Source organism: Mustela nigripes, chromosome 3 (assembly GCF_022355385.1).
Source record: "Mustela nigripes isolate SB6536 chromosome 3, MUSNIG.SB6536, whole genome shotgun sequence".
Lineage (NCBI taxonomy): Eukaryota > Metazoa > Chordata > Mammalia > Carnivora > Mustelidae > Mustela > Mustela nigripes.
Genome location: NC_081559.1, coordinates 197,684,532 through 197,755,137, shown reverse-complemented (window position 1 = coordinate 197,755,137; position 70,606 = coordinate 197,684,532). Strand labels below are relative to the sequence as shown.

Here is a 70,606-nt window from a genome sequence, read left to right as displayed (position 1 = left end):
CAGTGAGGTATTTTATGTGGTCACTTGCTTTTCCTTTCTCCTCTTCATCTATTTCAAGTTCAAGGAGAGTAACTGGAACCATTACACTTTGGTCTTTTTTTTTTAATATTTTATTTATTTGACAGAGATCACAAGTAGGCAGAGAGGCAGGCAGAGAGAGAGGAGGAAGCAGGTTCCCTGCTGAGCAGAGAGCCCGATAATGGGGCTCAATCCCAGGACCCTGGGGTCATGACCTGAGCTGAAGGCAGAGGCTTTAACCCACTGAGCCACCCAGGCGCCCCACCATTACACTTTAAATCTGGGAAGAACCAGGTTGGGATTTCCTTGTTGGTTTGGACCTCTTCAAAAAGTTTTTGTGTTATTGTGAGGGATGTCCCTTTAACTTCAAAAGTGTTACCCCTTTTCAGCATCAGGTAATCCAAACAGGAAGAAACTAGGAGCATGAACAAAATTTGTTAAGGAGGTGAGGCATGTGTGTAGATTCAGACTTTGAGATCCTGCTAGGAAGTCAAATAACACATGGAAAATGGGTTTTCCTACAAGGTAATTTGGAAAGTCAAACTGCTGTGAATTGGGAGGAAAATAAGCATAAAGTAGACACACCAGAGCATGGGATATGACTTACAGGTTTTGTTCTCAAAACCAAGTTTGGTATATTCCATATCAGTTTTTTGAGGAGAGAAGGGGAGTGGTCACAGCTATTCCCTTTCACTGGGCAGCCTGGCGCTGAACAGACCCTGGTGAGGAGTGGCAGGTCCTTCTGCTGCCAGAGGGCAGGACTCGAGGTAAGGCAGAGCCACTGAGCAGCTTTTAGTAGATAGATAATTGTGTAGGTTGTCTGCGAGGTACCTTTTGTCCCCTGGAATGATGTTGGTCACCAGTGTCTCAGTGTCCTTTAGTTCTTGATGTTCGAGATGAAGTATATCCTGGGAGTACTGTCTTCCTAAACCCAGTTTTCAGAGTTGCCATCCTTGCCTGTGGTTCTTCTGCCCCGATTCACCCCGATGGGTGGCTCACTTCAGGATCCTCAGAACCACATTCTCCAGAAACGTCTTTAGCACTTTCTCCTACATTTTGTTTTTTTTTTTTTTTTTAAAGATTTTATTTATTTATTTGTCAGAGATAGAGCGTGAGCGAAAGCGAGCACAGGCAGACAGAGTGGAAGGCAGAGTCAGAGGGAGAAGCAGGCTCCCCGTGGAGCAAGGAGCCCAATGTGGGACTCGATCCCAGGACGCTGGGATCTTGACCTGAGCCGAAGGCAGCTGCTTAACCAACTGAGCCACCCAGGCGTCCCTCTCCTACATTTTGATGGAAGAACTAGCATCAAAATGAGCTGAAATAGGTTGTACATACGAGAAATTCGGCAACAGCAGTCTGTGAGAGACAGTTCTAGAAGCTAAAAATCTGGCAGCTGAAAGTAGCTTAAGTCTGATGAACAAGCTGAATGCCACATGTACAAACATCTCAAAGGGATTGGCTGATTAATATTTGGGATAAGCTATAATGGAGTGATGCTTTGTATATAAGAATCAGGGTAAGAAAGAAGAAAAGGTAAGAGCAATGAATTACTTAATAATTGGCCATTTTATTCCTTTATAGTGTCCTTTTCTCTAATAAAGTTATTCCAGCTTTCCTGTTTATCAAAGGTACTTTCTTAGAATTTGACTGATCTTTTCTCCTTATGTTGACATGCCCTCTATTTCAGGCCTTACTTTCCAGGTTGTCCATATAGTAGTAGTGGTCTGGGCTTAGAATGTTGAGAAGCTGATTAGGAAATCTGCATCTTAGTGATAACCCTCCTAAGCACATTTCACCACAGATAGCTTTGACTTAAATAATATAAAAACTGGAGTGAATTTAATAATAAGGGTTATTGGCCAAACAGAAATCTTGACTTTTTTTTCTTCTTTTTGTACCTTAGCACATACCAGGTATTGTGATTGAGGCTTTGCATGGGTTTTCTCATTTAAGCTTCACGGAATTTCAGTGAAGTAGGTACTTTTACTTACCCTGTTTCACAGTGGGGCTGGGACACAGAGAAGCTGCTCGGTGACAGTGCTGGCTCTGTGCGGCTCTACCACCCAGGTTCTCTACCTCCTGAGTCCTACTGCATGCAAGACTGAAGGCAGTGCTAGGAGGGAGCTTGCAACCCAAGGCTGGCCCAGCTGACAGATTCCAAATGGGAAATAGTACACTTTACTTAAACATGGTTTGGCATGTGGGGTTTTTTGGGTGTTTTATCAGGGAAGGAAAATGAGAAAACAGTCCAAAGGTAGGAGCCTCTGCCTTATGACTTCACCAATCATCACTCAACAGCATGTCCCACATGAAAGGGAATGTCCATCTTTTCCTGAGGTGACCAAAACTTTAGTTTTAGTTTTGTCAGAAGCTCCTCCTTTCCTGGTTCTTCAGGCCTCTCAGGGACGTTACAACTTCTAGAAAAGGGACCTTTTTAAAAAAAAAAAAAAAAAAAAGCGGGGGGGTTAATTTTATTTATTTGACAGAGATCACAAGTAGCAGAGAGGCAGGCAGAGAAAGAGGAGTAAGCAGGCTCCCCGCTGAGCAGATAGCCTGATGTGGGGCTTGATCCCAGGACCCTGGGAACACGACCTGAGCTGAAGGCAGAGGCTTTAACCCACTGAGCGCCCCAGGCGCCCCTAGAAAAGGGACCTTTAAGACACAAGAAAATAAAATTAAACTGTGTTTGCTCCAAGGATCTCTGGTATCCTTTTAAGAGACAGAAGGACTAGGAAACTGTGGCAGTGTCCTCCTCAGGACTGCATGTGATCTTAGAATGCCAAATCAGGAAAAATATTTGGGTTTCTTTTTTTAAGATATATTTATTTATTTGAGAGAGTGAGAGCATGAAAGGGGAGAAGGTCAGAGGGATAAGCAGACTCCCTGTGGACCTGGGTGCCCAATGTGGGACTCGATCCCAGGACTCTGGGATCATGACCTGAGCCAAACGAAAGCAGTCACTTAACCAACTGAGTCACCCAGGTGTCCTGGGTTTTTTTCTTTTTAATTTCATCTTTACATACAGTGGAGGTGTTTACTTAACTAAGAATCCCAACATTTATCCTAATCCTCTATTTCAGCTTGTATGGCTAAAACATCATTCTAATTCCTGTGATGAGTTTTTCACTGTTTTGGTTTTCAATTAAGTGCTTCATCCAAATTGTATTCCATTTTATTTACATAGTTCTTAATTTTCTCGATTCCAGTCATAAGTTTCTCTGTTACCCAATTTCTTCTTTAGCTTGGGGATGACATTAATACTGGTTGGGAGCCACACTGTCCCCTGATGGTGCAGACCCTCTCTTTGCTACACTTGTGGGTTAGCACAGAGCGGTCGTCCACTTGGGACCCCCAGCTTTTATACCAAGTAAATTAGCTACAATTGAGAAGGACATTTCGGTTTCTTCAGTAGGTGGAAAAAAGCTTTATGCAAGAGAGATTCATTCTGTAGTGACTGGCAGTGCTGACTGATGCCCTGTTCATCTACCCCAGGCTACTTTCCCTCACCCCAAGAGGGTCACCCAAGCTTGAGAAATTGGCAAGGGTGCACCAACATCCCTGGGAGATACTGCAGGGCTACTTCCTATAGACTAGGAATGGCAGTGGGAGGGCTGTCATGTAAATGGGTTCCACAACTCACTGGGGTTGGATGGATACCAGACAGTAGCTCATGACCCTTACAAAGACATGGAAGTGTGTCACCTTAGCAGGCCCAGGGCCAGAGCAGTAATCACAGCACTTAACTGAATAATGGTGTCTCTGAGACTGAAATAGCCTACTAAAGTCTGTATGTAAAAAAAAAACAAACACACACACACACCACAAATTTGGTGAAAAGACCCGAGCCTCATGAAAGGAGAAAAGGCTAGATTCCCTTGAGGAAAGAAAGACCCTGAAGCTCTCCCCCAATTTTATACTAGATCTTATTTCCTTCCCCAAAGGGAATATGGCCAATTATGGGGTAACCACGTTGAAAGACAGGAAATACCCACACTTACAGAGAAGAGAAAATGAAATTAGCTTAGACCAGCACAGGGAAAAAATCTATTAAACTATTCACTGGGCTGGAATCACGGATAAAACCAGCTTCAAAGGTTAGAGGAGAAAATACCTTCCGAAAGATGTATTCTGTTTTCTTACTGAGAAACTTCGCTCCCCAACATCACAGACTAACAGAAATGTGTTATAAATTATCAAAAATGAAATAGGCGCTCTTTCCTGGCAGATATAAGTCACCTTGATACAGAGATGCAACATCGATTTAAAACTAGAACCAGATAAGGTGTTTTGAACACTGTGTTCCACACCTAAATTTTGTGGTTTTCAAGGAAATAGGAACCCAGGTCGACTTCACAGTCCATACCTAAGGCTGACCCACCACTCACAGCCCAGCTTTGCTGCCCACCCATCCAAGCACTGCTCCACATGGATTTCACCCCAAATCCACCCTTCCCTGAAGTCCTATAACAACTCCATTTTCTGTTGTTTATTGGGACACCCCACAGATCTCATGTTTGCCACTCTCTTGGTAATGGATCTGTGACCCTGACTTGGTTGGAGTATAGGCTTGTCCCGGTAGTCTGAGGCTGATTAGCCTAGGGTAGGGGTTACTGGGTTCTGACTCTGAATTGACATTGGTTCAAGATATTGCTGTTGTTTACCAGAGTAGGAGCTTATGGAGTCAAGTGGCAAATGTATTTTTAACTCAGTACCATCACAATTAGATCACTGGGACCCAGAATCCACCCCATCAAGAATTCTTCTGTCAAGAATTCTTGACATAATCCCCATATGAGTTCTCGGGGTGCTATGATAGGAATCCTTGGACTAAAGAGGCCCAGAGATGACCCCACCTCCCTACCTGTAGGTACATTACTCTGGGCAGACTAACTTCTCTAAGTGAGTTTGCATATATTCAAACTGGGAAAAGAAATACCAATCCATGTGGGGCTATTTGGGGATTAGTTAGAACCAAGTATGCAGAATGACCAGTGTGCTACTCAGGACGCAGTGGGCACACTGCAGACCCATTCTGGTTAGGGTAACAAGAACAGAAAGAGCACATTGCCTTTGGAGAGGGATGGATTGAGTTACAATCTGGGTTTCTTCTCACTGGTCTGGTTTTCAATGTAAAAGAGGGCATAATAGAACTCCTACTGCTGAGAGATTTATGTGGAATGTAAGGGCCTACTTAGCCAGAGTGACTCCATCGCAGCTAAACAGCCATTTTGTTGTTTGTGCAGTAAAGCTAAACCAACCCTCCCCCTAGAAAAACTTACTTAGAAGCAAGTCCAGGAAACCAGTAAAATATAGTCAGCCAGTTCCTGATAACAGAACCCAGAATACAAGGACAAGTCAGGCCAGATGAAAACATCCAATCAGTAAAAAGCACACATATTATCTCGCTAACCACCAAAGAATGTAAACCTTGCCTTTTGGGGGCCAAACTTAGGCACCAATTCTTACCAGAGTGATAGGCTAGTTCAAACAGCTACTATAGGGTAAACTGTAATTCAATTAGTCACCTGCGTGTGGCCTAACATGACTATGCAACTTTCTGTGTATGTTACAATCTCATTGGCCACCTGTATGTGGCCAGGCTTAACCATATGGCCTTTGCTCTATAAAAGTTAGTCTGTGAGGCTGGGAGTGGTCGCTCTCTTTAGAGGTGACCCTGACTGGTCAGTCAATTCTTAAGCCTGTAAAATTGGGAGTCATTGCTCTCTTCAGAGGCGGCCCTGGCAGGTCAGCCTGAATTCTGATGCTTGGCATGGAATAAAGCTTTGCATAACTTTCACTTTGTCTCAGTCTCATTCCTTTGATAATGGGCCTCAACATTTTGGGGGCTTGTCCGGGATCAAACGATGAGAGCTGAGCCATCATCAGAATTTCTGGGGAAAGCCTCAGGAGGTAAGATCTTGAGATCACATTCTAAGAGATCCTGTTCTGTCTGTATGTTTGCGGAGCTCCAGGGATTTGGCCCACCAGGGAGAAACTGGGCACAGTATTGCTCCCCAGGGCTGGAGTAGATGTGGGGATGCCCCACCCCTCCACTGGCAAATCGCCAGGGGGTTCAAGTCCCCCTAGGTGGTCAGGAGACTGAGAAAATCCCCACCAGCGGCAGATTGTGTTTTTGAGTTGGGATAATATCTTGCACACCCTTAGACTTGATATCTGGTCAAGGAAGGGCTTCTGGGTCTGTGGTTGTCTTTGTCATGTCTTTTGTTGTCTGTTGTTTGTTGTGTTTGAAGAAATGGGACAAGCAGGGAGTAAAGGACCTGTGACACCCCTAAGTCTTGTTCTCCAGCATTTCAAGGATTTTCAAGGTAAAACCACCCAGTCAGGTGACAAGGTTTACTCAGGAAAACTCTCTAAAACTGGGAGCCCTTTCTCTGCCTTCTGGCAGCACTTTGTTCTTCTGTCTCCCCCTTTTGTTTCTGCACCAACTTGGGTGCAGCCTGCATAACTGGCCTCTAGACCATGCTCGGTGCTTCCTGCACCACGGCTCCTTCTCTCTTCACTGTAAAGGAACAAGAAGAGCACCCCCTGAACCTAACACCCCACCACACTCCAGATCTTCCCATCCATATCTCAGGTAAACATTCAAAATGGAGGGGGTCCAGATAGAACATAACTCAGTATTTGATCTAAGCTATGTTTGTTAGTTTAATCAAGATAGACATGTCTTTTAAGTTATAGCATTAAACATGAAACTTCAATCAAAGTTTACTGAAGGTCAAATAAACTCATGTTATTTGTTAAAATCTGTTAGCAAAGAGATGACTGAACTGATAGTTAATTGTCTGTCTCAAAGTTTAATGGGTAATTGTTAAAGTAGCTTTCAAAGTCTTTGGTAACCTGAAAGTTTAAAGTTTTGGTTGGATGACAAATGAAATTAAATTTTTTGAACATCGAGGTCATAACCAAATTGGATAAAATGCTAAAGCACTGAGTACTTGATGTAGGCTTGTGCCTTTGATTTCCTACTGCAAAGAAACTAAAAATATTTAACTCTGTTGGTAAACATGTTTTGTGCTTAACTGATTCATAAATTTGCCATCTAAAAAATTGTTGTAACAGTTCACAATTGGTTTATATTTAGCCATCACTAAAGACTGAGGTGTTTCTAAGAGTACAAAATTCTGCTAACTGTAACTAAGGCTGATGGAAGTAAGAAAAACAACCCTGTATGTAGGAAAGTAGGAGATATATAAAAAAGATTTAAAGAATGAAAATGTATTTTATTGAAGGTAAAAGATAAAAGGTAATTTTTTCCTAAATAAGGTTGTTGTTTGGAAGAAAATGGCTTGGGACAAAACCTGAATGCAAAAGAAAGTTGTAAAAGGTTTGTGAAGGGAAATCTTCAGAAAAGAAATTTTAGGTATGGTCAGGACAGATTAAGATTAACTGTACTCACAAAAAAAAGAGGGCCTAAGAGAGTGAGTAGTTTTGTCTTAAAGTAAAAATGTCTGGTTGCACCAAAACATAAAAGGAGATAGTAAAAGCTAAACTTGAGGGTATGTAGTAAGTCGTAAAAGGCTTGGGGGAAGTGACTTTTATTTGCCTTGGTTTATAGGTTTAAAAGAAAACAATAAAATATGTTTAAAATTTGACCATATTAGATCAGTTTTGGTGGATTTATTCACAAGAGGGGAAAAAGACCAATAAATCTTTTCCTGTAAAATGTTTCTGTTCAAATGAGGCATAGAATTTAAGGAAAAAAGACTGAAGCCCTATGTCATGGCAAATCTATATTGGTGATCTGCTTAAGTAAATGTTAACTATTAGGTAAACTAAAAAGACACTGGTATAAAAAGCCTCCTTTCTCTCAGTTGAAAAAAGGGCAGAGTTTTCTTAAATTAATTGATCTTCTGTTTTTAAAAAATGTAAATGGTTTTCTCTTTGCCTGCCCAGAAAAAACAGTTTCTATGTTTTGTTTTATGTGATCTTAAACATCCATAATTATATTTAGGCATGAACTTTAAAACTTTCTAAGATTTTGGCAATTGTCGACAAGATTTAAATTGTAAATGAGATCTCTTTGACTCATAAGGCTTTTCCTCGGTATGCTAAGTTACTCAGAAAGTACTGCTAAATCAATTATAAACCTTGGGTTACAATTGGGTAAATGCTGTTGTCAGGATCCGTTATCAAAGGAATGAAACTGAGACAAAGTCAAAGTTATGGGAAGCTTTATTCTATGCCAAGCATTAGAAGTCAGACTGACCGGCCAGGGCTACCTCCAAAGAGAGCAACCCCCTCCCAAACTCACAGGCTTGTTTTATAGGGCATAACCGCAGACCCAAGGTACGTGGCTTCTATTGGGAAGGCGTTTACTCCTGGAATCGATACCCGGAACCATACCAGGAACCATGAGGGCGTTTATTCCTGGAATGAAGTCCGTGGATGTAAACACCACTATGGCTACCTAGGCAATATGGAGTCACTCTGGCTAAGCAGCCCCTAATAGTTAAACAGGCTTTAACATTAAATTGGCCCTAACGGCTGTAACTACTCTAGAGGTTCTATACACTTCCTAAAGTTTTAATGTTTTGATAGGATCATCACTTGATATTTAATTAATTCTCTTTTAAAATGAATTTTATCTTAAAGAAAATGAATTTTATCGGGCGCCTGGGTGGCTCAGTGGGTTAAGCCGCTGCCTTCGGCTCAGGTCATGATCTCAGGGTCCTGGGATCAAGTCCCGCCTCGGGCTCTCTGCTCAGCGGGGAGCCTGCTTCCCTCTCTCTCTCTCTGCCTGCCTCTCCATCTACTTGTGATTTCTCTCTGTAAAATAAATAAATAAAATCTTTTAAAAAAAAGAAAATGAATTTTATCTTAAAGAAAATTCATATAGAAAACTTTCAGGACAAATACAGGTACTTGATATGTTAAAAATCCTAAAACTGAAATGGGTAAGAATTTCCAGAAATAAAAACTGCATTCAAACTAAACCAGAATTAGGAACTAAGGTTGACTTTATAAAACCTAGAGCCATAAAGCCCGTTGAAACTGTTGGCCTGATACCTTGTTTACAGAGCTCCTAACAGCCTCACCAGGTAAGTAAAGAATGTCACTTCCTGGCAGGTGCTGGTACCTCAGGATATATTGGGGACCTCAGGAAGAGAAATTCGCCCAAATCAACAGGTATTGCAGGCACATCTGATGGCAAGTATGTGCCTTGGCTTCTGGCCTGGAGAGGCTACTAAAAAGTCCAACCTAGAGAATCTTTATAAAAAGTTCCAGCAAAGCAGATTCTAAAAGATCTGTATAATCACTCACTGTTCTTGCTGAGCTTATGTAAATAATTAGTTCAAGTTTGTTCAAACTGGACTTGTTTTTCAAATAAATTAGTCCTGATTTGACTATCTCTGAAAATGATGGTTATTTTTTTTAATTATGTTTCAGTAACACACCTTTGTGGATATTAAGTTCTATATTTTGTTGTCTTTAAATGTTTGTTTACCTAAGCTAGACAACTTGAGGTAAACTTCAGAAAAGTTACACAATAGCTCATTTAAATGATCTTGCCTAATATTCTGTAGAAATAATAACAGAACCCATTAGGCACAAGTATATGTTAATTTTTGTGGATACCTTCTCAGGCTGGGTAAAGGCTTTTTCCATCAAACATGAAATGGTAGCCAAAAAACTACTAAAAGAAATAATTCCTAGGTTTGGATTGCCTCTCATGATCAGGTCAGACAACGACCCTGCATTTGTGAGTTCAGTCTCACAGACATTGGCCAAGGCCATGGGCACTAATTAAAATAAATAAAAAATTAAAAACACAATAAAATAAATAAAAAATTTAAAAACTACACTGTGACTACCAGCCCCAGAACCCCAACATTTAATAACCTGTATAATGTGACATAATGTTTTCCCAAATAGCACTCTCTCCTTTTTTTTTTTTTTTTAAACGGAAGTTTGGGTTTTTTTTTAAGATTATTTATTTATTTGACAGACAGATCACAAGTAGGCAGAGAGGCAGGCAGAGAGAGAGAAGGAAGCAGGCTCCCTGCTGAGAAGAGAGCCCGATGTGGGGCTTGATCCCAGGACCCTGGGATCATGACCTGAGCCGAAGGCAGAGGCTTTAACCCACTGAACCACCCAGGCGCCCCAGCACTCTCTCCTTTCTTAAAGAGATCTAGTACAGTTGATTCATGGATTCATTTAATCAACAAATGTATTCTGGGAATGGTTCTAGATGCTAGGAACAGAGAAATAAAAACGAAATTCCTGGCCTCATGGAGCATATATCCTAGCACAGAGAGATGATAAGCAGAGAAGTCATTTGGGCTGGTGAATGCTCTGAGGAAAAATGAAATACAGTAGCTTGTTATGGAACAGAAGTAAGGTGTCCTTTCCATCCTGTGGCCAAAGAAAAATACCTAGAAGCTCTTATCTCAGAAGAATTTGACAAATAGCTGCAGGGCCTGGGTCCCCAAGCCCTGTAGGCTGGGATGCCTATATGGAAGCAACTGTTTTCCCCTCAAAGCGATGGGGCCTGCTTGAGGGTAGGGACTGAACTATCTGCTTCTGTATCCTAAGAAGTCCAAGTAGAACAGTGGTCACTGCATGTTGCAAACACTAACCATGGAAACATCTCAAGTCACTCATTTCTCACCCCTTACACCCAGCCCATGCCCTTGCAAAGAGGTTAGGAATCAGGTTTCAGGCCACAGCACCAGGCTCCAAGGACTGACAACTTACCTGGGTCCCAGCAGCTGAAAGAGGATAAAACAACAGGAGGTCATGCAAGCTGCTCAGAGACCACCTGCCCTGACTTCCTCACCAACACAGCAGGCTGGCTGGTCCTCATTATGGGCATCCATGATGGGCCAAACCAGAGAGAACCTGGCTGTAGTAGCCCCAAGACCCAGGAAACAACAGAGAGCCTCATGGAGTTCCCATTCTCACCCTTTCAGATGCTCATTTATCCCATTTGCTCCTCCTGAGTCCACTTCCTCTTCTCACCTGCCTGGGCTTCAAGGTTGTCATTCTGACTGTGGAATGAGATCAGGAAGTTCTCTGTATTAGTCACAATCCCATTTTTCCAGAAACCTAGAACAAAAGGGGCCTTAAGAGACCCCTAGCTAGGGGCTCCTGGGTGGCTCAGTGGGTTAAAGCCTCTGTCTTCGGCTCAGGTCATGATCTCAGGGTCCTGGGATTGAGTCCCATGTCGGGCTATCTGCCCAGTGGGGAGCCTGCTTCCTCCTCTCTCTCTGCCTGCCTCTCTGCCTGCTTGTGATCTCTCTCTCTCTCAAATGAAAAATAAATAAAAATATTTTTAAAAAGAGAGAGAGAGAGAGATTGAGACCCCTAGCTGTGGTAAGAATCCTTTTCCTGGGGATGGTGACTCCCTGCCACACTGAAACATCCGTGGTGCAGTCCAGTTCTCCAGCAGAAAGGTCTGCCTAGAGCACTGTACCCAAAGCCCTCCTGCATTCCCAGGGTAGTTTCTCTGATCTTTTTTTCTTGCATGTTTATTGGGGTAAATTAACAAAAATAGTATATATTTAAGGTATACAATGTGATGATTGAATACACTTATACATTGCTAAATGGTTACCACAATAAAGCTAATTAACAAGTCCATCACCTCACACAGTTTTTCCATGCCTTTCTTTGTGTGATAAGAAAACTTAACATCAATTGTCAGCAAATTTCAAGTACAGCGTGCAGTGCTATTAAGTATAATCAGCATGCAGTGCATTAGATGCCCAAACTTACTCATTTTGTAACTACAACGTTATGCCCTTTGACCAAGATCTCTCTGTTTCCCCCAACACAGTTTCTCTGGTCCTGATCATCTGTTCCAAATTTCTTCAACAGAACACACGGGGCACCTGGGGGGCTCAGTCTTTGAAGCATGTGCCTTCACTCAAGTCATGACCCCAGGGTCCTTGCTCAGCAGGGAACCCGCTTCTCCCTCTGCCTGCCACCTCCCCTGCCTGTGTGCTCCCTCCCTCTCCCTCCCTCTCTGACAAATAAATAAATAAAATATTTTTTTTTTAATTGAAAGAACACATCCACAAAAAGTCCCTACAAACCACCAAGATGAAGGGAACACCACTTAAGTGGACAAACTCATGGCTAAAAACAACCCCCTTCCACTCCTCAAAAATATATTCTGAGAACACAGCCCTCCCTCAGGACCCACATGGGAATGTACAGCTCCAATTCCCTTATTTCTTGAGGCGAATACCATGTGTGGCTGTTGGAGCAGGAATGTCATCTCCCCTCTCCTCCATCCCCAAGTAAAGAGCAAGATAGGGAGGACCCAGTCTCAGTGGGCCTAGGGAACTGGTCAAAAGTGAGGAGGAAGGGAGAGAAATGGGCCAGGACAGTCATAAGCACAAGTGAGTGTGGGCACAGGGTCAGTTCTCATGCTGGGTGCAGAGTCCCAGGCAAGCAGAGGCAGAGGCAGAGGCTGAGGCTGAGACTCCCCACCATGCATGACCCTAGGGACCAGGACTGGGCACCGGCTATAAAAAGGGGAATTGAAAGCTTTGAGAGTATTTAAGCTGTATCAAGTCAGGATGATGTTGTTTTAACAGCCAAGGTAAGAGGCAGGGAAGTGGCTGTTATGAGCCTGCTGGTGGGGAAAAGAATGAGGAGGTTGTAGGGATGATGCACATAAAGGTTTATGGGATTTAAGTGGTGGGAGTGAACAAGAAGAATGTGTCGATTCTGGTAAAGGTGATTGGAACTGAACCTATGGGAGATAAACGGGTAAGCAAAGTGAAGGGGTAGGCAGATAAAGTCACTTAAGATTGAAAGGGTTAGAATTAACCAAGATAAAGGTGATACAGGAGTGAATTCGTGACAAGCATTCAAGAGAAGGCACAAGTGCCAGAAATGCTTAAGGGGTAAAGTTAGAAGGACTAGGTGACTGGACAGATTTAGACAGTGAGGAAGAAATAAGATCAAGGACGACCCCTCATTTCTTATTTAAGTGTCTGAGTACATCAGCCAAGATAAAGTTGGTGTTTTCCTGTACGGGGATAGATGTGGAAGGAGGTGAGGAAGTGGTGGTGCTCTGGGCCATGTTGGGGTCATCTGGGGCCTGGGCGAAGGCATCATTGAGGGCAGACAGAGGAAATGGAGTCCATCAATGAGAGATGGAACTCATTAGTGGAATCAGACTAAAATCAGGATCCTGGTAACATTGAAGTAAAAGAGAAACTTAAAGGCTGGGGTGATAACTGCATCAAATTCAATGGAAGTCCTTTAAAAGGACTAAAAGTGTCCCAGGATTTAAAACCCAGGATATCCACTGGAACTGCATGCCAAGCCCTGTGGGGAGGAGGAACCGAGGCAGGAGCCGGGCTGCACTGGGCATGACCACATACGTGTGGCAAGCACAGACAAGCTTCTGCAAACACCCCAAGCTGAAAGGACTAGGGTCAATTCAGGAGCAAGACTATGTAAGGGTCGAGAGGAAGGGTGCAAAAGGAAGTGAGCTAAGCAGAGTCCACAGGAAGGCATGAGATCACAGAGCTCAGGCTCTGAGGTCTAATAGGTAGAGTGCATGTGTCTGCAGTGAAGTCTCGGAGGCACAGTGGGGACACTGGAGCGATGGAGTCTGACCCTCAAAAGGAGGAACTGCTTGAGGAGAGTGTGATGTTGCAACGAGGAACACTGAGGGCCCCACATTGAGAATGGGGCACACTTGAGAGGGACTGTGGTGATGTAGCAGGCACTATGAGGGAGCCAAACTCCTGGTGCTAAAGGGCGAGGGGCTCCTCAGAATGGAGCCATGAGGAGTGTGCAGTGACCCCACCCAATAGACCTTCCCACCTTCTGACTCTCAAAGTGACACATGCACAGTTACCTGTGAGAGACCAGAGGCAAGAAGAGCATCTTGGAGAGAAGGGGGCAGACAGGCCAGAGAGGGCTGGCAAGTATCCCCTTTCCCCACATCCCTGATTTCTGATAGTCCTTCTATCCCTCACCTCATGGCTCCGGGCACCTCCCTTTCCTTGTGCTTCTTGCTCCCAGGTCAACCACATGCTGCACAGGCCCTGGTAATCCATGGGGAAGCTAGAGATATGAGCCCTGGAGGAACAGGGCACAAATGACTCTTCCAAGGGGGAGGGCTGTCCACTGCCACTTTAGGGTCTATCCAGTGAGCCTTACAGCTGGGAAATAAGAGAACAGATTGTAGTGTTGAAGGGAGGAACAAAAGTACCCTGTGGGAGCCTGAACATAATGTCTTCTTGGGCATAGGGTACTTCAAAATACAACCTTGAGTGCCCCCAGGAATTAGTTTCCAAGGTCAAAGGGTCAATAGCCACAGCAGTAAGGCTTAGTCTGTGACTGATGGGTCATTCCACATGCATATCCCAGTGGTCATGTAGGACTAAGTGCCTTCTCAAAGGAGAAGTCTGAAAAATTAAGGGCCTTAACAACTCATCCAAAGCCAGGATCCCCAAATGTTGCCTCGGAAACATCCAAGAATTCTTCCACTATGTGTCACTGTCCCTAGAGGGTAAGACTCCTTCCCGGCTCCATCACTGTGTTATCCCCACAGAGGGTAGTGCAGAGCAAGCAGAGTGCTAGGTCTCTCTTCCCCCAGTGAGCTCCTTAGGGAACTCTGATTTCTGAGAAGGACTGGCTCTAGGAACTGGCATCCTCCATTTTAAGGGACCTGGGCCTGGTGGAGAGGGAGACAAAGGTCAAATCTGTAGAAGCCCAGAGTTGGCCAGCAGAGTCTCACCTTTAAAAGCCCCTACTCACTTCTGTCTGCCTCTGAGTTCCTGCTGAAAGACCAAAAAGAAAACAAAAACAAAAAACAAGGAGAGAGTTTGGAGCCTGTTTCTTGCTGACCTCGTTCTAATCAAGCAGCAAGCATGAGGTTATCTACATTAACCTAGTTAAGATCTCTATGTTTCCATATTACTCATTTTATTTATTTTTTTTAAAGATTTTATTTATTTATCAGAGAGAGAGAGGGGAGAGAGCGAGCACAGGCAGACAGAATGGCAGGCAGAGGCAGAGGGAGAAGCAGGCTCCCCGCCGAGCAAGGAGCCCGATGTGGGACTCGATCCCAGGACGCTGGGATCATGACCTGAGCCGAAGGCAGCTGCCTAACCAACTGAGCCACCCAGGCGTCCCCATATTACTCATTTTAAAGGTGATGAAAACACTTTCTACTGATCCTTTTCTGTCCAACCCAGATGACGGAGCATTTTGTGCATTTGTCCTCACTTGACATTTCCATGTCCCCTGCTGAAAAGAGGCCCAGATGTTCAGAACTGGGGCAACATCTGAGCTTCATTCTATGGATTCTGCTTTCTGGGGATATATGGAATCACTTGTGGCCAGTCTTTCCGGCTCAGTGCCGGCCTCCAGGTAGCCCTGACTCAGGAAGAAGCTTGGCCCACAGACACCTGAGATGGCAGGGTGAACCAGTATGAATCCTGTCCACTAGGGGTCCTGAACTCTCTTAAGGAGTCCACCCACAATTCAGATTTTACCCTGGACCTCTCCACCACACTAAGAACATGGGCTGTGAGTTTTGGATAGAAGCCCTAGTCTTCACCTGACCTGTGCCCTGTGGTGAACCCATTCTCACAGGTTGATAATGTTCCCATTTCATCAAAGAATCCCTGATGGGAATGATCCTCTGTACCAGCAATTGTTTTAGAAAAGTGAGAATGGAGGGTGCCTGGGTGGCTCATTAAGCTAAACATCTGACTCTTGATCTCAGCTCAGGTCTTGTTCTCAGGGTCATGAGTTCAAGCTCTGTGATGGTCTCCATGCTGGGAGTAGAGTGTACTAGAAAGAAAGAGGGAAAGGAAAGAAGGAAGGAAGGAAGGGACGGACAGACAGATGGACAAAGACAAGAGTCCATGTCTTTTGTGGGTTGGGCCTTGGTTTTCCTTTCCCTGAGTGATGTTTGTGTTTTTTTAGGGCAGTTTTAGGAAAGTTGAGATGAAGGTACAGAGAGTTCCCATATATCCTCAAACTCCCACGCATCACAGCCTCCTCCAGTACCAATAACCACCAGACTGGAACATTTGTTACAACTGATGGACCCACATGAACACATCATACTCACGCAAAGGCCATTTCGATTCACTCTTGCTGTCCTACAGTCTTTGGATGTGTACAACTATATAATGACATGTAACCATCATTATGGGACCATATAGAGTATTTAATTGCCCTAAAAATCTGTGCTCTATCTATTTACCCCCTCCCTTCTATCCCTGGAAACCACTGACTTTTTACTGTTTACATAGTTTTGCCTTTTTCAGGATGACCTATAGTTGGAATCATACTATATGTAGACTTTACAGATTGACGATGCTGGCCTAATGGAATGAGTTAAGATGCGATCCCTCCTCTTCAATGTATTGGAAGGTCTAAGAAGAATTGGTGTTAATGTTCCCTTAAATGTTTGGCAGAATTCACTAATAAAGCCATCAGGTCCAGGGCTTTTTGCTGTTGTTGTTGTTAGTGTTTCCATTCCTATTTTATGTCTGTTCACATTTTCTATTTCTTCATGATTCAGTCTTAGTAGCTTGTGTGTTTCTAAGAATTTTTCCATTTCCTCCAGGTTATCCAGTTTGGTGACACACAACTGTTCACAGCACTCTCTTATAATCCTTTTTATTTCTGTCAAATTGGAAATAATATCCCCATTTCTGTTTCTAATTTTAATAGTTTGAGTCTTTTCTTCTTTTCTTAGTCAATATAGCTAAAAGTTTATCAATTTTGATGTTCATTTCCAAACATATTCATCATTTTATTGGCTCTCCCAACTTGAGAAGACTTATCCTTTATATGGAAAGCATATCTGGTGAACTCAGGTGTGCTGACTCTATGCCATATGAAATTTTCTAGTCTGTGAACAGTAGTTAAATGTGGCAAATCTATAAGACCCAGATTTGAAGCAAAATTGACTAGTGTCTTAGTCAGCTTGGCTGTCATAACAAAATACCATAGATTATGTGATTTACAACAGACACTTATCTCTCACAGTTCTAGAGGCTGGCACGTCCAAGATCAGGGTGCCATCATGATCAGATTCTTGATAAAGGGCCTCTTCCTGACTTGAAGATGGCTGCCTTTTCACCATGTCCTCACATGACAGAGAGAGAGAGGAGATAGAGAGAGAGAGAGAGAGAGAGAGAGGGCGCGCAGAGCATACTCCTCTTCTTCTTATAAGAATACTAGTCCTATCATGGGAGTTCCATTCTCTTGACCTCATGTAACCAAATCATCTTCCAAAGTTCCACTTCCACATACTATCACATATGGGCCAGAGCTTCAACATATGAACTTGGGGGACACAAACATTCAATCCATAGCCTTCCCTCCATGGCCCGCAAAAATTCCTGTCCTTCTTCCATGCAGAATACAGTCATTCCATCCCTACAGTCCCAAAAGTCTTAACTCATTCCAGTATCAACTCTGAAGACTAATTCCAAAGTCTCGTCTAAATATCATCTGTGTCAGAAACAGATGAGACCTGAGATATGACTTGTTCTGAGGCAAAATTCTTCTACAGCTGAAACCTATATAACCACATAAGTTATGTACTTCTGAAAGACAATGGTGGGAAAGGCATAGAATAGACATTCCCATTCCAAAAAGGAGAATTGGAAGGAATAAGGAAGTGATAAGTTCCAAGCAAACTGAAGACCTAGCAGGAAAAATATCATTAGATCTAAAGCTCAAGAATAACACTTAGGGGTTTAGGCTCTGCCTTCCAGATCCACCAGGGCAGTAGTCTCACCTCTGTGGCTCTGCCAAGCAGAGTGGCATCCTGAAGCCTCCAGAAAGCTCTGCAGAGCACTTCCCAAGGCTCCAGGCATCCACTGTTAGGGCTGAAACTGAGGCAATGAGCACCCCTTTAAAACTGAGAAGGCAGCCATGATGATCTCCATACCACCTTTAGGCTCATTCTTCCCTTGTCTTGCAGAATAGTGCACATTTGTAGCCAAATAGCTCTGTGGTTCAGTCCTGTAGGATCTTAGAAGTCCGACAGCCTTCCTTCATTTTGTCCAGTCTCTGTCATTGCAAATTGGCAATGTTTTTGCTCATCTCATAATCTCTCTTTTTTAAAGATTTTATTTATTTATTTGACAGACAGAGACCACAGAAGGCAGAGAGAGAGATCACAAGTAGGCAGAGAGGCAGAGAGAGAAAGGAGGAAGCAGGCTCCCCGCTGAGCAGAGAGCCGGATGTGGGGCTCGATCCCAGGACCGTGGGATCATGACCTTAGCCAAAGGCAGAGGCTTTAACCCACTGAGCCACCCAGGTGCCCCTCATAATCTCTTTATCAAGTCACATTCCTGGTGTTCTCCTTTGAATACACTTTCTAACTGTGTGCAGTACGGACAGGCTGGGAATTTTCCAATTTTTTATGTTCTGGTTCCTTTTTGCTTAACAATGCCTCCTTCAATTCATCTTTCTCTTTTTGCATTTTATTATAAGACGTCGGGAGGAATCAAGCCACTCTTTCAACAGTTTGCTTAGAAATCTCCTCAGCTAAATAAACATCCGATTTAATCGTTCACAAATCCACCTTCCACAAAGACTAGATCATGAACACAATTTAGCCAAGTTCTTTGCCACTTTATAACCAGAATCACCCTTCCTCCAGTTTCCAATAACGTGGTCCTTGTTTCCATGTGAGGCCTCATCAAAATGGCCTCTACCATTCATATTTCTACTCACATTCTAGTCATGATTATTTATATATTCTCCAAGAAGATAGAATCTTTCTCTATATCTCTCCCATTTTCTTTTTGAGTTCTCACCAGAATCACCCTCAACATCCACATTTCTAGCAAAACTCTTGCCACTGTCAAGTTCTAAACCCAGTTCCACATTTTTCGGTTTTTGTTACTCATCACCCCACTATTCAGTACCAAAATCATTATTGGTCAGCTTGAATTGCCATAACTTGACACCACTGACTAATTGGCTTAAAAAACGGAATTTCCCACAGTCTGGATGCTGGAAAGTTCAAGGTCAAGGTGCTGGCTAATTTGGTTTCCCTGGTAAGGGCTTTCTTCCTGGCTTACAGTCTGACAACCTCTCATTGTCTTCACATGGGTAGCAGGGAGGGAAGAGGAGAGGGGGGACTGGGGGAGAGAGGGGGCAGGGGAGAGGGAGGGAGAGAGAGAGTGAACGCACTGTGGTCTCTCTTCCTCTTCGTAAGCACTAATCCCATCATACGGATCCCATCCTCATGATCTCATCTAACCCAAATCACCACCCAAAGGTCCTACCTCCCAACACTATCACGTTGAAGTTTAGGGCTTCAACATGTGAATCTAGAGGGCAGTGACACAAACATTCAATCCATAACAAGTTTTAGCTATGGTCTCCTTGATTTCTCCCTCATTTTTGCTTTTACCTGGTTTTATGGCTTTTTGTTTTTGTTGTTGCAATCAACCATTAAGAGAAATTTTCAGGCTTTGGGGACACCTGAGTGGCTTGGTCTGTTAAGCATCTTCTTTTGGCTCAAGTCGTGGTCCCAGGATCCTGGGATTGGCCCACATAGGGCTCCCTGCTCAGTGGGGAGTCTGCTTCTCCCTCTCCCCCACCCCTGCTTATGTTTTCTCAAATAAATAAATTAAATATTTTTAAAATTTCAGGCTTCATGGGTGCCTGGGTGGCTCAATAGGTTAAGCGTCTGCCTTCCACTCAGGTCATGATCCCAGGGTCCTGGGATCGAGCCTGCATTGGACTCTCTGCTCAGTGGGAAACCTGCTTCTCCCCATCTCTCTGCCTGACTGTCTGCCTACTTATGATCTCTCTCCCTCTCTCTGTCAAATAAATAAATAAAATATTTTAAAATAAATTTAAAAAATAAGATTTCAGGCTTCAGCATGTAGTTTGTCATGTGAAAAACAATTTATAAAAGTTCTTATGGTCCATTCTTAGTTTACGTTTTCCCCCTTTCTTTTCTTTCTAAATTTATTAGATAATTTATTCTCAATAAATTGATTAGATGTCTATTATGTGCTAATAGGCAGACCTCTAATCAATTTATTATAGTAAAAATGCCACTACCTCATGAATTGGTCTAGAATAAAATATTTTTATTATAAGGTTGATGAAAAACATAATTTTTCAGTCAATCTGAAAGTCACACACACACAAAAGCACAAAGATAACTGTGCTGACACTATACAAGAAAGTCAGCTGCTGAACTGAGAAACTCCCTGTGGCCATGAGATACCGACTTCCTGACCCAACCTACACCTCCAGCTCCCAACAAGAACTTGAGGCCCATTTGAGAAGAACACTGGACAGAACATGGGACCAGTGATCTACCATATTCTATACAAATGTTATTTCCCTTGGGCACATTATGGTGGGTTTTTAACTGTGTTTTCATAAGACATTGTGTTGGGCATCTATAAAGATGTTTCCCTCCAATGTTTTCTGATGTTGCTTCATGGTTTGTGTTATTTTCTTTCACCGTAGACGCACACAGCCTGCTGTCTGTCCCTTACCGTCCCTTCTCTCTGTCCCTTATAGGGATGGAAATGTAGCTGAGCATTTTCCCATCCAAGCAAATAATGATGTTTCTGAGCTGTGCTGCAGTGACGTATGACATGTGGGCCATAGGCAGAAGGAAAGTGCACATCTTCTTGGTGTATCCTCAAAAACACCTTTTCTGCTGGCTGAAATGGAACATAGTAGTGCACCATCTTTAGCCATGAAAGTGTGCTGAGGAGGGTGGAATCCTCAGGTTGAAATGGCCTGTGTCCCTCCAGCCTCAGGAGGACGGCCACCACACTCAATGTGGACTGTCACAGGAGACAGAAACAGCCCTGGGCCTTGCTGAAGCCAATGTTGGTTTTGAGCCCCTTTACATCAACTGAGCTTTATTCTAACTAATTCAGAACTCGATACCTGGGAGCAGGCTGGGGCCACAACAGAACTAATCCATGTGGAGTTGGCTTAATGGTCAATCAGTCAGGACAGAGATTTTACAGGTAGAAACCTGGTGACGCTTGCTATGCATGAAAAAGCATTTGGTGTGGCTCTTGCTTGTGATGTGTTAGGAGTAGACTGCATGTGACTAAAACTATAGCCCTAGAGGAAGCGGTTGAAAATAGTTCAGAACATTGGCAAGTGTTGGTTATTTCTTGCCACTTTAAGCAAAGCCCACCTAGAGAGACTTGAGCTAGAGGAAGGCAGATGGAGGACATGACAGCTGGACAAGGGGTTTCCCTCTACCTGTGGCCTGTGATCTATGACTCTGATAAGAAGGCCCCACAAGGCTGAAAATGCCAGCCTCTTCTGAACCCCACAAGAAGCTTTAAGAAAGAAAGGGTCTGAAGAGACAGCCAAGTCTGTGACCCACATCCCTCTCAAATACTCAGAGTTCTTAGCCATATGACAGGGGTCAATCCAGCATTAAACCAAGTGTTAGCCCTTCTAAGCACAAAGCCCTTGTGACCACCCAGATCCAACAGACATGAAGGCAACCCACCCCATAGAGAGCAGCCCTGTGTTTCACTTGTGGAAGGTTATTCTATAAATACTTGAAGGATATATGGCAGTGCTGGTGGCCTCAAGGTAGTCACCCTGTGCTGGAGAGAGAGAGAGAGAGAGAAGGATGGTGACCACACAGAGGCCAACAAATAAAAGAGTCCTCAGACGTAAACCCATGACTAGATGGGGCTGTGTTTCTGTCACGTCAGCATGTGGAGCTGAGTGGAAGTGTGTATGTGAAAAGCTGAGCCAGGGACTTAGCTATCAATCAGGAAGCCCCTGCAAAGTCAGGCGGCAGAAGCTAGGGCAGCCTCCCACATTCCTTTGCAGATGGGCATCCAGATTATGAACAAGGACACTCCACTCCTCAGAGAGCCAAGTCAGACCTGATGAGACCTAGAGAGCTCCTCCCAGCGCTGAGTCTGGGTACCAGGGTGCTGCTCCAGAGCTCCCTTCCCTGCCAGGGAGAGGGTCTCCAGCATTCATGCAGAAGTGCCCATGTGAGGATTCTGCAGACCCTACACAGAGAGGACAGCAAAGCTTGCTTACAGGTGTGTGAAAACTTTGCATTCAAATGCCACACAGTTTATTTAAATAACCACAGGTCAGACGTACCGTTGGGCACTGCCAAGCAGAGTTGAATGTTACTATGAATGAATACTGTTTCCCATTCTCCTCCTTCTCCACATTGTGGGTTGAGTATGTGTGGGCACGTGAGCTGCCCCGCAGTGACAGGACCTGATGCAGAGGCGGTACCATGTCCAGAGTGACTGGGCTGAGCAGCATTTGGGACTGGACAGGACTTTGGGGTCTTCCTCTTGACCACAGGCTGCATCGTGGTACGGCAGGTAACCATATGTAAAGACTGTGGCAGACACAGCTCATTACCCTCTTATCCATTCTCCTTCTCTCCTTCAAGTCACCAGGTAGAGCATCCTCATTTGGGGGAGGGGACTCAGGTCCCTGATCACTGCCTGGGGTACCAGCCATACAAATTTGTGATTTCACATGAGAGAAAAATATTTAACCTCAAATGCTAACACTAGTGATATCCAGGCTTCTAACTTCTCCAGCCCCCCAGCGTGAAGTGTTAGCATCTCACTGACTCTAGTTCGCCGTTCTCTGATCAGCAGAGCATCTCTCAACAAGCTGTCCTGTGTATTTTTCTTGCGAGTCTCATTTCTGTTCCTTTCAGGTCTTTGGTTCGTTTAGAGGCTACCATTGTGTGCATTGTTAAGGAAAGATCTGTTCTGTTTTTCTCTTCGCGGGAACTCACGCTCTCAATGCTTCTACTAAAGAACCTACTCTTTTGCCCTTGATTGTTATGCCACATTTATCATCTGTTGGATTTCTACCTCCGCAAGTCTGACACCAATCTCTTCTGCTGTCAGTCAGTTCTTCTCTCCATAGTAATAGGACATCTTCCCCTTCCCTTTTTAGGTTGATTTGGTGGGGGGGGGGGGATTACATCTTTGAAAAGTTAAGCTGTGGGGTGCCCGGGTGGCTCAGTCATTCAGAGTCTGCCTTCGGCTCAGGTCATGATTCCGGAGTCCTGGGATCGAGCCCCACATCAGGCTCCCTGCTAAGTGGGGAGTCTGCTTCTCCCTCTTCCACTCCCCCTGCTTGTGTTCCCTCTCTCAGTGTGTTTCTGTCAAAATAAATAAATAAAATATTTTTTTAAAAAAAGAAACATCAAGTTGCCTAATCCAAAAGCAAGAAATATCTGTCCATTTACTAAGATCATCTTCTGTGTCCTTTACTAGAGTTTCAGAGTCTTCTCCAGAGAAGTCTTGAGTGCTCTTAATTAATTACCCAGTGTTTTTTAGTTTCTGTTGCTGTCATGGAGTACATTTCATTTTTTCTTACATTATCTTATTGATTATTGCTGGTACAAAGAAATGCATTTTTCCTTTTCTTAACTTCTGAAGATCACCCTTTTGTCTTCTTCAATAACAAAAAAGTATTTAAGGCAATATATTTATGCTATTGATGCAATACTAATACAACTTTTAGAGTCTCTTAATGAGAGTTTTGTTTGAGCCCAAGTTCGGACACCCACCCCAATACAAAATATTCAAAAAGAAGAGAACACTCTCTTCCACACCGGGAATGGGGTCTACTTAAAACAATGACAACAGTGGCACCTGGGTGGCTTAGTTGGTTGGGCGACTGCCTTCGGCTCAGATGATGATCCTGGAGTCCTGGGACCCCTCATCAGGCTCCCTGCTTGGCAGGGAATCTGCTTCTCCCTCTGACCCATGAGAGAGCTCATGCTCTCTCTCTCTCTCTCAAATAAATAAATAAAATTCTTAACAAAATAAAAAAATAGAAATGAAATGACAACAAAAACCAATGAAGAGAGTGCTGGTTGGGAGAGGAACATCTGGTGCAGGTTATATACTTTTTTTTTTAACATAAGAACTTACAAATTAGAAGACATTTCAGAGAGTTACAGTGTTATCTTAAGCTTTTAGTACATGCAGAGCTGTAGGAGCTTAACCTCAAGGGAACCAGGGAGATTTTGGTTTCTTTTACTCTTCTCTTTATGTGTGGAATGTTCCCTTTTACCTTATTCATGAATGAAGCAGGTGCTGCGGGGTTGCAGGGTTCTTGTCTCAAGGAGCCAAGGATGAATCCTGCACGGAGGGGTGAAGTCACTGTGTATTAAGGTGAGGGTGAGAACAGAAATTTCTCTAGAGTGAGAGGGGTCCCGAATGGGCTGCCACAGGGGTACTTGTATGGTCTTTTATAGAAAACTGGCCAGGGAGCTTCAAACTTCTTGACGTCACCATGATAGCACCATGACTACTTCTCCTTTGAATGTCTCTTCTCCGGTGATTACGACAAACCAGGAGGGCTGATTACATCCCTCCCCTCTGCTGTCTTTATGCCTCAGCATTTCGGGGATTTGGGGTGAGGCTGATCACACAGCCCCCCCCCCCCATTTCTGCCGACCTAGCCCGCCTGCCCCTTGCTCACCGACACCTAATGTGTTTGGGGCAGAAACTGGTTCTGGTGACTCTGATCAGCGTTAAAGGACAGCTGCCCTGAGAGCCATGCAGCGCCTGCAAACAGTAAAAGTTGAAACTTTCCTTTATTTTGTGAATACACTATATATTTTTCTCTGAAAAATATTCAGTGACTTTTATTTATTTCACGCTCTCTACGGGGCCCCACAGGTGTGAGCAGGAAGGGCTTCGCTCCCGCTGCTTCCCGGTCGGCCGTCCTCCAGCCACGCCGGTCATTACCAACAGGTCATGTACACAGCATTTCATAAATTCCAATACTTGGGTTTTTGCCAATTTTTGTTACATATTTTTTTTTTTAAAAGATTTTATTTATTTATTTGACAGAGAGAAATCACAAGTAGATGGAGAGGCAGGTAGAGAGAGAGGAGGAAGCAGGCTCCCTGCTGAGCAGAGAGCCCGATGCGGGACTCGATCCCAGGACGCTGAGATCATGACCTGAGCCGAAGGCAGTGGCTTAACCCACTGAGCCACCCAGGCGCCCTTTGTTACATATTTCTAACTTTGATAATCTTCCCTGTCGAATGCATCTTAAAACACTTATTCTTGGGGCGCCTGGGGGCTCAGTGGGTTAAGCCGCTGCCCTCGGCTCAGGTCATCATCCCCAGGTCCTGGGATCGAGCCCCGCGTCGGGCTCTGCTCCGCAGGGAGCCTGCCTCCCCGTCTCTCTGCCTGCCTCTCTGTCTGCTGTGATCTCTGTCTGTCCAATAAATAAATAAAATCTTTAAAACACACACACACACTTATCCTTTTTTTAAAGAGAATCTTTTCTTTACGATTTTTGACTGGTTTCTTGGACAGACACAGGTCGCAAGCAGGCAGACGGGCGGGCAGACGCCTGAGCCCCGCAGCGCCCCAGACGCGCGTGTCCTTCGCGCCCAAGTGCGGGACCCGCTCCGCGCACGTGCCTGAGCCGCCCCCGAAACGCGCGTGATCGCGAGGGAACCCGAGTGTGTCCACCGGTCCGCCGACCCACTTAGCACCGGGGGCTCCGTTCGGCCCCGTGCGCCCTCCGGCCTCCATCAAGCTGCCGCGGGCTCGGATTCCGGGAACTCGGCCCCGCGTCCCACCGCCGCGGCCGACCTCGCTTCCCGCCGCTTCTCACGCCCGCCTCTTCGCGCCCAGGCCGCAGCGCGCTCTGGCCGCCGCTAGAGCGGCGCTAGAGCACCAAGTCGCCGGGCCTCCGCCGCCTAGAGCGGCGCTAGAGCACCAAGTCGCCGGGCCTCCGCCGCCTAGAGCGGCCACGCTGGCCCGGAAGTCGGGGGAGGGATTTCCGGGGCCCGGGTCGGGGCCGCGCCGCGGCGGTCCTGGGCGTTGCGCGCGGCGCGGAGCGGTCCCGGGAGGGGCGGCGCTCGCGAAGGGGAAGCCCGCACGTTGCGTCCGGCGCTGCGGCGGGTCGCCGATGCCCCCGTGGCGGGTGCCGGCCTCCGGCGGTCTAGGCAGGACGTCCCGGGCCGAGGGGCGGGCGCTGCTCGGCCGGGGCGGGGTAGGGGGCCTCGGAGGGCGCCTCCGGAGCGGGCGCGAGGGCCACCGTCGGGACGTGCCCGGGACGGCGGAGCCTGACTCGCCCTGGAGCGCGGCCGCGGGACCGCGGGGCGGCGGGGCAGGTGCGCGGTGAGTGCGGCCTGGCGCCGGCGGTTGGGGTGGAGGAGGGGCCCCGGGACTCGGGGCGAACGGCGGACTGGGCCGGGCTGCGTGCGAGGCGAGCCGGCCGCCCGGCCTGGAGGCCCCGGTGGCCCAGTCCCGTCCAGGTGGCGGCGAGGCTCGCGGGCCGGGGAGGGCTCCTTCCTCCCGCTGCGGGAGGGGCTGAGAGGGGAGCCGCGGCGGTCTTTCCCGGGGCCGGCGGCGGCTGGGGCTGCCGGTCGTCGCTGCTGAGCGCCCGGGCGAGCTCCGAGCCGGAGAATTTGCTCCCAGGCCCGCTGGCCGAGTCCGGTCCCTGAGGTCGTCGTGCTGCCTGTGCGCAGTCGCTGCGGCGCCCGCCCTTGCGCAGGGACCTTGCGTCCCGGAGTCGCAGGGGCTCCGGTCGTGAGCTCATCCGCTCGCCAGGGCTCTTTGCTGGGCAGCGGGCCGTACCCGCGGCTTCCAGGGATCGGGATGGGCACGGCGGTGTTGGCGGGCATTCTGTTCCCGCAGCTTCAGCCTGTGCCCTCCCTGGGCGCGATCCCGCGTACACCGGTGAGCAGAACAAGGTGTGAAACGAGCGTAGGTTGCTCTGGAGCTACGTGAGCACCTGGGAAGCGGAGCAGAGAAGCCGGCTGGCAGTGTTTCACCATCAGTCCTTTTTTGCCTTTGAATCTTGAGCATGTCACCCCATTCAGTGACAGCGGTAATAATTTCACGAATTTTTAAATAAAGTGAATGGATATTGTAAATGACAGACTCCCCTTGGGAGAGGGAGAGGGACGGTCCCCCCACAGAAGCAGCATCTGCTCCGGTCCGCTGCTCCGTGGCCGGCGCCTTCAGTCCGTGCTCTCCCTGCTGTGACTCTTGTCTGCGCTGTTCCCCTGAGCACCTGTGTCTGTCCTGGTACAGAAACGTGGCGGGTGCCTCACTGTCCGGCAGCCGTGGCCTCGGATAGTCTGCACCCCAGTGACCCTGCCTCTGAGTACCTTTGCCTCGTGTCCTACCTTTTTAACCAGGCATTGCCCTGGGCCTGGTTAAATGCCGGCCTGCCCCAGGGTGCGGCTCCTCCTGGCTGCCCGTTTCCAGATGGTCTCGGCCTGTCAAAGACCAGTGATTTGCTTGGACCAACCCGTGTGGTTCTTGCGATGATTGCAGAATGCCCTTCAGCAACAACCGCTAGGAAATTTTCCAAAAAATAAAGGTTTAGTACTTACAGGACCTGCAGATTAACACACCCGGGCCCACACGGTGAGGTTGCTGGTAATGACAGAGAGGTGCACTGGCCTGGATGTCTGCTTTTATTGAGGTCAAGGGCGGAGACCTGCGGTTTCGTAGGCTCCTTTTTTATTGATGAATTTAAAACCTGAGAGTGCAGGGGCACCTGGCAGTTGCTTAAATATCTGACTTCAGACCCAGTTCATGATGTCAGGGTCCTGGGATTGAGCCCTAAGTCAAGCTCCCTGCTCAGCGGTGAGTTTGCTTCTCCCTCTCCCTCTGCCCCTCCCCCACACTGGTGCACTACACTCTCTTTTCTCAAATGAGTAAGTAAGATACTTTTAAAAAATAAAGTAAAACGTAAGAGTGGAAATTTAAAGCGCAGGAGGAGAAAAATAACAAGTGGCCAGTAATCGGAATCAACCAAGATTTCAGAAACAATGGAGGCTCAGTCAGGGGAGGCGCCCTGGCTTTTTGTCTAGGCCAGTGGCTGGCACTTATTCCATCTTCGAAATGGATGCCTGTTTGCAGCAGGTGCTTCAGCATCAGAGCTTAATTCAGGCACTTGCATTACAAAAAACAGAACGACTGTCTGGGCTTATACTACATCTTACCCAGCAGGAAGGCAGAGTCCACTGTGCACTTCTGCCAGCATTTCCTTACTTGTCTTCTCCACCCTGACGAGACGGAAGGGTGATGAGAACCTGTCAGTGGTGCAGTGTGAGTAAGGAGCCACAGGGTATTGCCACAATAGGGGTGGGCCACTGAGCAGGGCATTTGCAGAGACCAGGCAGTGGGAGGGTTGGGGGAAATCACTAATTTCCTCCGTATGGGGATGCTGTCATGTATCAGTATCATGTATCCCCTCAGAAGGAGCATTTAGAGCTGGAAGTGAGCCCTGGGAATCTTCACAGGACAAGGGTGTTGACGCCTTCCTTAACTGAGGACGCTGGTGTAGGTTCAGAGTGAGCCCTGGTGTACCAACGTGAAGAGAGAGAGAAGGAGGAGCCTGGGAGGGAGCCACTGATGCAGTGGGAAGACAGCTTAGGATGGTGGAGACCTCACTGTGATGCAGCCAGGAGGGCACAACTCAGACACAGTGGTGACGCCATGTGCCCATCTGAAGCAAGGCTGCCCCTGCTGCCCAACTCCTGGAGTTGCTGCTCTGCCTTGAATGGACCTGATGGTCCACCTTCAGGAATGTCAGAAATGAGGGGTGGGCCCACCATGGGTGAGGGCTCTATGGGGCTGTTCTCCTCTCCTGGCAGCCTGGGGCCCTTCTAGGGGTGCCCATAGGACACTGTGCTCACCCTGCCCTGAGGTCAGCATCTTCCCCCTTCCCTGAGACCTAGCACCAGGTCTGCATCAGGTCTGAGGCTATGGGGATGGAAGAGACCCCTGCCTGGTAGGAGTATGGCTCCCCAGAGCGACCTCTTCTATACACTCACCTGTACCCTTGCTGGTCTCCAGGTCCCAGCCATGCCCAGCCTCAGAGCTCGATCTGAAAAGGCCGAAATGGAGCCCTCAGTTCCTGGACCATCCCCTTGGATCCCTGCAGCCCAGGCCTGTGTGAGTGATGCACCCGTTGTGACCCACGCTGGATCGGCGCTCCGTGATCCCCACTGCTTTGGCTACACTGAGCCAGGAACCACCCCCCCTCACCATCAGCAGCCAGGTACTGGGAGCAGGTTCCGCACTGGTTGCCCTTATTCTGGAGGGACTTTGGCCATGTCACCCTCTGTTTTGCCCCAGGAGGCAACCATGTCATGATTAGGGATGGGGTGTCCCATGGACTTGAGGGCCAAGGCTAGAGATCAGAGAGGAATTTGGCCTGGCCCCAGGCTCTCTCGGGGTGTGGGCAGGACACTGTGTTCCCCCACCTGGCATAGAGGGGTGTGACAACGATGGTTGCCAGCTGAGCCCTGCAGCCCAGCTACCAGGCTGGTGGTAGTCCCCTGCATTTAGGGTACAACCCTAATTCAGGCCTTGATCCTACTCCCTTCTGGCTGCATTCACACTGCCTTGCCAGTCCCATCCACTTCAGAACTGTAGAGAGGCCTTTCCTGAAGACCCCCCAACTAGCCTGCCTTTTCTGTGGACCCCTTAGCAGTGATAAGGATAGTGACTCAGTGTTAGTTTTCCTTACTGGGATTTGATGGGGGCTGTTTTACAAGGGGACACTCTTCACTACATGGGACCTATGGTCATCCTCAGGACATCTGGGCAGAATACCCCAGTCAGACTCTGTGTCCAGGGAAGGTTGGGCTGATGGCAGTGTTGGTTTGCAAACCTCATGGACTTCCCAGGTTTAACTTAAACTGGCCTCTGTATATGGAAGGGAAAGACAGACTGAAGAACAAGGCAGGCCACCCAGGCTGGTACGTGACAGTTTAATAAGCAGGGGAACTTCTTGAAGAGGCTCATCGTAGGCGGCTGTGATAGATCCCAGCACCCACCTGCCGCATCGTAAAAGTTGGTATGTGGCCTTACCCAGGGTTAATCACACATGCTGTCTAGAGGGTCACAGCATATCATCACTGTCTCGGCGCTGTGTCCTTGGGCACCTGCTGGATGCAGGGAAGGCAAGCAGAATGTACGTTCAAGGACCGGGAAGAGGATGAGGAGCCTCCGGTCACCTGCATCCAGCTCAGGAGTCCACCAGAGGTCACATCCTCTTGATGACCTCCCCCAACAGGCAGAGGTGGTACAAGGCAGTCCTGGGTATGTTGGAGCAAGAGAGTTAGGAGGTGAGAGACGTGGTGAAGTCCTAAGAAGGGGCTCTGAGAGAGAGGCCTGCTGACTGCCCCCAGGCAGAGGCGGAATGTGAACCGAGCGGCTCACAGGACGCTGGGCTGAGAATGGTGAGGGAGGACTGGCCCTATCCCAGTAAAAATGAAAAGAACAACAACAAAAACACCACCAGGCTGATGGTAACTCCTATTTAAAAAGCCACTGTGGAACGAAATGGTGGAGCACATAGTTCCAAATACCCAGTCCCCCACAAAAACATCAAAAGACAACAAAACAAAAATCAAGCAGAAAGTACCAGCACCACCTTTGTCAAGAATCTAAATCTAGAAAAGAGGTTTACAACAACCAGGTAAATGGTAAATCAGGAAAAGGCCACTTAAAAGTGGCAGGAAAGCTGTGTGGTGTTTTCACCTGCCCTTGCCCCAAACACTCCCTGGCTCAATAGCAGTTAAAGGGAGCGGCCTCTGTTCCCAGTGTGGGGAACACACTGGAATGTATGTATGTCATGGCCCCTGGCTCCAAAGGCAGCAAAGACGTTCTTAACTCAAAAATTACCGTTTGTCCTGACCTGTGTGGGGTTGGATAAAGGATTGATGCCAAGTGCTTGTCTGTTTCGCCATACTCAGAACTTGGGGCACAAAAGCCCTGGGTTCAAAAACATTGTAGGGGAACTAAAACCCCACAACTGCCTGGGACATCAGTTAATCGTACAGTCAGCCACCGAAACCCTAGGACGGAAAGCTGGGGAAGCGAGGCCATTCAAAAGCGTCCTTGTATATCAGGGGATTTAGAAAACTGCATCCATGCCCCAGACAGGATATATGCTCAGAAAAAACCTCTGAAGATCATAACTTCCTGTCTGGCTCATCTCTAAGCCAGGAAAAGCAGGAAGCTACAATAGGTACATATAGTGTTAAAGGAGTACCCCAGCACATACACTGGAGAGGTGTATTACTTTTCTTTTACTGTTAGTATTCAAGGAAATCTCTGTCAAAACACTAGCTGAATACAAGCTAAAGAAAGACCTCAGTGACCCCACGTGACAGAGTAGCTTTAGTTTGCAAAACTTAATTGGAAACTCACTAAATGAACAAATGATTGTAGCATTCAACAATCAATAACAGCAAAGCCTGGAGGAGGAGAGACTGACTTACAGTTACTGCAGTAAATATTTAAATGTCCAGTTTTTAACAAAAAATTACCACGAATACAAAGAAAAAGGAAAATAAGGACTGGCCCATTCAAAGGGAAAAAATTAATTGGCAGAAAGTGTCCCTAAAAAAGCAGATATTTGACAGACTGTAAACCAACTTTCTTAAATGTGCTCAAAGAGCTAAAAGAAACCAGGAAAACATTGTACAAACAAAATGAGAATATTAAGAGATTTTAAACTTAAACAATTATAAATATATAATTTATACTATATAATTACAGATTTGAACTAGAACAGGGCTCCTGGGTGGCTCAGTTGACTAACCGTCTGCCGTCAGCTCGGGCCATGATCTTGGGGTCCTGGGATCGAGTCCCACATCAGGCTCCCTGCTCAGTGGGGGGGTGTCTTTCTCCCTCTCCCTTCCTCACCCCCAACTTGTGCTTTCTCTCTTTCTCAGCTAATAAAATCTTTTTTTTTTAAAGAACTATATGCAAATTCTAGAGTTGAAAGGTGTAATAATTGTAATGAATTCACTAGAGGGATACAACAGCTGCTTTGAGCAGGCATATTTGAAGATAGAACAATTGAAATTATTCTGTCTCAGAAGCAGGAAGAATAAAGGTTAAAGAAAAGTGAACAGGGTTTAACAGACCTGTGGGATAGCATCACTCAAACCAAGATATACAGAAGAGAGAGAGAGAGAAAGAGGTAGAAAGAATATTTGAAGAAACAATGGCCCAAACATCTTAAATTTGATAAAAAGACATGTATCTATACTCTACACAAAAAGCTTAACTCCAACTAGAATAAATTCAAAGAGATTCACATCAAGACTCATTATAATCAAATTGTCAAAGACAGACTCTCGAAAACAAAAAGAAGCACCCCATCTCATATAAGGGTCCTGAATTAGATTAGCAGCCAGTTTCTCATCAGAACCCATGGAGTCCAGAAGGCAGTGGGATGACAGAGTGCTGTGAGAGAAAAAACTGTCAGCCAAGAATTCTTTATTTGGCAAAATTACCCGTCAAAATGATGTTCCCAGATATTTTGAGATAAATAAAAGCTCAGGATTTTTTTTTTAAGATTTTTTTTTATTTGACAGAGAGGGAGAACATGTGCACAAGCAGGGTGGGGGCAGAGGGAGAGGGAGAAGCAGACTCCCTGCTGAACAGGGAGCCTGAGATCATGACCTTAGGCAGAGGAAGATGATTAACTGACTGATCCACCCAGGTGCCCCTAAGGACATTTATTACCACTCTTTCCATTTATTACCATTATTACTGCCCTTTTTAGAAATGCTAAAGTCCTGCAGGTTAAGATGAAGGGACACTAGGTAGGAACTGAAAGCCATATAAACGAATAAAAGTCTCTAGTAACGGGTAACTGCATTGTTAACTGTGAAAGCTAGTAATACTGTGTTTTTGGTTTATAACTCCGCTTTTTATTTCCTAAATGATTTAAAAGACAAATTCATAAAAATAATTAAAAATTATGTCATAACATATGAAGATACATTTGTGACAACATGAAGTGGGGAACAGAGGTGTGTGAGAGCAATATTTTTTTATGCTGTTTTGGCTAAGTTGTTATCAGTTCAAACTCGAAGGTTTCATTCTGTGGTTGTAATGTATAGCGTGGTGACTGGAGCTAACAATGCTATACTATATGTTTGAAAATTGCTAAGAAAGTAGAACTTAAAAGTTCCTACCATCAAAAGAAGGGGGTATCTTGCTGATTGAGTTGTTAGAACATACCACTCTTGGTCTTGGGGTCATGAGTTGAGCTCCATGTTGGGTGTAGACATTACTGAAAAAAAAAAAGAAAAGACTATATAAGGTGATGAGTGTGTTAACTAACCTTATGATGGTAATCATTTCACAATGTATATTGTTTTAGGGTATTAGGATGTTAATTGTAATCCCCATTATATTTTAAGAAAATATCTTTAAAATATCCATGAAAGGAAGAAAGAAGAAAATCAAGATGGTACCCTACAAAAAATAACATAAAAGAAGACATTATTAAAGTAAATGAGGGGGGCACCTGGGTGGCTCAGTGGGTTGAGCCTCTGCCTTCGGCTCAGGTCATGCTCTCAGGGTCCTGGGATCGAGCCCCACATTGGGCTCTCTGCTTGGCAGGGAGCCTGCTTCCCCCTCTCTCTCTGCCTGCCTTTCTGCCTGCTTGTGATCTCTGTCTGTCAAATAAATAAATAAATAAAGTCTTTAAAAAAAAAAAGTAAATGAGGGACAAAAATGGTAAAAGATACCAAAAACTAGTAGCAAAATGAAGTAAATCCTTCCTTACCAATTATTAATTATAAAAGGTTTAAACTCTCCAAAGGCAGACATTAACACAGTGGGTAAAAAAGCACCGTCCAACTATATACTGTCTCCAGAGGCTTACTTTAGATCCAAAGACACAAATAAGCTTAAAAGTAAAAGGTGATAAAATATACCACCTGCAAATAAATAGTAACCAAAAGAGCTGGGGCGACTCTACTGTAACACCAGAAAAAATAAATGAGGTAGAAACTGTAATGAGAAAAGAAGTACATTATGTGTGGGTAAAAGAATTCAGCAAGAGGGTATAAGCTACAAACATCTACATGCCAAAAGAGAACCCCAAAATATATGGAACACTGGGGTACCTGGGTGGCTCAGTGGGTTCAGCTTCTGCCTTCGGCTCAGGTCATGATCCCAGGGTCCTGGGATCGAGCCCCACATCAGGCGCTCTGCTCTGCAGGGAGCCTGCTTCCTCCTCTCTCTCTGCTTGCCTCTCTGCCTACTTGTGATCTCTGTCAGATAAAAAAAAAAAAAAAAATCTTTAAAAAAAAAATATATATATATGGAACACATAGACATTTGAAGGGAGGAGTAAATAATTACACAGTAATACTTGGAGACTTCAGTACCTCACTTCTAAAAATGGATAGAACATCTCAACAGAAGATCAGTAATGAAATTGAGAACTTGGACAAAAGTAAATAATCAATTAGATCTCATAGGTGTGTACATACATACACTTCCTCAAAGAAGCACATAGTCTTTTCAGGTGTACCTAGTCATTCTCCAAAATAGACCTTATGTTAAGCCACAAAACAAATCTTCATAATAAAAACAGCTGAAATTGTGTAACTTATTATCTCTAATCAATAACAGCAGGAAAATTGAAAATTTTACAAATACATAGAAATAAAACAATATATTCTTAATCCGTGAGTCAGGAAAAAATTAAAAGGGTAATTAGAAAACACCTGCAGACAAATGACAAAATACGCCACGAGGCCTGTGCCAGAAGGTAAAAGGAAGAAAGATCTGGGGTGCTCAGGTGGCTCAGTTGTTAGGCTTCTGCCTTCAGCTCAGGTCAGGATCCCAGGGTCCTGGGATCGAACCCCGCATCGGGCTCCCTGCTCAGCGGGAAGCTTGCTTCTCCCTCTCCCACTCGCCCTGATTGTGTTCCCTCTCTTGCTGTGTCTCTCTCTGTCAAATAAATAAAATCTTTTAAAAAAAGAGAAAAAAAGCAGGGCACCTGGGTGACTCAGTGGGTTAAGCCTCTGCCTTCAGCTCAGGTCATGATCTTGGGATCCTGGGATCGAGCTCCGCATTGGGCTCTCTGCTCTCTGCTCAGCGGGGAGCCTGATTCCCCCTCTCCCTCTGCCTGCCTCTCTGCCTACTTGTGATCTCTCTCTCTCTCTCTCTCTCTCTGTCAAATAAATAAAATATTTTTAAAAAATAAAAGGAAGAAAGATCTTAAGTCAGTAACCTAACTTTACGTCTAACTTAAGGAAGTATGAAAAGAAGAGTCAACTAAACCCAAAGCTGCCAGAAGGAAGGAAATAATAAACATTAGAAAAGATTTAAATAGAAAACATTAGAGAATTAACAAAATCAAAAGTTGGTTTTTTGAAAAGATTAAAATTGACAAACCTTTGGTGTGCCTGGGTGGCTCAGTGGGTTAAGCCTTTGCCCTCGGCTCAGGTCTTGGTCCTAGGGTCCTGGGATCAAGCCCCGCATCAGGCCCTGCTTCCCCCTCTCTCTCTGCCTGTTGCTCTGTCTGCTTGTGATCTCTTTCTCTCTGTCAAATAAATAAATAAAATATGTTTTTAAACATAGACAAACCTTTGAAGACACAAATAACAAAAATCAGAAGTGGACATTACTACCTATCCTTAAAAAAGTGAACAGGAGTATAAGAGAAGACTGTTAACAGTTGTGTACTGACAGATTAGATAAACTACATGAAAGAGAAATTCCTAAAGACAGACAAAAAAATTACCAAAGTGACTCAAGAATGAAGTATTATGGGACACTTGGGTGGCTCAGTGGTTTAAGCCTCTGCTTTTGGCTCAGGTCATGATCTCGGGTCCTGGGATTGAGCCCCCACATCGGGCTCCCTGCTCAGCGGGGAGCCTGCTTCCCCCTCTCTCTCTCTGCCTGCCTCTCTGCCTACTTGTGATCTCTATCTGTCAAATGAATAAATCTTAAAAAAAAAAAAAGACAAAGTATTGTACCCCATAGATGTAACCCAGGAATACCAAGGTAGTTCAAGGTATCAACCAATCTGTGTCATTTACCATATAATAGAATGAAGGAGGAAAATGATAATCATCTCAATTGATGCAGAAAAGTATTTGACAAAATCAAACACCCTTTGTGATTTAAAAAAAGAGAGAAAGAAAAACATGGAAAACTCAAGGGAACCTCCTTAACATAATAAAGGGCATTCATAAAGAACCCACAGCTAGCATTATACACAATAGTGAAAGATTAAAGTCTTTTCCCCTAGCGATGAGGAAAGTATGCCCGTCTTACTACTGCTATCCAACACTGCACTGGAAGTTTAACCAGAGCACTCAGGAAAGAAGAAGAAATAAGACATTCAAAGTGAGAAGGAAGATGGAAAACAATCTCTGTTTGCATAAGACGTGATCCCATATATAGAATATCCAGTAGAATCCACTAAAAAGGTATAAGAAGTAATAAATGAATTCAGCCAAGTTTCAGGGTACAAGTCAAGACACAAAATCAATTGTTTCTATATACCACAATGACCAATCTGAAAAGGAAATTAAGAAAACTTCATTTAAATATCATCAAAGGGAAAAATAGGGGCACCTGGATGGCTCAGTTGGTTAGGCGTCTGCCTTCGGCTGAGGTCATGATCTCAGGGTCCTAGGACCAAGCCCCAAGTCAGGCTCCCTCATCAGCGGGATGTCTGCTGCTCCCTTTCCCTCTGTCCCACCCCCATATCTCCTCTCATTCTCTCTCAAATAAATAAAATCTTTTTAAAAAGAAAAAACCTACAAATAAATTTAACCAAGGAAGTGAAATACTTGTTTCCTGAGAATTGCAAAGCCTTGATAAAAGAAATTAACAAATACATAAATAGACATTGAGTCCATGGACTGAACTTAATTGGGTTACAGTATCTGTGCTATCCAGAGCAATCTGCAAATTCAATACAAACCATATCAAAATTCCAACAGCTTTTTTTGCAGGAATTGAAAAGCCCTCAGATTTATACAGAATTACAAAAGGCCCCGAACAGTTAAAGCTTGAAAAGGAAAAACAAGAGAACTCATACTCACCAGTTTCAGAAATTACTACAAAGTTTTAATAATCAAAACAATTTGGTACTGACATAAAGCTGTACACACAGATCAATGGAATAGAATTGAGAGTCTAGAAATAAACCCAGACATCTGTGACAAATTGATCTGAAAATTGAAGTCAAGACTATTCAGCAGGAAAAGATAATTTTTCAACAGGTGATGCTGGGACAAGTGGATATCCACATGCAAAAGAATAAACTGGGACCCCTACTTCACACCATATACAGAAAACAATTCAGAATGACCCAACAACCTAAATAAAGAGCTGAAATCATAAAAGTCTTACAACAGGGATAAATTTTCATAACATTGGGTTTGGCAGTGGATTCTTAGTTCTGACACCAAAAGCATTAGAAATAAGAGGAAAAAATAGGTAAGATGGACTTTATCACAGTTAAAAACTTTTGGGTATCAAAGGATTTTATCAAGAAAGTAAAAAGACATCCTACAGAATGGGAAAAAGCCTTAGCAAATTGTATTTCTGGTAAGAGTCTAGCATTCAGAATATATAAAGAACCCTTAAAAACCAACAATAAAAAGACAACCCAATTTAAGATGGCCAAAGAACTTAAATAAATGCTTTTTGAGGGTGCCTGGGTGGCTCAGTGGGTTAAGCCGCTGCCTCCGGCTCAGGTCATGATCTCAGGGTCCTGGGATCGAGTCCCGCATCAGGCTCTCTGCTCAGCAGAGAGCCTGCTTCCTCCTCTCTCTCTCTGCCTGCCTCTCCACCTACTTGTGATCTCTCTCTGTCAAATAAGTAAAATAAATAAATAAATAAAATCTTTTAAAAAATGCTTTTTGAAAGAAAATATGCAAATGGCCAACAAGTACATGAAAAGATGCTTAAATTCATTAGTCATTTGAGAAATGCAAATCAAAACCACAAGGAGATAACCACACCCACTGAAGTGGCTGTAATGCTTCAGTATGTCACAAGTGTTGTCAAGGGTGTAGACAAATTGAAACTCTCATACATTGCTGGTGGGAATGTGAAGTGGTCCAGCCACTGTGTAATAAAATTTGGCCATTCCTCAAAAGTTTAAACATACCATTGCCATAGGACCCAGCAGTGCTAGATAAATATGTGAAGAGTTGAAGACAGATACTCAAACATGGACCTATACATCGTGATCATAAAAGCACTACTCACAGTGCCAAAAGAAAACAGCCTAGATGTCCATCAGTGGAAAATACAGTATATCCATACAATGGAATATTACTCAGACCAAAAAAAGGGGGAGCATGAAGCGGTGATAGATGCTACAATGTGGCTGAACTTGGAAAAACATTAGTGAAAGTGAAAGAACCACACCTAAAAGTTCCATGTGATATGATTCCGTTTATATGAGATATCAGGAATAGATAAATGGAGAGTGCAGATTGCCAAGAGTCCAGGAGGAGAGATGCAAACTGATGAGTTAAGAGGCTAGTTTGCAGTGATGGCACTGTTTTGGAATTAGATAGAGGTGTCATGGCACAACATTGTGAATGTAGTAAATGCCACTTCAATGCTTTAAACAATTTTGTTTGTAAATCTTGCCTCTGTAAATAAAGTAAGTGTAAACCCACTCAGGAGACAGAAGACTAGTGGGGCCTCCACCTGAGCTTGTGCTGACACTTGGGCCTCGGTGCTGCGGGTGGCTGGGTTAGGTGCCAGGTCAGATGACTGCTGTGCCTCCCGAAGCAGCCAGTGCACCACAGGCCCGCGTGGCACTCCCATGAGCATGGCTTTGACCTGGGTTCTTACCTAAACTGTTTCCCATAAACCCAGAAGCCATTAATCATAAAGGTCTGCAGTGACTGCTTTCTCTCAGGAAATACTAAGGGATTTGTTGTGTTCTAGATGGACTCAGAATCCTCTCTCTTTTCTGCAGTGGGGACCAGTCATGGGGGCAGTGAGGATGGTGCAAGAAGCTCCATTTGTTTTCAAATCTTTCTTTGCCCTTAAACCCAGTTTTTGCTGTTTTAAAAGATTTTATTTTTAAGTAATCTCTGCACCAACATGGGCAACATGGAGCCCAAATCTACAACCCCAGGATCAAGAGTCACATGCTCCACTGACGGAGCCAGCCAGGCACCTCCCATTAAACCCAACTGTGTGTGTGTGTGTGTGTGTGTGTGTGTGTGTGTGTGTGAGAGAGAGAGAGAGAAGGGAAACCACATTTCCAATTTTACATTTCCTTTCAAAAGAGAAACTTTCATCATTGTTCCAACGGTTGTAAAGTTGCAGAGAACTACATCATATTTAATAAATCTAAAGTGACCTCTCACCATCCTCACCCACAGGTTCCAGGTCAGCAGTGGCGTGGGACTGAAAACCAGTCATTGCCACCATCTCCTGAGCCACACTAGTGATTTTATTTTAGGGTCAGCAGACTGTGGCCCACAGGCCAGATCCAGCTAACCAGGGATTGGTTGGGGGGTTTTGTTGGTTTTTTGTTTAACGGCCTGCAAACAAAGAATGGTTTGAGGTTTTTCCAGGGTTGTAACAAAGCAGACCATATAACCAATACCATACAGCCACAAAGCCTAAAATGGGTACCCTGTGACCAATTATGGGAACGCTCCATTGACTCCTATGTGTTATTCCCTTCTGGCCCCTACTCCATATCCAGCCAGAGGCAGGTGCGAGGATCCCTGGGTCAGTTGCTGCAGGCTCTGGGGGGCATGGTGGTCTTTGGACCAACCTGTGCAGACCGTTGTTTCCCTTAGCAACCTCCCTGTCCCTGCAGCCCTCAGTGAGCCCTCCCCCCATTACTCCTAGGAGCCTAGCCTTATGTGGACATTTCCTAGACACCCCCAGGCCCAGGGCTTCTGAGCTGGGGAGCTCTGAGACTCAGAAGAACATGGTCAGCCCGTGTGCAGCACGTGATGATAGGCCTTTCTGAGGGTCAGCAGGAGGGTAAAGCACAGCACCTGTGTGGCTGAATTCATAGGAGAGAGTCTGACACAAACTCCATGCAGGGGGCACGGAGTGTGCAGGGGCTTCCAGATGTGTGGGCATGGCAGGCAGACAGGCTGAGTGTGTAACCAGGCCAGGTCTGCATTGAGGTCATTCTGGTGGCTCCAGAGGGAGTAGAAGTGTCCAGATGAGGCAGGGACACAGAATGCTGTTAGATCCTAGACCTTCCAGATGGGACGATGCAGTGTCAGCCTGAACTGAGGGGCCATTCAGAGGGCAGTGAGCCCAACGAAGTATGGGGAAGGGTGTCCACCCACCTACTCAGCACCACTGACTGTGGCCAGATGAGGGGTCGCTCCAGTCCTGGGATATGGGGCCCTGTCAGGGAGCGATCAGGGAGCCCTGTACAGAAGTAGTGGAGGGGCAATGATCAGAGATTGTCTCCAGTGAATCATGTTTGCACAGACACCGCGCAGAAGTGAAGGAGGAGGTGGTGCAGTCACTTCAGCATCCGACTCTTAATTGTGGCTCAGATCATGGTCCAGCTCCATGCAGAGTCTGCTTAAGTTTCTCCCTCTCCCCCTTCCTCATGCTCATTCTCTCTCTTTCTCTCTAAAATGAACAAATCTTTAAAAAAAAAAAAAAAGTGAAGGAGCATGAGAACCATCTGGGGAGTGCTCCGAGCACGGCAGATCCTAAGGTGAATGTATCCATCCTGCTCCGGGAACAAGAGCAGCAGTGAGGGTGAGTTAAGAAAGGGCCTGGGAGAATGTTGGAGTGCTCTGATGTTACGGGGATGTCTGTGGGCAGCAGGGGAGGGTGGAAGGCCAGGTAAGCTAGTCAACATCCAGGCAGGAAAAGACAGCCACAGAGTGGTCCGGGTGTTTGATTGAAACAGAGACTTAAGATCTGCGCTCAGCTGGGTGATCCAGGGGAGTGAGGGTTTCCTTGTTCCTTCAGATGTGAGGGAGAGAAGAAGGGAGGTGACAGAGCCCTTGTGATGGCTGAGGAACCTTGTGCACATTTCTGCCACCAGAATGGTGGGCACGGCAGCTTTACCATTGTAAAGTTGCACAAAGTTGTCCAGCTACGACTGTCAGAATTGCAGGTTTGGTAGGACAGTGCACAGTCTCTGAAGCCGCCTCTGTGGAACAGGACAGAATCTGGTGTTTTAGGTAAGTCCCCACTGCCATGCAATCAGAAGTACCCTGCTTCTCTGAAAGGAACAGTCCCTTTCTGCACCTGCCAGCAGAGAGCGCACCTGTCCCTACTGGTGACTCCTGAAGCAAGGTCTGAATGCTGTTAGTTGGTGCTAAAAAAAATACCGGCCCAAGAAACACTGTGGGAAAGACAAAAGAGTTACAGTGAGTAACAGTATAGCATGAGGTGTAGACTTGCTGATGATCTGCAGTGGGAGAGGGAGACAGAGATGCCCCGTTGAGGGGCATCTGGAGTTGTACTTAAAGCAGTAGGGAGCTGCAGGTGATTTCCTGAGATGTGGGTCATGGGGGTGAGCGTCAGTCTTGTAGGTTGAAGGGCCCTGCTGCCTCATCCCCTCAGAGCCGTCCCAGCCCCCTCTCTCGTCCCCTTGAGAGATTTGGGACTGCCACTCCCAGTGGGTCACACATTCCCGGATGTGTCATCAGTATTTTCCTGTTCCCCTCCAAGTGGCTTTGTTTGTCATTTCAGATTGGGACACCAGCACTAAGGGCAAGGAATTTCTTCAGAAGAAAGAAGTTTCTGAGGATTTGGAATCACAAGTGGAAATATCAGAAAACTATACCAGTGATTTTTCCCAGGCGCCTGAGCTTGGAGAATTCTGTGATGATGTAATGGAGGGAGATTGGGGAATTCCTGACAGACAGGTGAAGTCACTCTACCATGAGGGAGGCTTCACACCAGTGGCAGTGCTCCTTAGGAGCCCCTTAGAAAAAGAGCTGGGCTGTGATGACTTTGTAAGAAGCCTCAGTCTGAGCCCAAACCCAACAGTGTCTCAGGGAATTCCTACAGAAGAGACGCCACATCTGTATGACATGTGTGGCCACAGCTTCCAGCACAGTATGGACTTAAGTAGCCATGAGGGCCTTCACATAGCCGAAAGCCCACTCATTTGCAGTGATTGTGGGAAAACCTTCAGGGGAAACCCTGATCTTATTCAGCATCAGATAACCCATACTGGACAGAAATCCTTCATATGCAGTGAATGTGGAAAATCCTTCAGCCAGAACTCATTTCTTAAAAATCATCAAAGGTCTCATGTGAGTGAAAAACCCTATCAGTGCAGTGAGTGCAGGAAAACCTTCAGTGTGCACTCACACCTCATTAGGCATCAGATTAACCACAGTGGAGAGAAGCCTTATGTATGCAGTGATTGTGGAAAAGGCTTCAGCCAGAACTCAAGCCTTCAAAAGCACCAGAAGTCTCACATGAGTGAGAAGCCCTATGAATGCAGTGAGTGTGGGAAGGCTTTTCGGCGGAGCTCAAACCTCATCCAGCATCAAAGAATTCATTCTGGAGAGAAGCCGTACGTGTGCAACGAATGCGGGAAGGCCTTTAGGCGGAGCTCAAATCTCATTAAGCACCACAGGATTCACACAGGTGAGAAACCTTTTCAGTGTAATGAGTGTGGGAAAGCATTCAGCCAGAGCTCACACCTGAGGAAGCATCAGAGGGTTCACACTGGAGAGAGACCTTATGAGTGTAGTGAGTGTGGCAAACCATTCAGCCGGGTTTCCAACCTCATTAAGCATCACAGGGTTCACACTGGAGAGAAACCTTATAAGTGCAGTGAGTGCGGGAAGGCCTTCAGTCAGAGTTCAAGCCTCATTCAGCATCGGAGAATTCACACTGGAGAAAAGCCTCATGTATGTAATGTGTGTGGAAAAGCCTTTAGTTACAGCTCGGTGCTCAGAAAGCACCAGATAATCCACACAGGGGAGAAGCCGTACGAATGTAGCATCTGTGGGAAGGCCTTCAGTCACAGCTCAGCCCTCATTCAGCATCAGGGTGTACACACGGGTGACAAGCCCTATGAGTGTCGCGAATGTGGAAAAACATTTGGCCGGAGCTCCAACCTCATCCTTCACCAGCGAGTTCACACTGGAGAGAAACCCTACGAATGTACCGAATGTGGAAAAACCTTCAGCCAGAGTTCAACTCTGATTCAGCATCAGAGAATCCATAATGGATTGAAACCCCATGAATGTAACCAGTGTGGTAAAGCCTTCAACCGAAGCTCAAACCTCATACACCACCAGAAAGTTCACACTGGAGAGAAGCCATACACGTGTGTCGAATGTGGTAAGGGCTTCAGCCAGAGTTCACACCTTATTCAGCATCAGATAATCCACACTGGTGAAAGGCCATATAAGTGCAGTGAGTGTGGGAAGGCCTTCAGTCAGCGTTCAGTTCTGATCCAGCACCAGAGGATCCACACTGGTGTGAAGCCCTATGACTGCTCTGCTTGTGGGAAAGCATTCAGCCAGCGGTCCAAGTTGGTCAAACACCAGCTGATCCACACCAGGGAATGAAACAGCTCCATTCCCAACTCCTCTGCCCATGTCCCAGCTTCACCCTCCCCCCAGACTTGAAGCCAGGTGCACTTGCTGTCCTCTACCCCCACATCCCACTGTCCACAAAGCCCAGACCCTCCTTCCCCTGCCAGCACTCCTGCTTCCTGTGACCTCTTGTTTCTTGTTTGTTTTGCTTGTACATTTTGTTATCAGACTGCCACAATTGTTAGGAGGGGAAAGGTGATAGAAGCGTCATATTCACAAATAGAGTTTATTACTATAATCAAACAGAACCAAAAAAGTAAACTAACGTTTGGTTTTAAATAACATAGGAATGCTTTTCTTTGGTAATTAGAGTGAACTCTTTGTCTATGGTTATAATTGATAGTCTTCTTACATAAAATCAGGTCAAGAGTTTCTCTGCTCTGACTACAGTCATCCTCCCCCAGAAGTGGTGTGCAGTCATTACAAGTTCCTCACCCTTTCTTGTCCCTCCTGTGCAGTCACTAGATGCAAGATTCCTTCTGCCTTTCCTTTGTGCAGGATCTGAGGTCATGCTTTCTTACAGTCAAACTCAGGGCTGCTGTGCAGTTATGCAAGCAGCTGTTTACCACCCTCTGTCCCTGTGCCTTATGATCCTGGCCATTGGCCCCACAGAGCCCTGCCCTCTCCATGTCCTTCCTATTCTCACAAGCTCCCAGGCTCAGTTTTCTCCCATTCCCCCTCATCTCCAGTTATGGAGCACCTGTGTCTGCCCCTAGTAGGTGGGGACTGACCTCTCCTTAGTCCCCAAAGCTATGCCCTTCTCAGTGATCAGTGGGAGTTGTCCCAGAAGCAAAACATCTGCCACCAGAGAGGACCTTGATGCCAGCCAGACCATCCCAACTTGGAGGTATCCAAGGGTAGGTGGACAGAGAGGCACCTCCTGTGTTTTTCCAGGAGGAAAGGCATAACAGACAGATGTAGTCAGGTTTGCAGTTAGGGTAGGAAGGTAGGGGCTTGGCTTTTGTGCTTTCAAGAAAGTAGAGGCAGAGCCATCAGTTGCAAATGAGGGAGAGATTTGAAGAGGGAAGTGTGGGAGAGTTGGTTCAAGGGTGCACAGGTCAGGCTTGGGCTACAATGGGCTGCCTACCCTTAGAAGCCATCAGAGGAGTGCATCACTGCTCATCTCCTCCCCTCCACTTCAGCCCCACCTTCCCAAGGAAACACCCTAGACAAGAAGTGCCACATTTGCAGTTTTACTGACACCGTTCCTCTGCTAACCCGCCAAGTCACTTGCTCATCTTTCCACCCCATGGAGACCTCCATCTGTTCACCCTCATGCTTCCTCATGCTCAGGCAACCCTCTCTGGCTTCACTTTCCCCCTTGTCCAGCCTGGACTCCATCCTTTTTTCCAGTAAATACATGGGGGATGCTTACTACATGCCGTTTGCTGGGGACATGGGAAACCAGACAGAAAAATGCCTGTCCTTGAAGACTTCACATTCCAGTGGGTAGAGAAAATGCCTGGATGATTATGATTATCATGAGGCGAAAGGAAAGCAGGAAATGGGGTCTGGGTGTTTTGAGGGGTTCTGCTTTAAATAGCTGACCAAGATAACTTGAAGCAAATGAGAGAAGGGCCAGTGAAGATGGTGGGTGGGGTGTGACTGCAAGAATAGCTGATCTTGTTGGGAAGCCAGAATTGGGTGGTAAATTAGGAATTCGCAGATGTGACCTCCTGAAGAAGGCACAAGCCACCAGGTAGCTCCCTCAGCATCCAAGCTCCCACTTTGGGAAAATGAAAACCCTGGGGTCTTTGTCATTGAAGACACAGTCTCAGTACAGTCACATGAAGAAATTAAATTCGCAAGATTTATTACACGCAGATCCCGGAAGCAAGGGGGCACAACGACCCAGGAGAAGTGCAGTCCACGATCCCAGGTCATGGTGGTGCTTAGGGTGGAAATCACTAACTAAAGTTGCAATCCCGGTGTCCACACTCTGGGTGTGTGTAGGGTTAGCATACAGTAAAATGGGCAGGAACTGGGAAAAACAAGAATTTACCTCATCATGCCTGTACAGAGGCCCTGAGCAGAAGCAGGCCTAGAGTGTTCAAGAATCGAAACAGGTCAGTATGGCTAGGAGCTGGGTGAGCAGAGGGAGAAGCAGATGGTGTGGGAGGTAATGGGCCCTAACACGAAAGGCCTTATGGCCATGACAAGGACTTTGGCTTTTATGCTGGGTGAAATGGGAGATGCTGAAGGCTTTTGGCGACATTTTTAACAAGGTCATTGCTGTGTGAAGAGGCTCTAGTGGCAAGCATGTCCTCTGTGTTGCTCCCTCCACAACTCCTTTTGCCCCTTTTCTTGCCCACACTGTTGGCACACGCCCTGGGGCTGACGCATAGCTGTGGGAGGCCAGAGTCTAGACACTCCTCCTAGACACTAGGAGGAGTGAATGTCAAACTCCATGGGACCCTTGTCCCTATCCAGTGACTGGGCAAAATTGACCAAAATTTAGGGGCCTGCTCTCTTCAGCCTGAGGAATTTTAATTTTAGAATATCATGTTTCCAAAGAATGTCTGGAAAGCAAATTGTCAACTCCAATTTCTTTTGACTTTCATGATGTCCTTGGAAATGTTCTTGGGCAACAAGTCTTAGAAGCCTTGGTGCCAGCAGATTTCAAACCCTGCCGGATAGGGGGTGTGATGGGTGTGTTGCTACCTCATTTCCAGCCACAAGCAAAATTCCAGGCCAATGCCCTTCCATTGCCCCTCAAGCCACTTTGGATCTTCCCTGGGATCCCTCCCCTGCTGACCTCAGGTATCCAAGTAATAAACCTCATGCCTTTGTGGCATGTGTGGCATTGTCAGTCTTGACCTCTGAACCAAATTGGGGTGGTGGGGCATCCCCCTGCAGGTAATGAATGGTAAGGATTGGAGTTGGCACTGTGAGCGAGATGTCTAGACGATGGCACCCCAGGGTTCCTCCCACTCTTGCTTTGGTTCACTATCCTGGCCATCATCTGCAAGCCAGTGTGCACTCAGCCATGCCACACGTGCTGCATGCTGCACTGCAAACAGAGACTTTGTTTGCATTTACAGATGTAGCTGTCTTAAATCACTTGATACCTACTTGATGTTTAGAGACAGCAGTGTGGGATTGGAGCCCTGCTTAAAGTGGCCCGGAGTTGTGTGTCTGATCCCAGACCTACCTGCACACGAGACCAAGGCTGCAGCTGATTCTGTCTCAGGGGAGAGACCATACCCTATGTGAGATCTGTGTCCACCACTCAGAAGGAGCACATTTGCAAGGAGGCATTAGCTGACATGCCAAGTCAGGCCCACACTCCAGAGAGCAGATGCTCACTAGAACCCTTGAATATGGCCACCACCACAACAAGGATCCTGATCCTCTGGGTTCTAGGGAAGAACACCCCCAGCACAGCCAAGAGATTAATTCAAACCAAATTAAGCCTGTAAAGCAACCACTGCTATTGGAAGGCCTTCCAACTGCTAAGGCCACCTTGGTACAGTATAAAGCCAAACCTGGGCTCTCTGGTATATTCCACCTGCAGAAGGGGCAGCTTTCCTGTCCCCAGTCCCTACCAGATGCCAGGATGTTGGAAGGCAGCCCCCTCGGACCCTTTGACTACCTAGGGAGCCTCTTGAGATGAACTAAGTGAAAAGCAGTGGTGATTCACAGACTATACAAGCAGCACTGCCAATCATCACAGGTGATGGGGTTCAGTGGGGAGCTTCTGTTCCTCATTTCTTAATCAGGACATCCCTAATAACCAGATCCAAACACCAGCACAATTCGCCACATTCCAGGCAATTATCTTAGCCCTGGATGGTCTGGCTAATGAATGGCCCCATCTGTACATCTTTACGAACTCTTGTGCCATTGCCTAAGAGTTGCCCCTTTTAGGGCAAAGAACTCTCAGAATCTTGCCTCACAGGTAGATGTCCCCAAAATACCAATCAAGGTCATAGTTCTCCCAACCCATACATAGACCACAGTACAAGGGTCTCACCAGGACCCCCTCATCCCCTCTAGTAGCTGAGGCACTCTTGTCACTTCTCAGAAACACAATGCTGAGCTCTTGAAGAAGGATTCGGTGGGATTTTCATCTTCCTTGCTACCTTCAGGCTGCAGGTTGCAAGAGTGCTGGATAGCTTATTTAAACAAGCACTAATTCAATTAAATATGGTGTGTTTCAGTCATCAAATACCAGAAATGAGTTATAATGAATGATCTGGTTCCATTTTATGATGCTTGCTGACAGCTTTGGAACCTCACCCCCCTTATTCTCCATGCCCACATCTGGACAAGCTGATAAGAAGGCTGGGGGCTCCCTCCTTTGACGCCAGCAGAAGATTCAAACCACACAGGACTTCGCGTATGCTTGGCAATCCTCCCACCCACCATACCACTGACCACATAAAGCCCTTAAATCAGTAGCCCTTTCTCGCCTCTCCTCTCAAGCCATTTCAGACAGTGAGAGGCCTTCCCTACTCTCCTCAGAGACTTCCATTAGGTAAGTAACAAAACTTTCCATGCCTTCAGAAAGAAAGAAAGAGGAAAAAAACAAAAAATTAAGCACTCTTTGGCCCCCATACCTTCCAGTCAGCTCTTTGGTTTATGGACATCAATAAATCCGTCTGTGTTGTGACTTCTCTGAAAGTTCCCTTCAATTTCCTGGGTTTTTTAAAGAATGAATTTATTTATGTATTTATTTATTTGAGAGAGAGCACACAATCAAGGGGAGAGGCAGAAGGAGAGTAAGAAGCAGACTCCCCACTGAGCAGGGAGTTTCATGAAGGACTGGATCCCAGGACCCTGGAATCGTGACCTGAGCTGAAGACAGACACCTAACTGACTGAGCCAGCCAGGGGTTCCCCTCAACTTCCTAAACTAAAACCTGGTTGCCCCTGATCACACAGGTCATCTGAAACCTGCCTCTCCCATGTACCACTGGAACTGGAGATTGGGAGGACGTTCACTGGAACTGGAGATTGGGAGGACGTTCTCCTTGCTTTTTATTTGCACTCCCAGACATTATTCCTCTCTTCAACCAACAACCCCAGTTCCTTTAAGGACAACATAGAAGCAGCCCTAAATGCTGGTAGCTGGCCTGGTACAAACTGTGCCAAAAGATTCATGTTGCTTGGTAGAGTCCTAGGACATCTCCCTCAAACAACCCCACGGTTCATGCCCGCAAGTGGGTCCTGAAACTTCTGGGGTCAAAGACTGATGAGGGGGAAGAAAGATTTTCCCCCAATGTCCGCAGGCACTCCTCCACATGAGGTGAAGCTAGGAAACTCTGGAGCATGGTATGTGCAGAGCAGGGCCAGGATACGTGCCAATCCTAAAGCCTCCATGGCTTGGAGGGAACTCCTGAGTCTGAAGGGAGAATAGGACCCTGATGGCTGAGTACAATGCAGGCCATGCCAGGGCAGCTATGACAGCAGCAAATTCTGAACTGGACCATTCTCCTGGGGCTTGGCGGGCAAGAACCAGACAGTCATTACTGGCTACTGGGCTTCCCTGGAAGTAACGTGAAGGGATGAGGGCAGCCTGGTTCCCAGGTACCCCATGTGGCTTATTCTGCATGTCTTCTGTGCCCATGGGCTAGGCTCCCAGCCTTTCCACGTGTTAGAACATCAGTTGAGAAGACCACTCCCATATGGAAATCTGATATAAGAAAAGGGTGGCATCTCCAATCCTCTAATCTAGACTATGAGGGAGGGCCGCCTAGGTGGCTTAGTTGGTTAAGTGTCTGTCTTTAGATCAGGTCATGGTCCCAGAAGTTCTGGGACTGAGCCACACGTCAGGTTCCCTGCTCAGCAGCGAGTCTACTTCTCCCTCTCTCTCCTGCTTGTGCACTCTCTCGCTCTCTCACACTTTCTATCAAATAAATTAATAAAATGTTAAAAAAAAGACTATGGGGGAAAGGATAAACTTCAAAATATGTGGATTGGGATAACCAGATAGCCATTTGGGGAAAAAATAGATCCATTCTTCATATCATATAGAAAAATAAATTCTAAGTGAAGAGATTCAAATGTAAAGAAACAAAACCAAACAAGTAGTAGATGAAAACATGAATCCCTGTAGAACCTAGAAGTTAGGGAAATTGTACTAGGACTCAGAATCAAGAAGCAATAAGAGAAAACTGATAAATTTGACTACACAGATATCAATATTTGCATGATTAAACACAATCAAAGTAAAAAGACAAACTGGGGGAAATATTTACAACTAATATTACAGATAGCATTTATAAAGTTAATGTATAAAAGATTATTTTAAAATTAGGGCTTTAGGGCGCCTGGGTGGCTCAGTGGGTTAAGCCGCTGCCTTCGGCTCAGGTCATGATCTCAGGGTCCTGGGATCGAGTCCCGCATCGGGCTCTCTGCTCAGCAGGGAGCCTGCTTCCTCCTCTCTCTCTGCCTGCCTTTCTGCCTACTTGTGTTCTCTGTCAAATAAATAAATAAAATCTTAAAAAAAAAAAAAATAAAAAAAAAAAATAAAATAAAATTAGGGCTTTATTTCTGCACAGCAAAGTAAACAGTCAACAAAACAAGAGGCAACCCACGGAATAAGAGAAGATATTCACAAATGACAATACAGACAAAGGGCTGATATCCAAGATCTATAAAAACTTCTCAAACTCAACACTCAAAAACAGATAATCAGGGGCGCCTGGGTGGCTCAGTGGGTTAAAGCCTCTGCCTTCGGCTCAGGTCATGATCCCAGGGTCCTGGGATCGAGCCCCACATCGGGCTGTCCGCTCTGCAGATAGCCTGCTTCCTCCTCTCTCTCTTTCTACCTGCCTCTCTGCCTTCTTGTGATCTCTGTCTGTCAAATAAATAAATAAAATCTTTAAAAAAAAAATAATCACATCAAAAAATGGGCAGAAGACATGAACAGACACTTCTCCAAAGAAGACATACAAATGGCTAACAGACACATGAAAAAATGTTCATCATCACTAGCCATCAGGGAGATTCAAATCAAAACCACATTGAGATACCACCTTATACCAGTTAGAATGGCCAAAATTAACAAGACAGTAAACAACGTGTGTCGGAGAGGATGTGGACAAAGGGAACCCTCTTACACTGTTGGTGGGAATGCAAGTTTGTGTAGCCACTTTGGAAAACTGTGTGGAGATTCCTTAAGATATTAAATATAGAGCTACCCTATGACCCTGCAATTGCACTACTTTGTATTTACCCCAAAGATACAGATGGAGTGAAAAGAAGGACCATATGTACCTCAATGTTCATAGCAGCAATGGCCACAGTCGCCAAACTGTGGAAAGAACCAAGATGCCCTTCAACGGACTAATGGATAAAGAAAATATGGTCCAGGGATGCCTGGGTGGCTCAGTTGGTTAAGCAGCTGCCTTCGGCTCAGGTCATGATCCCAGCGTCCTGGGATTGAGTCCCACATCGGGCTCCTTGCTCCACAGGGAGCCTGCTTCTCCCTCTGACTCTGCCTGCCACTCTGTCTGCCTATGCTCGCTCTCACTCGCTCTCTCTCTGACAAATAAATAAATAAAATCTTAAAAAAAAAAAAAGAAAATATGGTCCATATACACTATGGAGTATGATGCCTCCATCAGAAAGGATGAATACCCAACTTTTGTATCAAGATGGACGGGACTGGAGGAGATTATGCTGAGTGAAATAAGTGAAGTAGAGAAAGTCAATTATCATATAGTTTTGCTTATTTGTGGAGCTAAGGAATAACACGGAGGACATGGGGAGGTGGAGAGGAGAAGGGAGTTGGGGGAAATTGGAAGGGTAGACAAACCATGAGAGACTGTGGACTCTGAGAAACAAACTGAGAGTTTTGGAGGGGTGGAGGAATGGGAGGTTGGGTGAGCCTGGTGGTGGGTATTATGGAGGGCACGTATTACATGGAGCACTGGTTGTGGTGCATAAACAATGAATTCTGGAACACTGAAAAGAAATGTAAAAAATAAATTAAAATTTTAAAAAATTAGGGCTTTATTTTCAACAAACAATGCTTGGACTATTAGTGAATAACCTTATACCAACAAAATGAACCTCAGCCCTTACACCATACCATTTATAAAGGTCAAAAGATATCATCAGCTAACTAAAAAAGGGGGAGTAGGAAGGACTGAATATATATATCATCGACCAAAATGTAAAGTAGAAACTTCTAGAAGAACACAGTAAAAACCTTAGTGACCTTGACTTTGGCCAAGATTTATTAAATAGGATACAGAAGAGCATGACATTTCAAGGAATGAAATCAGTGAATAAAACTTCATCAAAACTTTAAATTTTTTCTCCCCAAAATGAAATAAAATGAAAAGGCAAAGCATAACCTGAGGGAAAATATTTACAAAACATATATCCAACAAATGACCTGTACCCCATCCTACAAAGAAGTCCCACAACTCAATTAGAAGACAAATGCCCCAAATGAAAATGGGGTTAAGATTTGAATGGACAGGGGCGCCTGGGTGGCTCAGTGGGTTAAGCCGCTGCCTTCGGCTCAGGTCATGATCTCAGGGTCCTGGGATCGAGTCCCGCGTCGGGCTCTCTGCTCAGCGGGGAGCCTGCTTCCTCCTCTCTCTCTCTCTCTCTCTGCCTGCCTCTCTGCCTACTTGTGATCTCTGTCTGTCAAATAAAATAAATAAAATCTTTAAAAAAAAAAAAGATTTGAATGGACACTTCACCAAAGAATATATGGCAAATAAATACAAGAAATAACACTCTATCATTAAGCATTAGAAAAATGTGGGGCACCTGGGTGGCTCAGTCGGTTGAGTGACTGGTTTCAGCTCAGGTCCTGATCTCATGGGTCATGGAATCAAGGCCCACACACAGCTCCATGCTTAGTGGAAGTCTACCGGGATATTCTCTCCATCTGCCCCTCTGTGACTTGTGTGTGTGTGTTCTCTCTCAAATAAATAAATCTTTTTTTTAAAGGGGACATAAGGCAGAGGGAGAGGGAGAAATAGATGCCCTGCTTAGCAAGAAGTCCAATGCAGGGCTTGATCCCAGAACCCTAGAATCATGACAGAAGCCAAAGGTAGACAATTAACCTATGAGCCACCCAAATGTCCTAAGTCTATTCTTTGTAACCATTTCTCTGTAATCCAGCTGCTTATCATAACTTGTACATTTGCATCAAAAGAGACTATACAGGGTTTACTTTGTAATTTTTAAATCTTAAACAATTGGTAAATTGGTGCGTTAAAAATACCTGCAGCTTGGAGGACCTGGGTGGCCCAGTTAGTTGAGTGTCCAACTCTTGGTTTCAGCTCAGGCCATGATCTTAGGGTAGTGGAATCAAACCCCATGCCAGGCTCTGGGATCAGCACAGAATCTTCTTGAGACTCTCTCTCCCTCTCCCTCTGCCCCTCCCACTCATGCTCTGTCTCTTTCTTGAATAAATAAATAAATGTTTAAAATTTAGGGACACCTGGGTGGCTCAGTGTGTTAAGCCTCTGCCTTTGGCTCAGATCATGATCTCAGGGTCCTGGGATCGAGTCCCGCATCAGGCTCTCTGCTCATCAGGGAGCCTGCTTCCCCTCTCTCTCTCTGCCTGCCTCTCTGCCTGCTTGTGATATCTCCCTCTCTCTCTCTCTGCCAAATAAATAAATAAAATCTTTTTAAAAAATAAATAAAAAATAAAATAAAATATATATCTGCAGTGTATATCACAAAGGGTTAACATAATAGAACTTCTAAAACCAGAGAGAAGAGACCACCAACTATGAAAAGAAGCAAATCACAGACAAATAAGTGAAAATGGGGCTTAAGTATATGAAAAGACGCTTGACTTCACCCACAAAGATGCAAAAGGAAACCACACTGGAATGCTATTTCTTCTCAGATTGGCAAAATTCCAAATATTTAACAAAATATTTGTTTACAAGTTCGTAAGGAAACATCACCAGTGGGAATGTAAGATGGTGCAACCCTATGGGAGGGAACTAGGCAACACCCAGCAAAAATGAATTACAAATGCGCCTGGGGGTCTCAGTCAGTTAAGCTCTGCCTTCCGCTTAGGTCATGATCCCTGTGTCCTGGGACTGAGCCCCACAACAGGCTCCTGGCTCAGTGGAGACTCTACTTCTCCCCCTCCCTCTGACACTCCCCCCTGCTTGTGTGCACACTCTCTCTCTCTTAAATAATAAATAAAATATTTAAAACAAAACGAAACAAATGCTCATTCACCAGACAATTTGTAGGAATCTATCTCAAAATTAAACTGACAAAACTAGGGGTGCCTGGGTGGCTCAGTGGGTTAAAGCCTCTGCCTTCGGCTCGGGTCATGATTCCAGGGTCCTGGGATTGAGCCCCACGTTGGGCTCTCTGCTCAGCGGGGAGCCTGCTTCCTCCTCTCTCTCTGCCTGCCTCTCTGCCTACTTGTGATCTCTGTCAAATAAATAAATAAAAATCTTTTAAAAATTAAAAACTGGCAAAACTATGTGGAGACCTGCACAAAAATATTCACTGTAGCACTATTTTTTTTATAAAGATTTTATTTATTTATTTGACAGGCAGAGATCACAAGCAGGCAGAGAGACAGGCAGAGAGAGAGGAGGAAGCAGGCTCCCCGCCGAGCAGAGAGCCCGATGCGGGACTCGATCTCAGGACCCTGAGATCATGACCTGAGCCGAAGGCAGCGGCTTAACCCACTGAGCCACCCAGGCGCCCTGAGGCACTATTTTTTAAAGCTCTTATTTATTTGAGAGAGAGAACACTTGATGGGGGAGGGTCAGAGGGAGAAGTAGGCTCCCTGCTAAGCAGGCACCCCCCCCCACCCCATGCTGAACTCGAGCCCAGGACTCCAGGATCATGACCTGAGCCAAAGATAGACGCTTCACTGACTGAGCCAGCCAGGTGCCCTGTAGCACTATTTTTCACAGAAAAAGATGGGAAACAACCCACATGTCCAGTAATTCCAACTTGTCGAATCCACACACTAGCAGGGCAGTGAGTATACCCTTGCAAAAAGGAGTAAGGAGTATTCCTAGACACTGCTAGTCAGAGGTCTCCAGCATACTGTTAAGTGAAAAAAGCCAAAATGCAGAACAGTAGGCACAGGATGCTACTGTTCATTGAAATTTACTCAGTGTTTAAATAAATGGTTGCCAACAGGGAGAGGAAGGTAACAGGTTGGTGGGGACAAGGAGAGGCGCTGGACTTCTCTGGATGGACTTTCTTTTGCAGTAACCCTAAAACAAAGTTACATGAAAACCTGATGGGGCGCCTGGGTGGCTCAGTGGGTTGAGGCCTCTGCCTTCGGCTCAGGTCATGATCCCAGAGTCCTGGTATCGAGCTCTCTGCTCAGCAGGGAGCCTGCTTCCTCCTCTCTCTCTGCCTGCCTCTGCCTGCTTGTGATCTCTGCCTGTCAAATAAATAAATAAAATCTTAAAAAAAAAAAACCCTGAAAACTGGGAAATCTGGCTGGCTCTGTCAGTGGATCGTATGATCTCTGAATTGTGGGTTTGAGCCCCAAGTTGGGTGTAGAGATTGCTTAAAAATAAAATCTTTTTTTTTTTTTTTTTTTTAAAGATTTTATTTATTTATTTGACAGAGAGAGATCACAAGTAGGCAGAGAGGCAGGCAGAGAGAGAGAGGAGGAAGCAGGCTCTCCGCTGAGCAGAGAGCCCGATGCGGGGCTCGATCCCAGGACCCCGAGATCACGACCTGAGCCGAAGGCAGCGGCCCAACCCACTGAGCCACCCAGGCGCCCTTAAAAATAAAATCTTAAAAAAAAAAAAAAAACTGAAAAACTTCACCCTAAAGAGCAAAAGCAAACGGAATGAAGGAACCAATATAGAGTCTTGACTCCACAGAAACAAAGCACTTTCTTCGAAAGCAGAGCGATACCCTAAAGGACGTATAGCCCAACAACAGAAAGAACCACAGAAGAATGTTAGACTGTTTTCAATAATCATACTCTTGGTAAAAATGGCATTGTTATTCTGACACAATTATATATAAATAATAAAGTTAATGACTGTGCTAAGAAAATCAGGATCTAAGATTTTTATTTTTATTAAACATTTTTATTTAAATTCAATTAATTAACTTATAATGTATTATTGGTTTCAGAGGTACAGGCCTGTGATTCATCAGTCTTACACAATTCCCAGTGCTCATTATATCACATGCCTTCCTTAATGTCCATCCCCAGTTACCCCATCCCTCCAGCAACCCCAGTTCATTTCCTATGATTAAGACTCTCTTGGAGCACCTGCGTGGCTCAGTTGTTAAGCATCTGCCTTCACCTCAGGTCATGGTCCCAGAGTGCTGGGATCAAGCCCACTTGCTCTGTGAGGAGTCTGCTTCTCCTTGTGCTCTCTGTCAAATAAATAAATAAAATATATTTTTTAAAGGACTCTCTTGGGGCACCTGGGTGGCTCAGTGGGTTAAGCTTCTGCCTTCAGCTCGGGTCATGGTCTCAGGGTCCTGGGATCAAGCCCTGTATCGAGCTCTCTGCTCCACAGGGAGCCTACTTCCCCCTCTCTCTGTCTGCCTCTCTGCCTACTTGTGATCTCTCTCTCTCTCTGTCAAATAAATAAAATCTTTACAAAAAAAAAAAAAAAGGACTGTCTTATGGTTTGTCTCCCTCTCTGGTTTCATCAGGATCCAAGTTTTTTTTTAAAGATTTTTATTTATTTGACAGAGAGACACAGTGAGAAAAGGAACACAGCAGGGGATGTGGCAGAGGGAGAAGCAGGCCTCCCGCCATGCAGGGAGCCAGATGTGGGGCTTGATCCCAGGATCCTGGGATCGTGACCTAAGCTGAAGGCAGCCGCTTAACCACTGAACCACCCAGGCGCCTCAGGATCCAAGAGAAAAAGAGATGCAAATATAAAGACGTTAATAACCACCTAGCCCTAAATTTGAATTTGAAAAATCAGTGTGAATTCATGAAGCTTTTTACATTAACATTTTTTTACATTAAAATTTTTTTCCCTAGATTTGTCCTCTGAAAAGACATAGACTAATTACCAACCTGATGGCAACAAGCACTCCTAGAGCCCCAGCTGTGTGCTCCAAATGCCATTTCCCACTGGGATGGACTAGGGTTTCTTGAAAAAAATATGCTGATTCTAGGGTTTCGGGTATTATGGGAGAGGAACTTGGAATATCTTTTCTTATTAGGAATCAAGTAAGTGATCAATGATTACAATGTATTAAAAAGACTCAGGGTAAACTTAAAGAGGTTTCCACTGGCCAAAGAGTGTTAATTTTTAAAACTGTAATAGATTAAAATATATCAAATATGTTCAAATGATAATAGAAAGAAACCTACCTACCGTGTCACCTCTGAAGAATGACAAAAAACCAGTTTATTACTCTGAAAGCTCATAAATAAAGGCAATAATTAAGCATTCAACTTGCTGTCCTGTATGGATCCCAAACAACTGGTAGTTTGGGTGGCACACACATGACCTTCTTGCAGGAATCTCCCAGCCTATGCTAATACCTTGCTAGAGGGGAAAAACAACCTTAGCCTGACGATGGCAAGACCGCAAGGCCTCTGGTATCTTGTAGGTCCTCTTTAGTGTATGAAAGTTCTTTTGTTTTTTTTTTTTTTTAAAGATTTTATTTATTTATTTGAGAGAGAAACAGTGAGAGAGAGCATGAGCTAGGAGAAGGTCAGAGAGCGAAGCAGACTTCCCATGGAGCTGGGAGCCTGATGCGGGACTCGATCCCGGGACTCCGGGATCATGACCTGAGCCGAAGGCAGTCGTCCAACCAACTGAGCCACCCAGGTGTCCCGTGAAAGTTCTTTTGAAACCTTCCTTTTTCTTACCTCCCCCAACCCCATAGTATATAGTCAGCCACCCCTCACAACCCTAAGGCAGCAGCTTTTTCTGCCCACGTGTCCTGTCCCCATGCTTTAATAAACCATTTTGCACCAGATGTCTCAAGAATTCTTTCTTGGTCATCAGCTCCAGACCTCACCCCACTGAACCTCACTTATATTCTGAAACTTCATCAACCAAGGGAAGTTTGTCTTTCTGGAACTGTTTCCACAAATGCAGCAGGGATACCAATACCAGAATGCTGCCATCTTGCAAACTCCTAATGAAACACAGGCAGGCAGGACTGTTAGAGGAAATGCATAATGCACACTTAGGCAGTGTTGTGTGCCAATGCAAAATCTAATTAGTCTCCACCTCTAAGTTTACAGGAACTCCTAGTGACAGAAAGACACCACAAGAATGCAAAGGCAAAAATCCCCAAAATGAGAAACTCCACAGGAGGCATGACCAGAATTTGATAAATTTCAAAGAGGTTTTATAAAAAGGCAGGAGGAGGCTATTGATTACAATATTCAACCCTTACACTCATTACAGCACTTTTTACAATAGCTAGAATATGGAAGCCATCCAAGTGTCCACCTACTGACGAATAAAGAATATTTACAATGGGATACTACTCAACCATAAAAAAGAATGAAATCTTGCCATTTGCAACAACATGGATGGAACTGCACAGTATAACGCTGAGTGGGATAGGTCAATCAGAGAAGGTACCATGTGATTTCACGCATGTGAAATTTAAGAAACAAAACAAAGAAAAGAAAAGAAATGCCCAGTCAAAAGGCTGACTGACTACAGCAAACAAACAGGTAGGTGGGAAGGGGTTTGGTGAAACAGGAGAAGGGGACTGAGAGCGCAAGCATCTTGAGGACTGAGTAAGGTAAGAATTGTTGGCTCGCTAGAACACCCAGCATAGGAATGTTCACTACCATACTCTACATGCACCTGAAACCAAAATAACACATGCTAACTACAGTACATTTAAAATTGTAAAATAGGGGTGCCTGGGTAGCTCAGTGGGTTAAAGCCTCTGCCTTCGGCTCAGGTCATGGTCCCAGGGTCCTGGGATCGAGGCCTGCATCGGGCTCTCTGCTCTGCGGGGAGCCTGCTTCCCCCTCTCTCTGTCTGCCTCTCTGCCTACTTGTGATCTCTGTCAAATAAATAAATAAAAATTAAAAAAAAAATAAAATTGTAAAATAAATAAGATTCTAGAAAATGTAAGTCTGTCAACCAAATGCATTATGCATTGCTAGTTTTGGTGGGGTTTGGAATATAGGGGAAGTTTGGTGGGGTGAAGTCCAGAGCCAAGGCCAAGAAGAACGCCTGAGACGCCTCTGGTGCAAAAGGGTAGTTCTAGGACCTGCGGGCAGAAAGATCCGCTCTGGGTTTGTGAGGTGTGGCTGATGACATACTTGGGAACTGGGGGGAGGTATGGAAAAGGGAGGTTTCCAAAGGATTTCTGCCTGTTAAAGAAGACTCACAGGATACCCTAGTCCTAGCCATGGTCAAGTTAAGGGTGTTTTCCCCTCTAGGGAGGCGTGAACAGTAAGGGAGTTGGCAGCTTCTGGGAGGAACCTGACGCTCTGCCTGCTTCAAGGACATTTGACTTGGTAGAAAGGCTTTGTGCTCGCAGGTCAAAGCCTTGCGGGGCTGCGATCTCGGCGTTTCCGGGAGACCGTCGTGGGGCGTCCGCTCCTGCCTGTCCTCAGCTCGTCTTCTGCTCCTCATCCGTGTGAACTGATCAAAAGGAGAACGGCCCGACGGACAGGAGGCTCCGGACACTGGCTACCTGGCGACAGTCCAGCGCGATGGTGCACACTGAGGATGGCCGTGCGTTTGCGGCTGCGTTCGCAGGGCCCCTGTGTCTCGGACTGACCTGGAGCTGGACGAAGCACCTGCTCCGTGGGGCTGCGGAAGGAGGGAGCCCGGCAGCGACACGGGCCAAGCCACGGGTCAGCAAGGGCTTCCGCGGTTACACGGACGCGCCGTGCACCGCTGGGAGCCCGCAGCCTAAGCAGCTCAAAAGCGGCCGGCGGCGAGCGGCGCCCCCGCACCCCCGCACGCCGTCGGAGGTCCCCGGGCGCATCAGGAGAGACGGCCTGGCCCGCTCTCCCTCCCGTCCGCGCCGCGGAGGCTCCTCTCCCGGGGAGTCCCCGCCGGGCCGCTCGCCGCCCTCCGCGGCGCGGGCTTCCAACCGCACCCGAAAGGCCGTCACCGCCAGTGCGGGCGGCGGAGCGGGCCCTCCGCGCCACACGCGACCGCCGCCAGGCCGTAGCCGGGCCCCGGGCCACAGCAACGAGAAGGCACTTTCAGGGGGAAATGCACCCGCTTGAGGCAGTCGGGGCACCGGTGGGGACCGACACCCGAAACCCGCGGCAGCAGCGACACGCCAAGCCGCGGCAGGACCGCCGGAAGTGCGGTGCGCGCAAGGGCCGGGCGCGGTGTGGCCTCTCCAGGCGCGCGGGAGGTCTCCGCTCTCGGTGGCTCTGGAGCGCGCCGCAGAGCCGTCCGTCAGGAAAATGGCGCCGGCGGGGAAGGCGGGGCCGGGGGCGGCGCTGGGGGCTGTCGCACGCCAGGACTGGTGGCCCGGGGGTGTGGGCGGGGACGAAGGAGGCGGGCCTCCCCGGGATTGGCGGATGCGCAGACGAGGCGGGGCGTCCCCCTTTGTCTGGGTCCGTTGCGGGCGCCCGTCCCTTCGCGCGTGAGGCTGCGGCGTGGAAGGTGAGTGGGGGGTTCGCGTGGGCACCGGCAGGTCGGGACCCCCCACCCGCACGGAGGCCGGAGCCGGGTCGTCCTCGCGGACAGGGCGCTTCCCTGCGGGCGCGGGTCCCGTAGCCGGCGGACGCGCAGCGGCCTCCTCTGCCTCCGCGGACCCCGGGCGCGCCCCGGGCGCCCCGCCGGCCGCCACACCCCAGGGCCCGCCTGCGCCTCGCACGCGCGCCTCCCCTGACCCCCGGCGCTCGGCCGCCGCCGCGCCCCCGGCACCGCCCGCCCCACGCTTCCGGGCCCCTCCCCGCGGCCCCGACCCGAGCCCCTCCCCGCGGACGGCCGGCCTCACCCCTCGGCCCTCGGCCCTCACCCCTCGGCCGCCGCCGCGCCCCGAGCTCCCCCGCAGGCCGCGGGACTCTGCAGACTCCCCGCGCGCCCCCGCCGCGCTCCCGGGCCCCTCCCCCGCGGACCGCGGGCCCCGCGGGAGCTGCAGGGCGGCGGCGGGGAGGGCGGTCCGTGAGCCGCGTGTCGCGGGGCCCCCGGAGTCCAGGGCCGGCTGAGAAGCCCGCAGCGCCTCCGCACCTCGCGGTCGGCCGTGGCTCCGCGTCCGAGCGGCGCCGGGGTCTCTGGGCCCCAGGGCGGAGCTTCTTCGTCTTCGTCCGCGCGCTCGGCTTCCCGGGGCTGCGGAGGGGCCGAGACCAGCCTCCTCCGGCCTCGTCGCCGGCGCTTCCCGGGTGCGTCGTCGGTTCTCCGGTCGTGAGGCGAGACGGTGCGCGCCGGGGGGAGCGCGAGCGTGCGGGAGAGCGTCGGGCGCGGGGCCGCGGGGCGGTCGCGCGCCCCGCCGGGTGGTCGCGGGGTGTCGGAGTTTGCGTCCGCGGGGAGGGTGCGGTGGAAACGTCGGGTGCTTCGTGGCCCCCGGGATGGGCCGGTCCCTGCTCCGCTCCGTGGGCGCCGGAAACTCCGCAGACGACGCGGGGCTCCGGTGCCTGTGTGCTCGCTTGGGGGCTGTCGAAGAGATTTCGGCTTTTTAGTGGTCGAGCGTGGACTCCGAAGGCTTTCGAGCTTTGTGGTCGTAAAGGGCTTTCCCCTGGCCAGGATCATTTTTAAAACAAACCCTTGTTTTTCTCGGGTTCTTGTGCAATGGTGGATCATCTGGAGCTGATTTGGTGCGGGGTGAGAGGAATCCAGCGTCGTGGTTTTCTCTGCTGCTGCTGACACCACCTATTGAATGATTCATCTTTCCATGGGTTTGGAAAACCACCTTTGTCGTGCCTTAAATTCGTGCGTGATTTGGGGTCCATTCTGGAATTTGGTGGCTTGGCTGTGCATGAGGTCTTGATTTTCATGCAGCAGATCTGGAAGTCTCTGCCCCCCTATTTCTGCTTTTGGTGCTTTGCTTAAAAGGCCCTTCCCACCTGAAATAATATAAACGTGTTTCTATAAAACGTGATGTAGAATTTCTGCTCTTCATTCGTTAGCCTGCCCGGATTCATGAGACCTGTAGTATTTGATAGGAGATGATCAATTTTTTTCTAGCCTTTTTTTTTTTTTTAATCTCTTGGCCTTCCTCTACCTTCTGGGAGATCTGCTGAACTTCATGCACAGGCCCAGTTCTACTTTCCTGAAGCATTAGCTCGTCCTAGCCCCATTCACTGAACCCCGTTTCGTCAGCACTTTGAAGTGCCTCCTGTTCTCCATTTGTGTATACGGATGTGGCCCTGCTCTGCCCGGTTCCTGTGTCACCCCTTTTCATCCAGGCCCACTTGGCTCTTGGGGCACCTTGGTTTTGTGGATACAGTGAGAATTTACATTTCATTTCTATAGAAATAAGTTTATTTTAAGCTTGTTTCTTGTGTCATTTTGAACAGGATCTTTTTCCCTATGTATTTTCTGCCCAGGTCTTGCTGGTGTGTAGGAAGCTATGGGTCTGGGCGCATGATCGTTTTCTGTGGAAGATTGCAGGGTTCCGCTCTGGGTTCACACGTGGCTCAGAGAGGTCTCTCCTGAAGATGCGTCCCCCGTGGAGGGCACGGGACTCACTCCAGCAGGAAAGCCCGTAGATGAGATGAGGATGGTGAGGACAGAGGAGGAAGATCTTCGGAGCTGCCCAGCCCAGACCAGGGAGTGGGGGTGCGCCTGCCCTGGCCTGTCACTGTGGGCAAGGTCTTTGGAAGATAGGCGTGCCTGTTCTTCTCCATCAAGCCCAGGAGGAATTCAGTAAGGGCAGCGAGTTCCTAAAACTTAGCTTACCAAACAAAGTGATCATAAACCCTAACACATTAAGTTCTAAGCTCTTTGCGCCTCCGCGGTCCCTTCCTTAGTTGCTGGCTGCTCCACGGTCAGGACAGCCGGGGCCTGCTTGGCACAGAATTTCTCTGCAGTCTGGCTTCTTTCCCACGAAGCGTCCAGTGCTGCTGAGAACACGGATCTGTTCTGGTTTTGTTGGGGTTACTCCCTGCTCTCTGAGGACATTTCCAAAAATGAAACTGCTGCATCTGAGGAATGACTGGCTGATGGACGGGTGGGCACTGCTGCAGGGCCCCCCAGGGGTGCATTTGTACTTGGCCGTGTGTTGGGGGTGGCATGGCCGTCTGAACAGAACTGGGCATGCCCACCTAATCTCCCTTCCTGTCTCAGCTCCTGTGTTGGGGCGCCTGGGTGGCTCCATCCGTTAAGTTTCTGACTGTTGATTTTGCCTCGGGCCATGACCTCAGGTTATGAGATCAAGCCTCACATGGGGCTCTGTGCTGAGTGTGGCGCCTGCCCAAGAATCTCCGCACCCCGCCCCCACACCCCCTGCCCCTCCATTCCCTTGTTTAAAAAACAAACCAACAACTGTGTGTTTTCGCAGAGCAAAGCCTGGAGGTGTGGGCATCGGAATCACGGGGGTCAGGGTGGAAGAGAGGGCAGCTCAGGAAGTGCCAGTTCTGGGCCCTGGATGGCTCTGTTCACCTGCCCGACAGCTGTCAGCTTTGGGGGCCACAGTGTTTTGCGCATCTTTGTGTGCAGTCACAGACTTGTTCAAAACTAGTCAGTACCACTTCTTGTATTTGTTCTTTTTCTTTATCCGATACAGGAATATGTCTTAGTTCCTTTGGGCTGCTCTAGTAAAATACTGTAGACGAGGTAACCTATAAAACAGACGGTTCTCAAGTGCTGCAGGCTGCAGGGTGCCTCCGTGGTCGGGGAGGACCTTTTCGGGTTGCAGACTTCTTGCCGTGCCCCACATGGTGGAAGGAGTGAGGAAGCTCTGTGAGGTTCTTGTACTGATCCATTGTGAGGGCTCCGGCCTCATGACCTAAGCATTTCCCAGTGGCCTCACCTCCTAACACGACCCCGCTGGACGTTAGGGTTTCACCATGTGAAGGTGACGCAGATCTTGGAAGGACGCAGATCTTCAACCAAAGTAGCAAGTATACTAGTATGTGTGCTCCTGCATGGTAACATGTGAAGGTCGTCCTGGGTAGAGAGCCTTTGTTTCAGTGCTTTTCTAGGACTGTCCCCTCCACTCCCCCCCCCCCCCCGCCGGGAATCTTGCGCTTTGCCTTGTACACCGGCCTCCATGCCTCACTCAGATTGACAGCCTAGGTTTTTGAGTTAATTTAATTGAACGAGCCCAGCAGCATCTGACTTCGCACCTTGCTGCCTCTTGAGGCCTGCGGAGGAGGGGTGTGGTCTCCCTGTTTTATAGGTGAGGACAAAGCACTCACACTTCTTGACCCTGGAGGCATTCTTTCTGAAAGAGGACATTATGGACATGCTCTCTGCGTCCCATGGTCTCATTCATCTACTGGCTGTCTCCCCCAGCTTAAGTCTTTCTCAGGGGGTGTGTGACCTGTGTGTGGAAGGACTGTGGCTTGGCAGTGGCACCATCCTTGGGTCTGTGTCCATCCCAGGGGCGTGCCCACTCTGAAATGGTCTATCCGACTTGTCTCCATTATGCCAGGTGGCTTTCCTGAGAAAGAGAGTGAAGTATGGGTTCATAGCTCTTATTTCATTCACTTAATCAGCAAATATGGGTTGCTGGCCACTCTGGGACACAAAGGGAGAATCAGGACCAGGAGACAGGACTTCAAGGTTTGGGGGTCAGGAAGGCCCTCGATGAGAGGGTTATGTGCCAAGAACCGGCCAAAGGTCAGGAGCCTCCCTAGCGGAAGGGAAGCCCAGGCAGGGGTTCTGACCAGCCTCGAAGCAGCTGTGAAGGAGCCAGGAAGGGGTTCAGGCCAGCAACAGCCACTGTTCCCACAGTGGGGTTGAGGGTGCACAGGGGAACAGCCCTGCTGCAGCAGGGCCACATTCTGAATGTGCTTGGAGGGTGGAGGAGGGAGGGTGTGGACGAGGAGGGGGAGGAGCGCTCGGAGGGCTCATCCTGTTCAGTGTCTGACTCTTGGTGTTGACTCGCGTCATGAGATCAGGCCTTGTGTTGGGCTTCACACCCAGTGGGGAGTCTCCTTAAAGATTCTTTTGCTCTGCCCTTCCCCCTGCTTGTGCGCGCTCTCACTCTCTCTTTCTCAAATAAATAAAGTCTTTTAAAAAAAAAAAGCCAAGTGCCTCCTCGGGTCAGCTGTACCTGTGTCCAGCACTCACTGGGGAGGTCCTGACTGGTGTTCCCGTGGGTGTTTCTTGTTGAGTCCTGGCCGGGTTGCGGTGGGGCCTACCTGGTTCCCAGGGGACCAGGGCTGCATTGTCCAGGAAGGTCAGATTCTCCTGCAGGTGAGGATTGAGGGAGCAAGGTCCAGGACACCTGGTGGGGACTGAGTTGCTGGAGGACAGGGTAACAACTCTCACCGCTGCCAACAGTGGGCGCGGAGCTGGCCACATGGAGGTGATGGAAGCCCCTGACCACAGCCAGGTGGGGAGGGTGGAGACCACTCATGGGGAGGCAGCTGGACAAAGCCATGGGGAAGGTGACTGACCATAAACAGTGGCAGTTTTGTGGGCTGCTTGAGAGGGTGTGGATGTCGGATACACCATCAAGAGGGCAGGGGGCAGAGCAGGTGGTGGCAGTGACTTTCTCATCGTTGTTCTGAGACCTGGTGAGCCCCCCCCCCATTCTTTCAGATTTTATTCTACCTGTTCTCCAGCATTTACTGTTCATATGAATTTGAGGTTAGTGTCCCTCTTTTAAGACCCCTATTGGGATGGTAATTAGAGTTTTGTCGCATTGACACAGACACACAGATTTAGTGAGAACGGGCATTCTTGGTGAACAGAGGGATGGAGAGAGGCCAGCCTCTCTCTGCCCGAGTCTGTCCTGTCCCTCGAGGCTGCTGCGGTTGGGAATTCCGTGTATATATTCCCAGAAGTTGTCTGTGCCAGTATACGCACGCATTTTATATTCTGCGAAGAAAATGGGTTGTGATGCTTCCTGACTTCCTGCTCCCAAGTCGTCCCTTTAGGCAGCCGACCGTGTGAGGCATCCTGTTTGTTACGGTGATCTTGGTGGCCGTGTCCCTCTGGGAGACTCCCTTTGACACTCCAAATAATGTGAGCCCCATCCCCCCATTAGGAGAGCTCTTGGTCCTTCCCTCCCTATCTTCCAGTAATTTGAATATGACCGACACCTCAGCTAAGCTAGTCCTTTTACGTCCCCAGAACCTGCCCACCCGTAGGCCTCCCCAAGGTCAGACCAAATCCCTGGGTGACTCTGGACTTAACCTACCAGAATCAACCACGTGTCATGCCTCCAGTGCCAGTCCCTGGTGGACACACCACCAGGCTGACGGCGCCAGCCTCACTGCAGAGCCAGGGCACAACCAGGGCAGCCTGAGGCACCAACAAGCCCACAGCAGTCACAGTCGAGTGAATCACGAAGGACGTGGGGTGAGCTGCCTCAGGAGTACGGGCCTCAAGCAACACCACGCCTTCTCAGCCTGTCTTCCCTGGAGATTGTCCCTGGCCTGGCACCAGCCCTTCTGTGTGGACTGGGGGCCTGAGCAGATGGCGCCGAGTCCTTGTGAGCTCCCCAGCTGACCGTGGGGACCCCAGGGTCTGGAGAACAAGACCTTCTGGCTGGAGCGTTGGGGTGCACAGGTGTCCCCAGGCATCTCCGGCAGGATTGTTGCTGGGCTCACAGAGTCCAGGGATCATTGTTCCTGAATTGTGGAGTAAGAAGTGGCGGGGGTGGGGGGGTTGGACTCCCAGCGCTAGGGTCTGTGAAGGCAAGGCTGGGCCCCTCATGTACTCCCTTTTCCTCAGCCCCACAGGCTCCTCTGACCTCCATCTTCCTCGGAAACCTCGGGCGATCCAGCCATGGCAGCGGCCAGGCTCCTGCCGCCGCCAGCAGGACCCCAGGTGAGCTGCCCTCGAGGCCTGTGCAGCACCTCTGGGTTCCCTCCCAGCCCTGCTATGCCCAGGGCTCCAGGTGGTCGCCTAAGTGTCCCTGCGTCTGAACCCCGTGGCCTCTTCCTGTTACACTCCCCCACCGCCCACCCTCCCCCGCCAGGCTGTTCACATATGTTTCCCCTACCAAGGGCATCTCCACTTGCATCCACTCCATCTCGGATGTGGAGACTTGGTCCAACCTGCAGCAGCCCCTGTCATTCCAGGCCAAGGTGACCTTTGAGGATGTGGCCGTGCTCCTCTCCCAGGAGGAATGGGACCGCCTGGGCCCTGCTCAGCGGGGCCTCTACCGACACGTGATGATGGAGACCTATGGGAACGTGGTATCGCTAGGTATGGCCCCTCAGCAGGCCTCTTCTGTGTCTGTGTGCTCAGCCAGGGGTGGGGGCCCTGTGGTGGGGGCTCTAGAGGAATGGCAGTCCCATCTGTCATGCCTGCAGGTCACTCGGGTAGGGTGGGGTGCGGGTGGTCACAGATACTGTGTTGACAAAAGACCTTCCCTCCCGTGAGCAGGACTTCCAGGATCGAAGCCCAGTGTGATCTCTCAGCTGGAGCGAGGCGAAGAGCCATGGGTCCTGGACGGGCACGGGGCTGAGGAGACTCGGGGCCTGGGGAGCGGCCGGTCAGGTGAGTGAAATGAGCTGGCCCTCCTTCCCTTGGGGTTAGTCAGTTCCCAGTGGCTGTGGGCACTGGCAGGGGATAAACAGTGGAGTAACGTCCCGCCTCTTCTGGCAGAGGCTTAATGCAGTGAATTGCACTTAGGTTGTAACGGCAGATGGCAAGTTCCTACTAACCCTTCAGCTCTCTTTTCCTTTTGCAGACAGCTACAGGCGTGAGCACACGACAGCTTGTACGCGACAAGACAGTTCACCCTGTCCATGGGGTAGGTGTGTGTCTCGTGGTTCTAACCCGTACAGTCCCTGCAGGTATTAGTGCTCAGGATTCACCAGAGTGTGTTCTGACTTTGGGGAGGGGTTTTCTAAATTAAAAATCTGTTTCAGTGCAATTGTTTTTCTCCCTTTGTCTTGTCACATGTAAAACACTCTTCCCTAGTCTGTGCTCAAATCTGAAGCCACCATTCTGAACGTGAGGGCTCTGCTTAGGCTCCCGCACCACGCGGGCACAGGGCAGCCTCGCACCGACAGCAGCCTGAGTCTGTCTGTGAGCAGGAAAGTTTGGTCATGCGTGGGTGTGAGGACACGGAACATTGAGTGAGTGACCTCCCGTACAGTTACTTTTTAACTTTTTAAGGTCATCTTGCTCATCTTGTTACTTTGGCGTCAGGGAAGAAACTACCTATTCAGGAAACTTCAGACGGTAGAAACGGTACTTTTCAGTGCAAATGGGCTTACTAGCTTTATGTTTTGATAATGAGACTTTAGAAGTCAAAAAGCAACTAAACTGTTTCCCTGTTTAAAAAACACATAGTATAACCTTTTAAAAGTAAGATGTATATTGGGCCCTTGGGTGGCTCAGTCATTAACCTCTGCCTTCAGTTCAGGTCATGATCGCAGGGTCCTGGGATCAAACCCCACATCAGGCTCCCTGCTCCACAGGAAGCCTGCTTCTCCCTCTCCCACTCCCCCTGCTTGTGTTCCCTCTCTCACTGTGTCTGTCTCTCTCTTTGTAAAATAAATAAGTAAAATCTTTTAAATAAATAAATAACAATAAATTAAAAATAAAAAGATGTATACAAAATGTTATCAGATAGAGGACAGTAAATGAAGAACCTATTAGTGTTACTATTTTGTAACTATATACACCCAATAATTGTTCTGAAGGGAATAAACAATACAGAAATAATCCGGTAATAAAAGTGGGCACACAACTTGAACAGGTTCTGATAGAGGAGGAAAACCAAAGGGCCAGTAAATGTGAGAACATGCTCGGCCTCATTATTCATCAATAAAACGGAAATCAAAACCTTTCTGATTCACCATGTCACACCTTCAGAATGAAAAACGTCGGGGAAATGGTAAAAGGGAGGCTGTCGAGTTTGGGTGAAGCCGTAAGGCAGCTAATGAGGGTGTAAATGTTGTGCACACTTCCTTTAGAAACCCGTTTGGCATTCTCTAATGAAGGTGAAAATACAGGTCCCTATGCCAGTGCTCCGCTCTGGTGTGCACAGCGAGGCTGTTTGTATGTGAGCACCAAGAAACATACATAAGAGTCTTCGTAGAGGCGTGCAAAATTGGGAGTGACCCAAATGTCCACCAGCAGTAAAATAGATACATGAATAAATTTTGGTGTTTTAATTAAAAAAAAAAATCATGGTGAAAATGGTTTAATAACTACTTTGGAACAATGTGATGAATCAGGAACATAGTGTTGGGAGAGGAAAACAAATTGAACACCAGGTACTATGAAATTATAAAAATCTCATAAATATGCCTAATTAAGTTATTGGTTAGAGATACAAATTTCTAAGATAAAGCTATTTAAAAAAAAACAAAAACACAAAGGCTTCTACTTTAGCCAAGATGAGAGTAAACCGAGATGGGAGTTACCCCCTCAACTGAAACAACCTAAAAACAACAAGATCTATGAAACCACAACTCTCACGGTGTTGGGCATCTTTCTCTCAGTGGATGTCAGTCAGTGAAGGAAATTAATCCCTGAGAGACAGGAAACAAAGGGCTGATCCCTACAACTGCTCTAAGCGTAAAGCTTGGAGAAGATCACCGTGTGGGGAGAGGAAACCGGGAGAGGCCAGTGGTCTCCCAGACTTGAGAACACATAGTCAGGAGACCAGAGACACCAGGGAGGCTAGGAGTCCCACAGAAGCGTCCATCTGACAAAGAGAACTCTGGAGATCAGTAGGAAGACCCCTCGAGTATTGGCACTAGCATGGAAACAGTCCAGTGCCAGGAAAAGCCCCCTCTTTAGAAGGAGTAGCAGCTACAGTAGTCAGGATTTAAGATGGTCTTCAGAATAGAATGAACGTTTGTGCCCCTTTCCCATTCCTCTGTTGGAGCTCGAAACCCCAGTGTGAATGTATTGCTGGCAAACCCTTGATAGAAGTAATTAAGGTTGAGTGAGATCACACGGCTAGGGCCTGTATTTGTTAGGGTTAGTGTCTTCATAAGAAGAGGAAGAGGGGCACCTGGGTGGCTCAGTGGGTTGAAGCCTCTGTCTTCAGCTCAGGTCATGGTCTCAGGGTCCTGGGATCGAGCCCCGCATCGGGCTCTCTGCTCAGCGGGGAGCCTGCTTCCTCTCTCTCTCTCTGCCTGCCTCTCTGCCTACTTGTGATTTCTCTATCAAATAAATAAAAAGGAAAAAATTTAAAAAAAAAAGAAAGAAGAAGAAGAGGAAGAGAGACCAGAGCACTCTTTCTTGGCACACAGAACCTCCCAGATCCCTGCCTCATGGTGTCCGTGCCCTGTGTGCATTATCCCCAGGATTGTGAAAGCGGCTTTTACTCCTATGATTATGTTATATTAAGCTTTTGCTTTTAAGTAATGGAGAGCCCTTCAAATATGGGTCCGGAGGTCAGAGACAGAAGTCAGACTCGGGAATGAGGAGGATTTGATGCATCATTGCCGCCTCGAAGGTGAAACGGCCACATGGCAGGGAATGCACTTAGCAGTTAGGAGCCGAGAGTGGCAAAGAAACAGTCACCTTAGTCCCATAGCTACAAGGGGCTAAATTTTGACAACAGTAAGAATGAGCTTTGAAGTACATTTATTGCCTGAGCCTCCACACAAGAATTCAGACTAATGCTTTATTTCAGCCTTGTGATACACTGAGCAGAGAACTCCCTGCGCTGTAGGACTAGAGAACTATAGGCTAGTACTTAGAGTGTCCAGCGCTCACACAAGGCTGGGAATGCTGTCTGCTCCCAACAGTGAGAGCAGGAAACCTGTAGCTCATGGGGTCATCAGAGAGCTCACTAGTGGGGGAAGCGCCCTGAGCACTACTCTGGTCTGATCCTTCAAAGGTGCAAGGCAAGGACCAGATGCAAGTTAACCAAGGATACTTGAGCTCTAGAATATTTTTTCTTTTCTTTTTTTTTTAAAGATTTTATTTATTTGAGAGAGAACATGAGCGAGAAGGTCAGAGAGAGAAGCAGACTCCCCGTGGAGCTGGGAGCCTGATGCGGGACTCGATCCCAGAACTCTGGGATCATGACCTGAGCTGAAGGCAGTCCAACCAACTGAGCCACCCAGGCGTCCCTTCTTTTTTTTTTTTTTTTTTTTTTTAATATTTATTTACTTTAGGGGCGCCTGGGTGGCTCAGTTGTTAAGCGTCGGCTTTCGGCTCAGGTCATGATCCCAGGGTCCTGGGATCGAGCCCCACATTGAGCTCCCTGCTCAGCAGGAAGCCTGCTTCTCCCTATCCCCCTGCTGCTCCCCTGCTTGTGTTCTGTCTCTCTGTGAAGTAAATAAATAAAATCTTTTTAAAAAATAATTATTAGAGAGAGGAAGAGCAGGGAGAGAGAAACTGAA

At 47.2% G+C, this 70,606-nt stretch overlaps 3 protein-coding genes across 10 annotated transcripts in view; all 3 read left to right on the top strand.

The window, feature by feature from the left end:
• Positions 1 to 1,649, top strand: part of LOC132014424 (zinc finger protein 252-like) — an 11,486-nt gene extending 9,837 nt beyond the window's left edge. For all 4 annotated transcript variants that reach the window (XM_059395464.1, XM_059395465.1, XM_059395463.1 and 1 more), the window contains one exon: positions 1 to 1,649. This exon is cut by the window's left edge and continues 2,633 nt beyond it. The gene's annotated coding sequence lies outside the window, so the exon portion shown is untranslated.
• Positions 1,650 to 25,804: 24,155 nt separating this feature from the next.
• ZNF16 (zinc finger protein 16) lies at positions 25,805 to 47,945 on the top strand. 3 transcript variants are annotated; one of them, XM_059395461.1, is made up of 3 exons: positions 25,805 to 26,125; positions 28,827 to 29,031; positions 41,466 to 47,945. In XM_059395461.1, exons 2-3 carry the CDS (start codon positions 28,836 to 28,838, stop codon positions 43,304 to 43,306), a joined length of 2,037 nt encoding a protein of 678 aa, XP_059251444.1. In that variant the 5' UTR covers positions 25,805 to 26,125; positions 28,827 to 28,835; the 3' UTR covers positions 43,307 to 47,945. The 3 variants fall into 3 exon arrangements, with proteins under 3 accessions (XP_059251444.1, XP_059251442.1, XP_059251445.1); XM_059395459.1 differs by having other exon boundaries at positions 25,805 to 26,132; XM_059395462.1 differs by lacking the exon at positions 25,805 to 26,125 and adding an exon at positions 40,424 to 40,520 and having other exon boundaries at positions 28,942 to 29,031.
• An 11,775-nt stretch (positions 47,946 to 59,720) lies between these two features.
• ZNF250 (zinc finger protein 250) overlaps positions 59,721 to 70,606 on the top strand; it is a 20,566-nt gene continuing 9,680 nt past the window's right edge. Inside the window, exons 1-5 of one of the 3 annotated variants that reach the window (XM_059395441.1) lie at positions 59,721 to 59,831; positions 66,018 to 66,113; positions 66,353 to 66,494; positions 66,675 to 66,788; positions 66,982 to 67,044. In XM_059395441.1, coding sequence (XP_059251424.1) covers positions 66,072 to 66,113; positions 66,353 to 66,494; positions 66,675 to 66,788; positions 66,982 to 67,044 — 361 coding nt within the window. In that variant the 5' untranslated portion in view covers positions 59,721 to 59,831; positions 66,018 to 66,071. Of the gene's footprint in view, positions 59,832 to 64,317; positions 65,927 to 66,017; positions 66,114 to 66,352; positions 66,495 to 66,674; positions 66,789 to 66,981; positions 67,045 to 70,606 lie in introns of those variants that run through there. The other 2 variants (XM_059395443.1, XM_059395442.1) reach the window with 2 other exon arrangements.

Excerpts from the sequence above, each read along its gene's own strand:
- ZNF16 (XM_059395461.1), top strand. The coding sequence starts at position 28,836 with ATGCCCAGCCTCAGAGCTCGATCTGAAAAGGCCGAAATGGAGCCCTCA. Across the intron at positions 29,032-41,465 it reads CCCTCACCATCAGCAGCCAG|ATTGGGACACCAGCACTAAG; the intron begins GTACTGGGAGCA and ends TTGTCATTTCAG.